Source organism: Rhamphochromis longiceps, linkage group LG10, assembly GCF_057381845.1.
Source record: "Rhamphochromis longiceps isolate RC_006_pf linkage group LG10, R_longiceps_female_GT1.1, whole genome shotgun sequence".
Taxonomy (NCBI): Eukaryota; Metazoa; Chordata; class Actinopteri; order Cichliformes; family Cichlidae; genus Rhamphochromis; species Rhamphochromis longiceps.
The window spans coordinates 14,550,901-14,622,989 of NC_140566.1; the positions used below are offsets into that span (position 1 = coordinate 14,550,901).

Below are 72,089 nucleotides of genomic sequence, written 5' to 3' on the forward strand. Positions count from 1 at the left end.
TCACTCTTCCCAGTCTGGTGCAGGTCTACAATACTTTTCCTGGTGTCCTTCGAAAGCTCTTTGGTCTTGGCCATGGCGGAGTTTGGAGTCTGACTGTTTGAGGCTGTGGACAGGTGTCTTTTATACAGATGATGAGTTCAAACAGGTGCCATTCATACAGGTAACGAGTGGAGGACAGAAAAGCTTCTTACAGAAGACGTTACAGGTCTGTGAGAGCCAGAGATTTTCCTTGTTTGAGGTGACCAAATACTTATTTTCCACCCTAATTTACGAATAAATTCTTTACAAATCCTACCATGTGAATTCATGGATTTTTTTTTCACATTCTGTCTCTCACAGTTGAAGTGTACCTCTGGTGCAAATTACTGACCTCTGTCATCATTTTAAGTGGGGGAACTTGCACAATTGGTGGCTGCCTAAATACTTTTTTGCCCCACTGTAATTGTAAATGTTTCTGCTTTTACCTTCGTCAACCTCAAAGAGCTTAAACAATGAAATCATGACAGTCAAATCTGCTGCCTGTTTGTTTCAGCTAGTGAATTATTCTCCTTTCACACCTTCATATTTAATGTTGACAGGGGAAAAACAATCTCAAGTGGATATTGGTTCTAACTGGTTCACATTCCCCTTTACTCCCCTCTGCCCTGCAGTCTTTCCAACGGTACGTTTAATGTTTGGTGTGCTGCCAGCGCCTTTTTCATTTTTCATTTCTTTTTGCTTGTTCAGTACTAGTCTAGCTGTTCTAAAAGCCATTTAGTGAGCTATGCAAACATTTATTTTATTCAAATACAAACAAAATGGGAAAAAGTAAACCATTTAGCTACTGCAGTTGTCTCATTCCATGGTGAAATGTCCTCTCTGCAGCCACAAATTCTGTTTACTCACTGAGTAAACGTCAGTTTTACTGGTAACCACTGGCATCAAGGGTTGTAGGTTGTAGACCCAAATTCAAGCTTCTGAAGCAGACTTTATAAACAAAAAGAAAGCTTTATTGAGGTGATGCAGGTAATCCAAAAGGCAGCAAAAAAATCAAATAAAGAACAAATTCCTCAGCACACAAACAAGAGACAGCAGAGAAGAACATCGTATGACTCATCAAAGAACTCACGAAAACCGAGGCTTTAAATAGATAAAGTAGGTAATCACGAGATTGGAAACACCACAGTAATGAGACACACCTGAAACTAATTAAGACAACAACAAGTGATGAAAGATTAATGGCGAGGCACAAGAGACGGAGGACTAACAGAATAAATCAGGAGCTAACTAAAAGGTGAAGCATGCAATACAGAGAAAGACTTGACAACAAGGCGCAGGATGACACCATGGAGGCTAGACCAAACTAACACTTACAAAAGAAACAAGAACTAAAAACTAAATGGAGTCGAGAGATTAAGCAGAAACTAGAGACAATAAGCACGACCATTTTAAAAAATCCTTACTATAATTACAGAAATAAAGGAAACTTTAAAATAAACCAAAAAATCTCAACAGAAAACTGAAAATAGCCAAACAAAACCCACAGATGTGGTCTCAAAATTTAGTTTTCTCATTTTTCTTTCAAAACGCCCCTAAACAGGGTTCTTTAATTTAATTTTTAACCCTACTGAACACCTTGATATCAATTTTTAAAAAACAATTGCAAAAACTTGTTGTTAATTATAGTAGAAAGCAACATATTGAAATATCTGCTGCCAAGACATTCAAAGCAAGCTAAAAGTACCAAAAACTAATCGGCCCAACTTAAAAGATGATACAAAATGCTTTCACTGTAGCTAATTTTCCCCTTCATAATCACTGTACAGTTATTTTATTTTTATTTATTTATTTATTTTTACAACTCCCACTTCAGGATTGTTAGCTGAAAATTAGAGGAATGGCTGTTTGCACTGAAAATACGAGAGTAGAGATATACAGTCCCTCGCTTATAAGATAAATAAACATGTGTTGTTATTACCTATGGATTTTTTTTAACAGAATTATGACAGTTAATGCAGTTTGCTGTGCAGTGCAGCAATTGAAGAAATTTGTGCATGAGGTTTGGTGAGTGTATTTCTCCTTTTTTTTATTTGTATTTGATTCAATCATTAGATATCTGCATCTGTGTTTTGCACTAAAACCTAAGCAAATTAACGAAGCTGCTAGTTAGCAGTGATGCCACTGTGGCTACATCCATCTTGCGTATACAGTCCTAGTTAAAAACAGCAGAAAAGAGAAAGCTGTGTGCATGACTACAACCTCAACGTTGCCATATAAATGTGTAAAATAAAAGCTATGATAAAGTAAGGTGTCTGAAAACAACTCGCCTCTCCCTCACACAATATATCTGTTTCTCTCTTTAAAAAGGTCTCGCTGAGCAGAATGGGAGCCTGATATAAGCATCCAATTCAAACGTAACCAAGGTTGAAATATCTGCCTGGATAAAAACCTGGTTCATCATTTTGATAATGTAACCTATTTTTTTTAAACTCAGTCTGCTTTTATTTGCAGGCCACTGAATAAAATCAAGGAATTTAGTTGTGTGCAATCTGAAATTAAAAGAAGTGCGTTGGTGAATGTCGCACAGAACAAACTTTCACTCCAACAGGCGTCTTTCATTCATCTAGCATTTACAATAGAGAAGATGCAAGCACAGCGCGAGGGGACTAGAGATTAACACAGAAGCAGTGTAACCTTTAAAGTGTTGTTTTATTTACAGAAGGCTCGGATATCAGGGGTTTGGTGTATATTTCTCAAATAATTTTTATGCTTTTTCAGGATATTGGTTGTAATATTGTTCATACAGCCAGGTCAGATTTATAGCAATACAAACAGATTACCCATTGCTCTGACTCTGTGTCGGAGTAGCTAGTCAGACTTTAGGAGCTTTCTCTGTGGCCTGCTTAACTGTTGTGTTGGTGTCACGTGCTTCACAGCTGTGACACACAGTCTCTGGATGGCAAGTAAGATGCGCGCTACCACCTGAGGAAATTTTTCCAAATTGCTAAAACCTTTGCTAAAGACATTTTATCACACATGCTTTTACAACAGCTCAACAAGCAAACAGTTAGTGAGACAATGAGTCTGGTCGTTAGTTTGACCTAAACTCTGTTATTTTTTAGTTCGACACAGTTTTATTTATATAGTGTCAAATCACACCAACAGTTGTCTGAAGATGATTTATATTGTAAAGTAAGGATCCTACAATAACAGGGAGAAAGGTTTTATGGCCCCATGTCACGCAGAACTTAGCTCAAATGGTATGTGAAGATGAAAAAGTATAAATGTGATCCTTCAAGAACTTTCGAAACACGACCCGCGTGCAGTAAAATACCTCCGTTATGAAATACTATCTCTAAGCATCAAATAATCCAATCCCCTGCTGAGGATGAGGATAAAGGAATTATCCGTGCAGAGGGTAAGACTGCTGAGAGGAAAGGTGGGATACCAGCATGAGCAATATGAATTAAAGTAATAGCAGTTTATGCATACAGAAATTACAGGTGATGAATGGATTCCACATTGTATCCAGATGTTCAGAAGCTTCCGATGTCTACGTCTAAATAGAAACAGAAGCAAATCATTTCAAGTGAACCAAAATTAGCCAAACTACATGTAAACCCACTGTGATCTTGACTGTCAGAAGTGCACGTTCGATTTGGCGCTTGTGCAGTCTTACCTTTGCACAGAAACCGACCGCAGGTTTGTACCTTGATGGCTAGCGAATCGCGAGACAGCCTCACTGAGGAGTCTCCGTGTTTCTGTCATGGACTTGTTTTTCGCAGGTCTTTGTGGCCATTGCAACCAAAGGCTCTTTTGGCCAAAATCCACGTGGCACAAAAAGGCCGCAGCATTCCTGATGTCTGTGGCTAATCTGTGGTGTCAGCTTGTGTTAATGCCGCACCGCCACATTTGAGGACACACAGGGCCGGGGAATATTAAAAACTCCCATCAGCAGCATTCCTCCAGAAGAGGGCGGGCCTGATGAGAGCAAGGGTCACCTAAGGTTAAACTCTGGTTGTCTGTTAGAGCAACTCCTACTCCAACGGTTTGCTCCACTGGACAGAAGGTGGGGCAGAAGCAAGACGGAGGGAACGCACTTCAAAGAGCGAGTGCTTTCTTCTTGTCCGTCTTCATTGAAACTGGGGGAAACGAGCTCCGTGGGGGATTTTTTCCCTGCTGTTTGACAATTTAGATACTCGACCGAAGATGCTGAAAAGGACACGAGGTCAAATGGGTACTTAATCATCTTCATCTCAACACGCCAGACACTTTCCGCATCCCACCCCAATTGACCTATAATGACCATGAGATATTGTTCTGCTAAATTTGAGAAGTCTAGCAAGTGTAAGGTCGGACTGTTGCTATAATTGCCACATGTCAAATTTCACACAGCCATGACACTTTTGAGTGCGGGCATTTCTCTTCAGGTATTCAGCCCTGCAGCTTTCGAGCCTAATTTGAATACACAAAGACTGAGTTAGCATGCATGGGGGGAAAAAGACAGCTTTTTCTCTCTAGCACAGCAAACTGCAGCCCATAACAAGTCATACGATAGCTGAAAAATTCAAGTCATTTCTGGTTGTTTCAGGCTGCTGTGCAGACATGTAACATGTGCTCTGCTCTCCCTAACTCCCAGAGGGGCAAGGACAGGAATGCATTTGGGATCAGGGGTCGGACACATGCACTGCTGTAGCCTGGCAACAGGTGCTGTGCAAGAACCGCAGCCAAGTCATTAAAGAGTACAGCAATCCTTCAATTAGGCCAAACATTTTCTTCGTTTTCATCTGACATGACAGAATTTGCTCCTGTCTTTTATCTGTTCTGTAGTAATACTGCATGAACATATTCAGCTGCCTTTATTATTCTGTTTTCTGTTGAAACTCTTTAAACGAGCCGAGCTGTAGCTGGAACATCTGCACAGAAAGAGAAGCTCATAGCTGAGAGGTTGGTAGTGTCTCAGGGAAAAGATAGCTCTGTGCCAAGGTATTCCTTCCCTCCTGAGAGAGGCCCCGCCATTCAGCGCTATGAGGTCAACAAGTACAGACCATTACCCACAATGCCCTTGAAGAGAAAGAAAAAAACAAAAAACAAAAAGAAAAAATATTCAGGGCTGTTCCTTTAAGATGGTAAGATGGGAGCTGCCTGAATTCACTCAGAGGCATGGCTGCAGCCAAGATGGAGAAGAGGAGGGAGAGGGAGGAAAAGGCAGGAAGGAAGAAAACAAAGATGTTCCCTCGATGTGGAAAGGGACAGACTCGTGCTCCTCTGCTTCTTCTGCAACACTGTAAAGTTACAATTATTCATATTGTAAAATTATAGGTGTCAGTTTGCTGGTTGCTTCGCTCGCAGAGAAGGAGTCTTGTTGCTAGGAGAGGAGAGAATCAGCCTTCTCTTATTGGCCGCTAGGATGCGTAAGATGGCCCAATGAGAGCCCTGCCCTGAGCAGCAGCGCAATAGTAGAGCTACCCCCACATGCAGACCTGATTAATATGTCAGACATGTTTTATGGGTTAACGTGAATCAGGCTGGATGTATTGAAAACACTGCAGCAGGGGTTTAGTGTACGGGTATTTGCTTTTTGTGTGCAAGTCCACAGAACACGCATGCCAGGGAACTGCCAGGCTGACAAATCATACACAGTGCTCTGAGGTCAAAGGATGCTCTTGATTCTGAGTAGTGTTCACAGGCACACATACACAGCACACTCACTGTACTAATGAACTGAAAACAGACTAGACTGGAAATAGGGTTCCTCACCTGTGCGTGATTATCATGAGAATGCAGCACAAAGGAGGAGCAGAAGTGAAAAACTTAACTCTGTTTCAGCAGTCAGATGCTCCTCAAAAGACGGTTGTTACGAATTGGGAACACACTGTACAGTTGTTAATATGACGTGCATCTCAAAACAAATCTGTCGGGAAATATCTTGTGTGTGGGGGGTTTCTTTTAACGTGACAGGTGGAAAAAAATACTTTTTTCTTTTCAATGACAGGGTCAGTAAGTTCGAATTCTCTGTACTTTTTCAAATAAATTCTTGAAACTTTTTTTCCATGGTAGGCACATTTATCTCCAAGACTTGCTTAACCTTAACACAACAACAGCTTTTTCAAAGTGAAATAAATACTGTCTTACTTACATTTTGTAGTAACTGAAATGCTAAATAAATGATAAATAACTTTTCATATACCGGCATCCTGAAATCAAAGCAGCTTCATAGAAACTCAGATACTATTACTTTTATTATTCACACCCTATTTATCCTTCATAAAGACATATTAAAGATACCGCAGCTGTTGGAAACTTCATTCAGCCTCCGAGTTAACTCAGTAACCTGCAAAATGTGAAATACGTACTTTATGTATCCTTCTGCTGCTGAGTTATGGAGCTGAACGCCAGGAAAAGTGTATTATTTGCAGAAAAATATGATGTAACAGCAAAGTTGACCTTGAGTTATCATTTCAATATGTTATTCTGTTAGACATTTGTATGAAACGCTGTCATAATAATCCAATGAAAATGACCATTTACTACTAAATTCTTACTCAGCCTTCCTGGAGCTGAAGATTCTCATGAGCTACACCTGCACAGGCAGACATACATAAACATAATGGCGTCATTTTTTTAAATCAAATTTCCTTTTGTTTTTTTGTGTAAGCTAAACAACGCACAAGTAACGCCATATTTATTATGTTTTGTGCGTTTTCTGTGTCCTTACGTCTGACCCGGTCTCCTGAACATAGCTTGTCTTTAACAGCTTAGGGGAATTTTTTTCAAATTTGGCACAAACTCTCGCTTTGACTCAAGAATGAACTTATTAGAATTGTGCTCCGAGGTCACTGTGGTCTCATAACTCAAAAGAAAAGAAAAGAAAAAAAGTCACACAAACGATGCGATTGATACGATGTGATATCGACATAAAAAGGCAGATTGGGGCCATATTTTAGATATTAAATTGGTTACAGTAATCTTTGTGCCCACCTTTCAGACTCCTACGATATTATGAGTCTGCAGCTTGATGGGTTTACAAAGGTGCGCAACCACAAAGCAGTAATTGTAGTCTGTTTTTTTTAAGCATCACATGTAGTTCCTACTCCTTCTGTTAAATAGCCTCCTGCAGCCTCCTTTTGCACACCAGAAATTAGTCCCCTTTAGATCATTGCAGGTTTATGTAGATTTAAAAGCGCGAACACGGTACAGTTACACAGGTGCTTTCACTTTCACTGATTAGACCCCTGCTCAGAGCTGTGTGGGCGTGTCCCCACCGCTTCACTGACATCCCTCCTTAGTTTTATTTATTGCGCGTAAACAGACTGACAGACGCTGATGTTGTTTTCATGTACAGTAACATCCCAGTCAGACCCTCATGTGTTTTTGCATTTACATATATTTACATGGACATTCTGTTTCATTGGCTGCTTGAGCAATCTCTCTGCTCCACGTCCACATTATAAATCTGTGGTGTGGTGTGCGTTGGCTCGCTAAGTTGACTAAGAAGTGAGAGGTCATCGGTTTAAATCTCCATCGCGATGGTTTTGCTTTGCACACATTTGCTCTTCGCTCAAGTGAGAATTTTATCTTTTCACATTTGATAAAACAATTACAATTCTTGTAAACTTGATTGAAAGTCCATTAAGCTCAAGGATGGCTTAAGCTCAGGGGGTAGAGTCAGTCATCCCCTAAGGACGTTTGGTGGTTCAATCCCTTCCTGCTCCAGTCTGCATGCCAGAGTATCCTTGGGCAAGATACTGAACCCCAGGTTGCTTTCTGATGCATTCATCAGAGTATGAATGTGTGTAAATGGAAGATTGAAAGCACTCAGGTGTAGAGAAATATTTGTACATATGTTTTTGTATGAATGAGGCTCTCCGAGGGCTCCCATAGAGTAGAAAAGCATTTTATAACAAAACAGCCCATTTACCACTTTCATTTCTATATTTCGACTAAGAGAACAGTGACATTCACTATCAAAATGTTTGCTGGGCGTGTTTGTTGAGCTAATGTAGCATCCATCTTTACCCAATGTCCGACTGGGCCGAGCTCCATCAAAACACATGAAAACAATCGTGTGGTTGGGCGAAAGTGCCAAATTTGAATTTTCATGTGTAGGGAAAACGTATCAAAACACACTGGGAGACGCTCTTTTTCTCTATGATGTTGCCATGGTTAATTTTTATGAGTGAAATATTTATGGTAAATCACAGCATATTTATATATATGTATTTTGTGAGTGAGTTTGTGGTTGGTACAAAGCAAACAGTTACAACGATCCTGCATAGTGACTTTCTATGTATTTAACAGCTTAAAGATCAATGAGGATTGTTGGTGTGATGTCTGTCAGTTCTCCTGAACTCTGGGATTTTTAGTCTCTTTCAGCACATTGTTTTGGTTTCCCAAATGGCAACTTTGCTCTTTCAGTTCAACCTCACTGCTTTCTGCATTGATTCCAGATGATGCTTTTAGCCATTGATGGACAAAAAACTCACCGCAAAGCACGAGTACTTACTGAAGACTAAATGATAGAAACACAAAGACGTGAAGAGTAGACCAAAGATTTTAAAAAAAAAGAATATTGGACTTTGTTGGTCAGGTGGAGCTTAAACTAGAAACTCATGTTGCCTGCATAACCTGCAAAATTTATCACAACCAATGTATTGCAATAATGCACATTAAGGGCTCATCTTCTAGTCAAAGTAATTTTTTTTAAAGCCCAAAAAACAAAATGGTAATACATGCAGTTAAACTATATTTACATTATTACACTCTGTAGTCATTCTGTAGTCTGCTGTATATAATACAACAATATCCAGACTAAAATCCAGCTTCTCTATAACATAGTAACCCTCCTGAGAAGACTGCAGCAGCACTGTTCTCAGGGGTGTCTGGCTTCACACATTTGTGATTTTATACAAAAGGCAGCAGCTTTTTAGAGTTATTCATATCACCATCAAAAAACAAGCTAAAAATAAATGTTGTGCTTTTTATGCCACGACTGATCACAAACCGCTTTCCTGCCAGGAAAATCACAATTCGTGACCCGAGACTCTACCGGCTGCTTCAATAGACATTATTCTGCTTCCACAGAACCCGCTGCTTTGTAGCAGCAAATCAAACAGTGGGTAGTGCATATGAGCACAGTCGTTCATGTTACTTGCTGTCTGCTTAATGTTTGTGCTGTAAAAGACTGAGATGAGTTCAGCGAGAATCTTTAGGTATACATTTCTATTGCGAGTGTCTGCTGTGTGTTGAAAAGACAGCAGGATACTTTGAGGAGAAAGTTGATTAACTGAACTGATTAATATGAGGATTTGCTACAGGAAAGACAGCAGCTGTATCTGCCAGCACGTTTTTCCTGCAGAAAAGAAATCTGAAACAGTTGATCCCTGAGCTGTTCTGACTAAACAGGGTGGATGTAAAAATAAATCACATAATTCTAATTTATTTAGTGCCGTCGTTATTCTAGTCACTAACTTTTCTATTTAGATAAAACAATACCAAAACAACACACCAGTGATGAGCACTGATTGAAGGTTTGATCAGCCGCAGCGTTGTTGTTAAAGTTTTTTTTGAATCACCATTGTTGTAACAAAGTGCCATCTGCAGCCCTCCTGCAGATATTAAAAATGCATGTTCTGTCCTACAAAAGCATCCCAAAACTTTAAAAGCTAGTTAGAGAACCCCGCCCCCCAAACTTCTACATTTGGAGGTGTAGTTTTGGGTCCTGTTGCTTTAACCGGCTGTTGGGAACAGTTTTTTTCTTTTCCTTTTCTCCTTTTCCCCTTTGTACAATCCTCTATGAAAATGCGCATCTGTTCTCTGGCCACACACGCAGACTGAAAAGTGAAGCTTGAGTTACTCTGCTTTAATCCACAGTTTCGATAATAGTCTGTTTGAAATCCCTTTTTTCCCCTCTTTAAAAAAAAGTTCTACCCTTTTTTTTTTTTATCTTATCTTTTTTTTCCCCCCTCAAAGAGGCACTCTTTTCCAAGTGTCCTATAAATACAGTTGTTAAGGTCACAGATTTGGAAATAACCCCTGTGAAGTTCAATGCCGGGCTCCTCCACTGTTTGCAGTGTGTTTTTGAAGTGGCAGGGTGGGCTGGCAGTTACAGATTGTCCCACTGTCACAGGGTCACAGGTTTGATCCCTCTTATAGCCCGTGTGGCCATGTTGAGCCCACCTCCTTCAGAGACGTTGCCCCTGCCTCACCCCTTTGTTCAGACTGTTGTATGAGACAGAAAATGGGTCCGTTACGATTCACAATCGCAAAGCTGAAAACAGCCTTGCAGTTCACGAGGTTTACAATACAGAAAGCGAACATGGTTACAAAACACACACGACACAAAGTGGTATACAACTTTTTTCTTAATTTATAAATTAATTTAAATAAATCCTGGTCAGGTACTGAGTCGTTGTTCCAACTCTGCAGATCCAGAACGTGACTGAAGGAAGGTAAATGTCATCACATGCTGACCTCTAGTGGATGATGTGTGGATCTCTTATAAACAGCAAAGAAACCAAAAAAACCCTCCAAAAAGCCACACCTCAGTTACAACTGTGTAGAGCTTTTTCATTCATGGGTTTTCAAATTCATCTTCTAGTGTAAGTGCAGAGAGTTTAATCGGTTTTTGAAAAATAGCCTCTATTGAGTCATAGTTTAGAGAGGACCTCTAATAAATTCTCTACACAGTAAAACCATTTCCTAGCCTATTACATTTACTACAGAAATACGTCTGTGAATGATATTCTGTATACTTCTGAAATCTGGGTGAAGCGCACCCAGACTTTAATAAAGCATGCGTTTCAAATTTAGACCACTATAAATGTGTATTATGCATTAGAATAGTGGAGGAAGTACAAATGGCACACACAGTTATCACTTACATGTAAAATACATGTGCTTACATAAGATTTACATAAGCAGAGTTGGCACTTAATGCAGAAATGTGTTATTTAACTGTGACAAAATTATTTTATTAGCACCAATTTTTTTTTTTTAGCCTTCTAGTTGAGCCCTTGTAAAAAATTTTTTAGGTTTATACCATCACTAATGGAATTGTGTTTTATTCATTTATTTAAAGACAATCCTTACTTTTGAGGAGCTGGAGACCTCGATGTGTCTTTTAAATGTTTAAACATGTAGCATGTTTTATTGTAACACAAAAGAGTAATTTGGAAATTAAAAGCTGTCAAATTGTGGATTAAGAGTTATGTTTTTCCCTACAGTGGAGCAGAAGTTAACAGAATTAAAAACTGTATGGTAAAGAAATGCCACTTAGTTTTAATACAATTTTCAATTCTCAATTAAAAAGACCCCATTGTTATGTAAAATAGGGTCTGTTTAGTTTAAGTGATTTGTGTGACACTTAGTCTATTTATGGGCTTAATGTATACTGTGAAACAAGTAATCTGAACAAAGGTAATAACAAATTAACGATTAATATCTATATTAATGTCAAGGATGCAAATTTGATTGCTATACAAATTGTTATAATTAGCAACACATGTTGACTTTATAAAACCTGGGGCCTTAAATGTACCACTTGCCAGTAAAAGACTGTAAAAGAATATTTGATGTGAGGAATCGTACTTATGTACATTATTCTCAACCATGTGTTTTGACTGATTCAGTGTGTGAAAAGAATCCAGACACTTCACCTCTGAAAAGTGTTAATGTTGAAACTTTAATTAAAAAATTATATTTAAAAAAAAAACAGTACAAAAGTCAGATTTGTAAAAATTTTTGGAATAAATTTCTTTTAAAAAAAACATTTTGGCACTTGGGTGACCACAGATTTACTTTCAACTGTACCCTACAAGTCCTACCAGTCGAAAATCCATCCAACACTGATCACACTTCACTTGACAAAGCTACCTACCTCCTAATTCAGAACAAGCTAACAGCTCAGTCATTAGAGTAAAAATGGGACAGCAACCTCCAACGTCTATTTGCAGCAAACTACTAAAGAGAGATAACATAATCTTACTGGATATGATAAATCCGGTTATTGTAATACTCAGCACACTGCTTGTATTGTCAGTGAAATATGGTGATAACATAATGTCTGGTGATCCTCACCTGTAGTGAATATCTGTAGACAGTATATATGTTAAGCATAAAAAGCAGCAGCAACTCAGTACCATCTGATATATAACTGGCTAATGCTTATTGATGCGTTGTATTCATGGCCCATGAATCATGGGGAGTCTAAAAAACAAGAAGTTTATGCAGAGGCACTGAAGGTACCGTGGAAGCCATAAGCCATGTTAATAGGCGCATAGGCTCTTCCTAGCTCTTCAAAAGTCTTGGCATCCAAAATCAGGAGGAAGGTCCCTTTATCCTGGAGAGAAACGATTGATGGCGTTAACACACACACAAAACAAATCACACTTCTCTACACACCACCACATAGTGAAAGACTTCACTTAGGTTCAGTACACCAGGTGGAGGTATGCTTGAGAGGTGTGCATGTCTTTAGAATAGCAGCTTTGCTTAAATTCAAGGACCAGAACGCATTGTGTGTACAAAAGAATAATAAAAGGGTCCTCATCCAGTGTTTCAGGGGTAATTAAAACTGATTAGGATTTTAAAATAAACAGACGGGCAAATGAACAATTGACATTTGCTATAGGGGAGATGGACACAATAGCATAATGCTCAGTTTTGATTCAGGCTGCCCAATGTGCTGTCAGGAAGACGGACACTGGGATGTAGTAGAACACCATTTTTGGGAAAGAAAAAAAAATCTTACGTTACTCAGAAAATCTTTTACTGGCACCATTAATGTAGCCAGCAAGTGCACTTTCTGCCATTAATCTTGAAGGCTTTAGAAAGTTCTGTTTTTAAATTCCAAAAATTCACTCGCGTAAATTCAGCAATGAATATTTATGACTCTGCTCGTCACCCACATGAATATTTATGATAGATCGTGTCCAGCTGATTAAAGAATTTGAAGCGGAAAGGAATCAAGCTTAGGCGGACTTGCAGACATGCTGGTACCTCAAATTCAGGAAACCATAAACCTCTGATAACGTCATGAGACACAACAAGGTTCAGCACATTAGGTAGATGTATTTGCTACGTCTGTGCAGCCGAGACTCTTACCTGTGACGGGGTGAGAACCACCGAGAGGATGACACCATCATCTTCCTCCACAGCATCAGGTGACGGCACAAACACAGGCTCTGAGGGGTAGAAACCCTTCTGGTACCAGACCTGTGGATGATCATTTTCACAAGTGTCAGTGTTTTTTCAATTTAACTCCACATTTTAAAGTTGCTCTTGTTCGCCATCTTAATTTTGCTTCTTCAACTACTGGCTCAGTTCCAGTCTGGCGCACACACACACACACACACACACACACACACACACACACACACACACACACACACACACACACACACACACACACACACACACACACACACACACACACACACACACCTGAATGCTCCCAGAGCAGCAAATAGCTCACACTGATAATCACAGTTGCTATGGAAGCAGTCAGGATGTAGTTAATTTTTCCCAATGTTACTTCTACATTTTTGGCCAAGTTACGTTTAACAAGAGTAATGGTTTAATATTTCACGTGTAGTTCATCTGAGGCATCGTTTTGCCTAGTTTTAAATATTTTTTACTAAGTAACAATACATAAAACTTTAACTCTGAAAGATCATGAGCTTTTACTGTGACAGCCCAGATGTAGTTGAATGTATAGACAACTGTCTGCAGCAGTGTAGGAAGACAGTTGATATTAACCAGAAAGAAGCTGCAATAAACCATCCATCCATTCGCTTCTGCTTATCCTTTTCAGGGTCGCGGGGGGCGCTGGAGCCTATCCCAGCTGTCATAGGGGGAGAGGCAGGGTACACCCTGGACAGGTCGCCAGTCTGTCGCAGGGCTAACACTAAACTAAGGGCTAGCAATAAACCAATATACCATTTAAATTATGTTAACTAATAATTTACACAGTATAACAGCAGTGAATGTGATCAAATTCACTAACGCTCTCTCACCGTCTCTCATGTTTAAATGAGGTGGAGCCCTTTGCACAGTATCATACAGACCTTGAATGTCTTGTCCTTCAGGTCCATCTTGAGCAGAGAGTCTCCCACCAGATGTCTGAAGCCACAGCCGTAGAAATAACGGTACGGATGTGTGTTACATCTGGCGTAGTTGATCTGCGGGAACTCCAGGCCACCGTACTCATGGAGGTCTTCTCCGTGGAGATCCTCGTGCTGGCAGAACACCTATTGAAAAAGAGGATGAACTACCACCTAAGGTCAGTCGAGCGTGCGAGCTCTGTGACCATGAGCTTCACCTTTAACTGGACTCATGTTTCTGCAACCTAGTTATGTGAACTCTGATTGCCATACATTTGTTCTAACATACTAGAAATTATGTAAACTTCCATACACACAGGTCAAAAACTACACAAACTGCAAAAATGATAAAAATCACTACAGAAACATCTCTTAAGATAACAGAATAGATTTTGTGCTGATGTTACCCATCAGTCTAAATATCCCAAATTCACTAATCAGTAGTTTTACAAATGTAGCGGTTACTTTTAAGCAGGCTTTTCTAATTTTATGAAAAGCCTTTTTTATGCGTTTCAACCCCCTCCCAAAAACCTAGTACTCATTTTGTTAACTTAATTTTCTGCATCTGTTCATACCGTAGTGTGGCGTTAACATTTCTACTCAAGGGAACGCTTTACTTCTGCCACTTAGATTAATTTCAAAATAAGAAGCTTAATATTTTCACTGCCTGCTTGTTGACTTGTACAACACTGTATGAGTTGTCAAGACAACTCATTTCTGGTTACTGCCTCCAGCATGTGTGCTACAGGTGAACTGTAAATGAAGGCATGAGCAAGAAGTCAACTCACCTTGTCGTCACCGATTTTGACACACGATGCATTGCTGCAGGGTCGAGTGTTCAGGTTCTGGTCTTTTGGGGTTTCATTGGTCACATGCAGTGGCAGAACAAAACGTCGAGGGAAAACCCTGCACAAGGTGTTGTACACCTGAGAGGGACAATATTTGCACATTTTAGATATTTGGTTAATTCAAATCTGAACAGACTGAAATCCATAAAGCTAACACTGAATAGCTTTCTCACTAAATTATTTAGTAAATTAGCAAAGCCGATGACTCTGCAATAGTCGGCCTCATCACTGATGGGGACGACAAGGAGTACAGAGGTCTGACCCAAGACTTTGTGGACTGGTGCCAGCTGAACTACCTCCAGATCAACGCCAGTAAAACCAAGGAACTGGTGGTAGACTTCCGCAGGCACAAGCATTCTCCACTGCAACCACTGAACATCCAGGGTATGGACATTGAGGCTGTGGACAGCTACAGGTACCTTGGTGTTCATCTGAACAATAGACTGGACTGGACTCATAACTCAGACGCCCTCTACAGGAAAGGGCAGAGCAGGCTGTACCTGCTGCGGAGACTCAGGTCGTTTGGAGTGGAGGGCCCACTCCTGAAGACCTTCTATGACTCTGTTGTGGCTTCTGCTATCTTTTATGGTGTGGTCTGCTGGGGCGGCAGCATCTCTGCTGGGGACAGGAAGAGACTGAACAGGGTGATCCGAAGGGCCAGCTCTGTTCTAGGATGCCCTCTGGACCCAGTGGAGGTGGTGAGTGACAGGAGAACGGCGGCTAAGCTGTCATCCCTGTTGGACAACATCTCCCACCCCATGCAGCAGACTGTGACAGCACTGAGCAGCTCCTTCAGTGGGAGACTGCGGCACCCACGGTGTGGGACGGAGAGATTTCGCAGGTCTTTCCTCCCCACTGCTGTCAGACTCCATAATAAAGACTTTAACTGATCAAGCACACACATCCATACATATGCAATAATACCAAGTGCAATAATCCTTTCTGTCATCGTTGTATTTTTACTCAGTTGTATATAGTATTTGTATTTGTATTCTATTTTTATCTTATTGTATATTTATTTTATTTTATTCTACTGTATATAGTATTTTATTTTATTCTATTCTGTACAGTTGTGTACTGTATTTATTCTTATTGTATTCTAATTTTTGCCTCATAACTTTTGCACTGTCCACTTCCTGCTGTGACAAAACAAATTTCCCACGTGTGGGACTAATAAAGGTTATCTTATCTTATCTTAAAGCCAATATTGTCTTCCCCGGTTATAAATATTTATTATGCCAAAACTTAAGTACAGTGAAAAAAAAAAAAAATCTGTTTTTCTTGCTACATTTATTCTGTAACAATGTGTTCATGCAATTATACTGACCTCATCCAGCGCGTCTCCTGATTTACGCAAGTTCTGGATGAGGTAGTTGTTGATGGCTTGGCCGTCGTCGGAGCAACACATATCGAGCATCAAGAATCCATCCTCCTCAAAGGCGTTGATTTGATGGAAGGTGGAGAAGGCTTTGGTGTGGTACTTCACTGAGCTGACCTGCGGTACAGCGTATACAGTTACAGAATTTCTGTCAAGTACTTCATTTCGCTGTAAACTACAAGGACACTCTCCTTTAAGGACAGTACTCCTCAACATCACCATCACTTATTCAGAAGACAAATTATGTTAAAAACTTTAAAATAAAAACAACATGGAGTAATAAAAGCTTAATATGTACACACAACATGCTTATTACATCTGTTACATTGCATTCTGAATCACCTAGTTTTCTCTGTGTAGCCCTTTAAATGGGGCCACTCTAGGGAGTTTTCCTACTGCAATGTCATTGCAAATTTGTGGCGCTAAGCAGAGATGAACATTTTCAGCCTAGGTGGCCCCCTAATGGCCTGGAGTGGAATTCAACCAATGTTTCAAATCCACACCCAATTTAAACGGATTCTGTCTTTGCCTCTTTTTACATTTACATTACATGCAGGCTTGCTAGTTCTTGCATAATCAATCAACAGGAACATCAGTTGGTATTGTATATAAATATAATATTGAAGTGCAGTTAAAAAAATATATTAACAGTCGCATCCAGTGGCGGTCCTAGCCTGTTTGGTGCCCTGGGCGAACACTCCCTCTGTAACATAAGGTATTGTTTTAGTCTGTTACTGTTCCTACTTTTACCATTTCTTCTTGGAGCAACTGTAACGGGGATTAGGGATTAATAAATGGCCTGTATTTGTATAGCGCTTTACTAGTCCCTAAGGACCCCAAAGCGCTTTACACATTCAGGCATCAACCCATTCATGCACTGGTGATGGCAAGCTACATTGTAGCCACAGCTGCCCTGGGGCGCACTGACAGAGGCCCACCTACTGGTGGTGGTCTGACCACCACCAGTAGACAACAGGTGAAGTGTCTTGCCCAAGGACACAACGACCAAGACTGTCCAAGCCGGGGCTCGAACCAGCAACCGATTACAAGGCGAACTCCAAACTCTTGAGCCACGATCACCCACATAATAAAGTATTCTGATTCTGATTGTTTCAGGATGACCTGCCATTATCCAATGACACATCTGCTTACCTGTATCTTTTGCTCGTTTCTCCTCCTCTTCTTTTCTCTTTTTTCTAAACTGAGGACCTGATGGCTTTGAACTTTTCTTTTCCATCTTCCAGTGGTTTTAATTTTGCACTCCAGTATGAACACCTATCCCTCAACCCAAGGATCACCACAACATGATCTAACACACCTACACCTTAGTTCACAGATTCACTTTGTCTAGGGTGCATTTCTGAGATTTCTGAGACAACCCAGGATTCAAATCAAGAATACATAATGGACTTGGATTTACAACATTATGAATGAAATGTGCTCTATTTGGCCCCCCTCCCCTTTCAATGGGTTGTGTGTGAGACTTTAAATCATCAAACTGTAAATTTTAAATTGTTATTGATCCCTTTATCCCTGGTCCTAAAGGGTATGTTTATTTTCTTACTCTTCTTATATATATTGTTTGTTTACTTGCACTGCTGTAACTGGAGCCTCGTCGTCTCGTCTCTGGACTGTATGCGGAGATGACAATAAAGTTTACTTTGACTTCAGCAGCGAGCAGGCGCACCGAGGGCTCTCGCCTCACTTTTCGTGTATAGAATTTCAAAAAAACATCGGTGCAAATTATAAGTCTGTATCATAATGTCTGGTGTTTTCGTCTTTGTTGGTTTGTTTTTATTTTGTTTTATTTTGCGAGTTGGTTATTAGATGCTGCTCCAGCCGGTCAGAGAATCCCCCGCCGCCCCGCCCTCTCCTCCCTGCGCCGCAAGCAGCAGGTGCACCTCGCAAACGGAGGGCGCCCTTACTCCCAGCAAATGGGCGATAGAAAACCGATCGGTGCCTATGCCATTCCCAATATGCGCTTGCTGACGTCGGGGCAGCATGAGTACGAGCATTTTCTTTTTTCTTTTTTTTTGCCGATGCCCGTGATGCCGCCCCCCACCATGATGCCGCCCCGGGCAACCGCCCGTGTCGCCTGTATCTAAAACCGCTACTGATCGCATCTCACCTCGCCTGTGTGCTTGTTCACGAGGTGGAAGACTGTCTCCTGTTTGGGATCCCAGTAGATTCCATCACTCAGAGCCTTCCCTCTTAATTTACATGTGACTATCTTCAGCAGGTCCATCTTGACTGGCTGCTCGATGAACACCACGTAGTTCTCAGACATGGCTGGAAGCAGGAAGAAAAAGATTACCAAGCTTTGCAGATGAGGGTAGCAAATGGAAAAAAAAAACAAGCATAATGAGTGGTACCCTGGTGTGCTGCCTTACCAAAGCTGTGGTAGTAGGAGGGATGGGACTTGTTTGCAGGCACAATAGAACAGAGGATTTTGGCTCCTTGCAGAGTGTCTTCGCTTTCCGTCTTCTCAGGAGGTACTCTGATGATATTGTAGAGGACTCCTGGAAGGAGAAGTGTTTTACAAAAAATTGTTCCATCCATTTTCCATCCATCCTCTTCAGCTTATCTAATTCAGAGTTGCTGAGGAAGGGGGAGCTGGAGCCTATCCCAACTGTCATGTGTGAGAGGCAGGGTACGCCCTGTACCGTTTGCCAGTCTGTTGCAAGGATAACAGAGACAGACAACTAGTGATGTCTATGGCCAATTTAGAATCAACCTAATTAACCCAACCCAGTTAATCTAATGTGCATGTCTGTGGACTCTGGGAGGAAGCTGGAATGCCTGGAGAGGCAGAGATGACGCACTTTCCACAGAAAGACCTAAGTCGGCCAGTGGATTTGAATCCAGACACTTGCTGTGATTTGACACTGCTAACTGCTGCACCTCCTTTCTTCCAACAAAGTACAGTTCATTTCTTTTTTTCTAAATCAAGATAAAAAATAAAAATAAATAAATAAATTTTAAAAAGCCATGTAACTGTGCAGACTTTAGTGTGGATACTTGACTCAAGGAACAAACCTCTTCTTCCATAGGAGTTGCCCATGTTGTAGGTGGTACCATCTGGATCATAGTGGGGGTGAGCAGTGGCTCCATTTACTGCAATGAACTTACTCCAGTCCACCTGCAAAACAACAGAATGATAAGGATGTATACTATGTTTATACCAGACTACACAATGACAAAGAAATGCGTTTACTGCACATAACAAATGACATTACCTTCTCTAAAGTTTCTAGGGTCTCTGGGTTCACTCTGTGCATGAAGTTTGTCTCTGTGCTGACATAGTAGTCCCCTTTGTATTTCACAAAGCTCACACTTGCATTGTCTGTGGGTTCTGTAGCAAAGACAAATAAAGGATGGCATGTTTTTTTTAGGACTGAAAGCTTTTCTCCTTTTAAAGAAATTGGTCTGCTATACGATTTACAGTTTGTAGTTATACTGGAGGGTCCAGTGGGAATGTAAAACATTTTATGCTCCCCCTGGTTCCCCACTGTAAACTTGGGTATATACAGAACACTTAAGAAGCTCCATCCCAGGAGGATTTAGCAAAGCAAAGTTATAAACTTGATTTTATCTCTAGCTGTCGTGGCTCTTCTGCTTTTTTAAATTAACTGCAGCAGAAAACCTGCTTTTTGATCCATTATGCACATATACTTCATCCCACTGTCTTATTTACTCACCAAACTTCTCAAAGCGACTAAGGAATCGCTGGAAGAAGTTTTTACAGGGGTCGGGCATGGCAAGCGTGCCAAACTCAGACATTATGATCCGGTCCCGCTCGCTGTTCTTTTTGAAGGTATCGCTCTGCAGGAACCGACTCATGTACGTCACCTCACCTCTCTCAATCTTGAACTGGTGCAGCATGGCCATCCCATCAAACCAATGGTTGTAGCTGTCATGAAACACAGATGTTAAGGCTCGACTCCATTGTTATAGAAATGTTCATTTTGTGCTTTGCAGCAGGTCTTTATAACTCACTGTGTTTCTCCAAACTCAAACTTCCCAGGGCCATTGCGGAGGAGTTTGCCATTGATCCAGGAGGGAATGGTTCCCTCTAATTTGGTAGCTACTGGCTCAGGGGTCTCTTCAACAGAGCGGACCAGGGCAGAAATTGTCTCCAGCCCCTTCAGTACCTTGCCATTGTGGGCATTTTTTGCCTGATCTGAACCCAAATGAAAGAATGGACAGAAATTACCTTTCTTTAGTGCAACTTTTGCTTTACACTTCTTACAGTTGGACAATATTTCCCTTTTACTTAGTAACTGCTGTAAACAACATTTCTGGCAACCCAAGTATAAACTTTACTTTACTGGCAGTTCTGCATGCAGCTCAATAAATTAAGAAAAAATAAGGAATGAAAACAAGCACTCAGGGTCTGTGCCACATTAGAGCTCTTTAGTTGCCCAAGCTTTGCTTCTGAGCAGAGTTTAAACACATTTGGCTTGGTAAGTTTTACGTAACACTGTTTGTCCTTCTGTCAGCATCTCGGGGATATAAAAAAATAAAAATAAAATAAACGACTCCCCAACTTTCACCTTGATTAAGAAACATTTAAAACCTGCCATTACTTTTTCAAGTGTGCATTTACTTGTCTTTAAAAGGTCGTTCATTTAAGTGTCACAGCTACTAAAACATAAAATATAAAGTATAAAATAACAGTGACATTGAAATCTGCTGTTCTAGTTTAGGGTGGTCCTTTGTTTCAGAAAAGCTACAATAAACAGCTCAGTGCCCTGCTGAGATCTTTAGGGAGAACCCCGTTTAACCACCGCTTCAGATCCTCAGTGAAAAAGTCACCAACTGCTTCTCTGACTCCAGTGTTAAAGACGCATGACTTAAATTATTCACAACAGTCAGCTGTACTGTTACCATCCACCCCTGCCACTACTGACAGGGAAGGGCTTCATTTTTACAAAAGCAAAAGCACATGATTGTTTAAACAACAGTATATTCTGGAGATCCACTCAGAGAAATTACAATGTACAAAAGTTTCATTTCTGGAGTTTGAGACAATGACAAACATGTCGCTTTAAGCTTGTTTATCCAAATACACCCAGTGGTGTACTACTGGGTGACAAATTAAAGAAAAACCTTGAATAAATCGGTGTTGAAACGATTAGTTTGATGTGGAGGGAAATTTTCTGCTATAAGTTATGGCTAATTATATTTGGCCTACAGCAGACGGGCTGTTACAAAATCCCCATAAACGTGGCGGTTGTGCTGTAAACAGCTAAGCAGCAGATATCCAAGTCTCCGATTACAGCCTCAGTTCTACTCTGTTTTCTGGTAGTGCAATGCCTGCCGAGTTTTTCATATCCACCGGCCTGTGAAATTAAATCCACACATGCCAACGTGAGGCTTAAAGAACACTCTGTACTGATATTACTCTACATACAGTCACAACCGCCCATCACCGCGCTCAACAGTCCAGCTGATTTATAGAGATGCAAATATGATAAATGCGATTTCATCAAGTGCGCTTCAAATGCTCGTGGCTTGTAAAACGTGCAGCTTCCTGTAAGTTATGAAACCAGCAGCGCATCGTTCTGTGCAATCTGAACTGTATTACTGTACAGTATTCACAACAAGGAGGAAGCTTACCTGCACGCTCGAGCTTCACAGATGACATGACAGCTGGTGGATGCAGTTCCTGATTTCTATATCCGTGTCCTGCTAGACCACAGAAACCCACTAGTGTGCGTGGAGCTGCGACAGCCGCCTGCAGCGATAAACTGCGTTATGTAAGCTATAAGAGAGAGAGAGAGAGTGAAAGAGAGAGGGAGAGTGAAAGAGAGAGGGAGAGAGTCACTTGTGCCTGCCTGGGCTTGGGTGCTAACAAAACAGAGGTTATGAAATAAGGTAGGCAGAAAAAAAAGAATAAACATTTACAACAGCAGCTACATACAGGCCTATACAATCATAAGCTACACCTGCTTTAAACCACGTGGTGTGCTAACAGGTGATTTTCCAGGTTTCTATGTTGTATGTCTAACATCTTTGCTTAGGGGCCATGTGACACATCAAACTTATTGGTAATGTCACAAGAAAAACAATGGTGTGCTTGGTTTCAACGTAACTTTATTCTTTCATGAGTTATTTACAAGTTTCTGACCACTTATAAAATGTGTTCAATGTGCTGCCCATTGTGTTGGATTGTCAATGCAACCCTCTTCTCCCACTCCCACTCTATAAATGTGTTTCTAAGGCCACAAGAAGCAGAACAAAGGCAAGGAAAGTCTGAGAATCAAATACACAGGAAGGTGATTAGGAAAGTGGAGACACAGCGGGGACAAATCAAGAGTAAGAGAGGGGGAAGCAAAACTGAACATAGTGCACAAAAGACAGGAGCTACTAAAATAAAACAAGAGGCAGAGACAAAGACAAAGCTGACATAAAGAAAAGTAAACAAACAGACATGACTGACTTTACAGGGAGACACTAAAGGACGACACATGGGAAAGAGTTAAAGGAAACAGGAAGGGAAATTACTAAATATTGCACAACCAAGATATGAGTAGAAGAGAGATAAATGTCTTAGTACTTTTTAGGAGCACTTTAGACAACTTATTTACCTCCAAATGTTTTTAGCAGCAAGCAACTGACAAACTATGGCAGTAGCATCTATGCTAATGCAATTTATCTTAACTGTTCTCCAAGTTAAGGTTTGCCTCTACTCATTCAAAACATAGTGTAGGTGTAATAGAATATCGTTGGCAATTGAGGATAATAAACATAAAACAAGACCACTCAGAGAGCGCAACTCCCCCTGAAGGTCAAGGGCTAAGGACTAAAGCCTTGATGTTTTTATTACATAAAAATTCTGTTTTAAGGAGCTCAGACAAAGAAAGTGCTTACTGCATCACCCCCCCCCCCCCAATGTCTCCCATGACTAATATATTGCTTTAATATACACCAATAAGAACAATATAGAATATATGAATCAGGACTCCAAAACTTTACTTTACAGTTATGGGTTGCCGATCACTTTATTCCTACATTTATGTGTATCTATAACATTATATATATAGTTTTTGGTCAACTTGTAAAACAGATCACTCTCATTACTCTGCAGAAAACACTGGTGAAAACACAGAAGTATGCAATTAAATCAAGAAAATGTAGAGATAATAAATTTAAAATATTTAAGTGTGCAGAACTGTAAAAATGGAGTAAAGGAATTTAACTTATGCTAATTCAGCTACTAGCGCTTAAATGTGTATCATTTGTATGCTTGTTTTGTGTCTGTTCATTTATTTATGGTCACATAGTTTTATTCTCTAAAATCTGCATACTTATCGCTAGCATTTGTTTTCAGCTGCACATAGATGACTGTATTGCTCTTTAACTGTCTCAAGTAGACAACCAGCAGCCAGAGAGCTGTCCATATGGGCTCTGTGCGTCTATCCAGATAATCTTTGTTGGAGGATTAAGACCGGAGCAGGAAGACATTCAACACGACCTGCATTTGTCCAAAGAGAGTCCTTTAACCTTTCAGGTAATGTGTGTTTTTCTGCTTCATAGCCTAAACTAATAGAAATCCACTGTCAGTAGGCTACGGGCTAGCTGCATATAATAGGTGAGCTTCACTGACCTCTGCTCTGACCTCAGCTGCTGCTAGCCCACAGTACTTTTGTAAACACGCTCTGGATTTCTCTCGAGGTTTGACTGTTATGCGAAATATAGAAAGCAGAAAAAAGTTCAACAACAGGCAATACTCGCTGTCCATTAAAGTTTATATCAATTTACTGTTGACATGGAAGAAAGTCCTCTGACATGATACTGTAACAGATGGTGCATTCAAGCGTAATTACATTGTCACGGGGCAGTTAATGGAGTAGAACATTATACTCCATACAAACAACATAATAGGTTTATAGCTGTCATATGGACCTTTTGCTTCCAAATGACTTCGGACGTTATCTGATCATTTTTTATTATTCTCATGAAGGCAGTAAATATAAAACAGTCTCTCAGTAGAAGGGATTTTGCTGGAACTGTAATTTTGTTGGGTCAGTGTTTTGAATCCAGTACAGCACTGCAAGCCATCTAAATTTTAACATGTATAATGGTCAGTTGAATTAAATCACACGTCCTCCAAATTCTGTGGGCCATTTACAGTAAACGCAACACAACTTCTGCCTATGTCATATCAGGTGTGGTGTTTTATTAATTTTCTATAAAAACACAAAGAAAAACATCACCTTAAAAAAATGCTAAATTATTGTTCTAATTCCCTGCATATTCCGGTTTTACCGTTTTAATTATGAGGATTTAGATGCTTATCTCTGTGGAGGCTTCCTAGTTCTTTTCTTTTTTCTCTTTTTAGATTTTAATTTACAAAAAAAGTCTCAAATGAAAAAAGGAAATTTGTAAAATAAAACTTGAGGGAAATAGATTACATTATAATGCATATATTTGTTAATGGAAGGCCTATAAAGGGATATGCAAAAGCCCCATCATAGACACAAACACTGTGTAAACATAGATCTGAGTGAGAGTTGTAGCTGGCTGGCTTTATCATGTGAGAATTGAAGCCATTAAACCAGGGATGGGGAACTCCAGGCCTTAAATGCTGGTGTCCTGCAGGTTTTAGATCTCACCCTGGGTCAACACACCTGAATCAAATGATTAAATGGTAAATGGCCTGTATTTATATAGCGCTTTACTAGTCCCTAAGGACCCCAAAGCGCTTTACATATCCAGTCATCCACCCATTCACGCACACATTCACACACTGGTGATGGCAGCTACATTGTAGCCACAGCCACCCTGGGGCGCACTGACAGAGGCGAGGCTGCCAAACATTAGCGCCACTGGGCCCTCTGACCACCACCAGTAGGCAACGGGTGAAGTGTCTTGCCCAAGGACACAACGACCAAGACTGTCCAAGCCGGGGCTCGAACCGGCAACCTTCCGATTACAAGGCGAACTGCCAACTCTTGAGCCACGATCGCCCACGATTAGTTCATTGGCAACCCTCTGGAGAATTTAAAGACATGTTGAGGAAGTAATTTAGCCATTTAAATCAGCTGTGTTGGATCGAGGACACATCTAAAACCTGCAGGACTTCGGCCCTTAACGCCTGGAGTTCCCCTGCCCCTGCATTAAACAGTTACCGGTATACTGAAATTTAGTCATTACTATAATGTTCTTATTGCTTGTTATTTAACAGTATATGCATTTTTTTTTTCAACAGGACAAATCCCCACTGCCGATCATAATGTCTTTATTGGATTTTCTTGGGCAGGGGAAGCTGTTGGGGGTCGGAGTTCTGCTGGTGTGGCTCGTCCTCTTCCACCTTCTTGTTAATGTTTGGCTCCTTTGCGTCTTCACCAGTCTCCTGGTAGTTCTCGGAGGTTGGCTTGGGTCACGGGCTCTGCTGGATGCCAACAGCGTTCTCCACCTGGAGCACTTCTTGCCTCTTGGCAACATTAACCCACCTCAGTATTCACCTGAGCACGAGTGGAGATTGAACCATGAGATCCACAGCGCTGTCCACAAAGCAGTGCGTGACTTTGTGTCCTCGTGGTATCGCACTCTGCTGCCCGAGGTGGAGGGCGAGTTTGAGCGTGCGGTGCGTAATTCGATGCTGGAGTCAGTGATGGAACTGAAGGAGCGTGCCCGGCGAGTGGACAGAAAGGTCATGGTTCAGCGGTTGCTGGAGGTGTACGGGGGTCACCTGCAGAACTACATGACAGTAAGACAGATACAGTCAACACAAAAGGGAAGCATGAGCCTCTGGCAGCTCTACAGTGAAGTAGACACCCCTCATCCAGCTGTGAGCAGCAAAGCTGCTGAGCTCAGCTACTCCAGAGCTCTAGTTCACCTTGTACTACACGTGCTGGTTCCATACCCACAGATGGAAACCAGGACAGGAGGTTACATGGTTACAGAACTTATTACCTGCAACGTGCTGCTACCGCTCATAACCAGGATATCCGATCCTGACTGGCTCAACCAGACCATTGTAGACATACTTACCAGATGCAGAGAACCACACCAGGAAATCAACGTGGATGACCTCCCAGTAGATCCCCTATACAAATGTCAGATCGACCAGGAGTCCTGGGCCACCTGCATGTCACTGTCTTCTTCCGATCAAGCTGGTCTCGCCAGCAAAAGCGCCTCTGACCTTGATGACCTGAATGAGAGCCGGAGCACGACGGAGCAGACTGAGTCCTCACTGAGCAGCATGGTTAGCTTGGCGTCAGCTGGGAAATTTCAAAGCTGCCGCCCAGGTCTGCTCACATCATACAAAGTGAACTGCTGTCCGCTTACATCTGCCCATCACTCCAACTCGTCAGAGTCCAAAATAATTTCACTGGACTCGCTAACTCAGTCTGACTCGGATGATGATCTGAAAGGAGGCTTTTGCGAGTGTGGTCCTTCAAACAACTTCTGCAGCATGCTCACTTCTAAAGATGTTGAAGCCTATGGATGCTTCGGTCCACTGAGAAATCTAGGACAGAAGGTGGTGGTGCCGGTGGACTCCCAGTGGCCAGCAGGCATAGCTGAAGAGAAATCTCCAGGTTGCCCTAGAAGAAAGCTTTGTTTACCCTCTTATAACTTGGATTCCCCCAGCAATGCAGTGGCACCTGTGAACATCCAGAATGTCAGAATTGGTGGCACCGTCACCGCAAAAGACCAGCGTGGCACCGGCATACATCCCTATATTCTTTACACTGTAAAGGTACAGTCATGTCACAGCCTGGTACAATGAAGCTGTCTTATGAAATTGGATTATTGATGATTGCATACTGCACCCCTCTTTCTGTTTAACAGTTTCAGACAGCGACCAGTGATGGCAGCGCCACTCCACAGCATGCGGCCTGTCACGCTGTCAATCGCAGATACAGCGAGTTCCTCAACTTGCAGACACGATTAGAGGAGAAGCCTGAAATGAAGAAATTAATCAAGAGTAAGACATCGTCCTCTGCTTTAAGACATCACCAAACCCTAGTAGTCCAAGAAGAGATGCCACGTTTATTTATTTATTGCATTTCAGATGTCAAGGGCCCAAAGAGGATTTTCCCTGATCTCTCATTCAGCAGTCCAGACGGTGAGAAGGTTGAAGTGCGTAAAAGCCAGCTGGATGCCTTCCTAAAAGTAAGCACTGGGATTATAACTTTTGCATTTGCAGGGTTCTGACGTTTGTTCTTGTGGTATAATTTTTATTGTTTTCTAGCAATTAAGCAGCATTCCTGAGATAGCCAACAACGAAGACATGCAGGAGTTCCTAGCTCTCAATTCAGGTGTCTGTACATATTTTGGAAGAAAACCTTTTGCCAAGTCAAGAATTGATAAGGTAGGAACAAGCTAACAGAAAATTAAACCAATAAGTAGTTGCATTTTGTGAAATTTACTCCATTACTCCCCTGCGAGAGTTAAGTAAGAAGTTTTATGCCTTGTTCTTGAGCATGGAGTTGGACCTTTTGTGAAAATGTGTAAAGAAATTCCACATTGTAATACTCAAGAACGCACAAAATAGAGAAGAATAAATACTCAAGAAGCTAATCATGTTCAGAATGAGACAAAAACTGGATGCTTTTTCTTTCTTTTTTCTACAACTTGAATTTAATTATCTCACATATGTTTGATTGATTGAAAGATGATGGAAAATGCTTTGGACACTTTGAAGACAGCTTTCCCACATCCAGAACCCCTCAGCCCAACAGAGGACATTGATGGAGATCCTGATGGAAGAACAATGGACAACAGAAAATACAGGTAAGAACTCTATCTGCCTGATACCAGTCTTCACACACATTCAAATCTACTTTGCTTCCTTATTATCAATTCGGTGAGTTAATTCTCAGCTTCTTTCATGTTGGATTTAATTCACTTATTTTTGTAACACGGGGATTCCTGTTTTGTGTTCTGTGCTTCAGGAGGCTTTTCCCAAGCAAAATCTCCCCAGCCTTCAATATACCCAACATTCCTGATCTACATCCTAAAGTGACATACTGCTTCAGTGAAGGCAGCACTGTAAGTTATTATTCCTCATGAACTATCAACACAAACATGTTTCAGACTAATGTGGGAGAGCGTTGACATTTTCTTCAGAAATCATTTGCTTATTCTGATTTTCTAGGTCCTCAATGGCATGTCACTGTCCCACCTCGAGAATTTTGTTGGTGAGCAGGAAACACTGTTATGTGGACTGAATGGGAAAGAGAACAAGCAGAGGTGTGAGCAAGATGTGAAGAAGATTTCAGGGAAAACTCACGGCACAGGTTGAGTTTGTCTGAAGTAGATTTATCCACATTGGCAAGATGCACTGACACAGTTTTACCACATGGGTGCAGCAAAACCCAATGTCTGTGGTGGCTTTAGCTGAGCAGTAGACGATTTGCAGCAATAGGGCACAAACACATTTTGGAGACTTTTTGAATCCACATTTAGTAAGAATGTTTTTTTTTACTTGCAGTGGAAAATCTTGACCTCAGCATCTATTAATAGATATTTCTCATTAAAAATTTTTTGGTTGATTGTTTATTAACAACACAAAGGTAACTCCATGTTTTTGCCCACTACCACTAATGGTGTGTTCTGCCTTTACAAGTAGTCAAATATTTTTTTAATTCATTTGTGAAGATTCCCATCCTTGTGCTGAAATAAATGTATAATTAATGTATAATTAATGGGGGTTTGTGTGTGTGTGTGTGTGTGTGTGTGTGCGTGTGTGTGCGCGCGTGTGCGTGTGCGTGCTGCAGACACAGCTGTGGCAGATGTCGCTTTGAACATCTTGTGTTTGCTGATGAAGGATCAGTGGAGTTGGCTGTGCACTGAGAACATCCAGAAGGCCATCAGACTGCTCTTCGGGACTTTCATCGAGAGGTAAGAGTTCCTCCGCATCTGCAGCTGTTTGTGAACTGTTGTTCCTGATTTACTTACACTGTAAGTAAATCAGGAACAATTTACTTGCACTGTAAGTAAATCAGGAGTGAAGACAAAATCAACAATGACTTATGCCATAAGTCATTGCTAACCCATTCTTCCGCTCAAATGAGCTTGGAATAGTTAAAGGGAGCATTTTGGGAAACCACTACAAGGTAGAGGCTTTCCTCGGAGAAGGGGGCTATGGTATTGTAGCCAAATGCCGTGATACCAAAACCAACCGAGCTGTGGCTATTAAGGTGAACAAGAACGACCCTGATATTCTGCAACAGGCAAAACTGGAAATTTTCATCCTGGAGCAGCTGAGAAGGTTGGATCCAGATGCCGCCAACATTGTTCAATGGAACGGCTTTTTCCACGACGGAGAGCGTGTTTGCCTGAAATTTGAACTCCTAGATCAATGCCTGTGGGACTACATACGGGACCCGAATAATCGGCGTCTCCCCATAAGCGAAGTCAGGCCAATTTTAGGTCAACTCACAAATGCTCTGTCCCACCTGGGTTCTTTGGGAATAGTGCACGCTGACCTCAAACCTGGAAACATCATGGTTGTAAATCGCTATGAGTCTCCAGTCAAAGTCAGACTTATAGACTTTGGCCTCGCATGTCCTGCGTCTGCAGTGATGCCTGGTGACCGTGTGGGGACAGTTGGTTATAGTGCACCTGAGGTTATGCTTGGCCTTCCTTATAACGAAGCAAGTGACATGTGGTCTCTGGAGCTGGTGGCTGTGGAGCTTGTGTGGAGCAGGGAAATTATTTTACTGCTATTGTTAAATAATCATCATTATTACCATTGCATTAATAATATAATCTGGAGTTTATATTGCATTCAGGGGTTGAACAGTGTGTGTCTTTCAGAAAGGCTAAAAGTCACAGGCTGACAGGAAACAGGCTTGCAGAGAGTTTGCAGAAGCAGGAAGTTATTTTGAGCAGCAGGCTAAGACGAGGCTTTAACAATGTAACAGATAGCTTTAAGATGGCCTTAAGATGTTTATGATGATGTTAATTTTGTATTTCAGATGCAGTTATAACTATTGTGTACACAGTGCATATCTGTGCTTATTAAAGAGTTGGAGCTCGGTCAATTAATTGGGGGTTGGAAGCTTTGTTCGGCGCGATGTCCGGACAATCTATTGTGCAAGTGACTTGGAGCCATAGAAGGAATTGCAATACATGCTTACAAAACACTTATATATCAGGTCATTTTATATTAAGGTTTTAGTAGAGGTTCTTGGTTAAAACATTTATTTAGTAGAAGACATACACATAGTCTCAGTGAGCCTCTGTCCTGGTGAAAGGTCAGAAGTGCAACAGGTGAATTGAGAAAGAGCATGTGAGGTCGTGACACACACACATGAGTTAGATTTATTTAGAGGAGAGATTAGTCGTGTCTCGGCAAGAAAGAGGAACAATTCACTTTAAGACAAGAACGGAAAGTACCAGCCATGAAAATAGAAGATGATCTTCTGGGTTAAAAGTCATTGTGGTGTTGATCTGATCTATGTATAAAATGTATCTGTGACGCATGAAGGGGCGTCAGTAAATCAAACCCTGATGCTATAAAATATCTGTTTATGCTTTGATTAAGTCGGAGATCACTTGCTGTCGGCGTACAGAGTGTCTTCCCACACGTGTGTATTCATTAAAAATCATTGTTTGACCAAGAGCTTCTGGACCAAGGGTGGTTTGTACTCTCCCTCCTCAATTTTGAACCTTAACATTTGGGGGCTTCGTCCGGTGGTTGAGGAGGGAGAATTGGAGGTGTAGATGGAGAAATTTGGTCTTAGGTGGTCTGACGGGCAGACATGAATTCCAGTGGTCGAAGTGAGTGGGCATAAGCCGGCTTATCCAAAAGGTAAGGCACTACCTGTTGAATTATTTCCAAAGCGTGCCAAATTGGATATGATAAAATTTAAGTCTACTCACTGAAGTTACTGGTGGATGTCTGTTTTGATTTTGATGAAAAATCTCATGAGTTGAAGCAGTTAGAGTTCTGCTAAGAAGAAATGAAAGCAGTTAGAGTCTGCGAGAGCAGTTAGAGTCTGCCAGGAAAAGTTTAAATACTGGGTTGAAGTCCCAAAGAAATTGAGTTAGAGTCTCAAGTAGTTAAATACTGGATTGAAGTCCCAAAGAAATTGAGTTAGAGTCTCAAGTAGTTTGGTAGGAAATTTGGTCATTTTGTGGGTTAAAGTCCCGGTTGGTCATTAGGTCAGACCTTGGTTGGTCATTTTGTGGGTTAGAGTCCCCATTGTCCATCAGGGTCGATCTGCCTCAGTCATACACTTGTGTTGGGTGTTGATTGTTGTTTCAAAGTATTATAAATTATTCTAGGACGGCAGTTCGAGTCTGCTAGGAAGCGCAGAGCCCGGAGGTTATGCTCCCTCCTTGTCGTGGACGCGCGACATTGACCTGTCGGCGAACAGGGTTAGTTCAGTTTGGCTTAACTGTGGGGTACAGGGCATCCTGGAATGAAGCTAGGAGTTAGAGTCTCCTTACCGTTTGGAACGGTACCTGCGCTTTTTTGGACAGGAGAAGTTGGACTTCGGGCGTGTAACTTTAACCTAATACTTCGGGGTAAGCCTTGGCTGGGAAACGCCAAAAAATAGAGCTTCAGGCAAAGTTTGGGTTGGTTGACGCTTTTAAATTGAGTTAGGGATTTTAGAGATGAGGCCAGAAACAGTTAAAGTCTGATACTGGTGAATTGGTCGCAAAAAACTCAGGGAGTTTATCCGCTGGGCGGTTATTTTAAATTTGTCAAAATTGTGTAGGCGCTAAAGCTGACAGATCTGACAGGGGTTGTAAATATAAGATGTCTTTGTAATATAAAATAAGAGATCTCTGTGTGAAAGGAGTCTGAGGCAATGCTGGAGCTATTTTTAGACGGTGTGTGTGTGAGTGAAAATGCAAATGAGTAAGCAGTGAACTGTTTAAACCACAGTTGGTTTTACAAATACTGCTGCAAACATTGTTGAGTGTGTGTTTCAAATGCCATTTATGTTTATTAGAGGACTATAAATAAAGTTTTGAGTTGCCGTAGTGGATGTATAGTAATTGACTGAGTTTGGATGTAGATATATAAATATATTGAGTGCACTGTATATACTTAAGACTAACACATCACTTTCAGTAGTAACTTTTCTCCAGCATTAGTTGCTGGTGTGTTTTATTTTTAATTTCTTGTGTGTGCGGTGAGAATTAATGGAGGTTTCAATTTTTTGTTTGTTTGTTTTTTACTTGCTCTTTTTGATTATGACAAGCATGTCTAAAATACTCTTAGGAAAGTGTGTTTTGAGTTATATTCCTCAACTCTAGTCACAGTTTAAGTGTGTGAATGCGGTGACTAGAAGGTTTTGAATGATGATTATTTAACAATAGCAGTAAAATAATTTCCCTGCTCCACACGGAGAGCGTGTTTGCCTGAAATTTGAACTCCTAGATCAATGCCTGTGGGACTACATACGGGACCCGAATAATCAGCGTCTCCCCATAAGCGAAGTCAGGCCAATTTTAGGTCAACTCACAAATGCTCTGTCCCACCTGGGTTCTGTGGGAATAGTGCACGCTGACCTCAAACCTGGAAACATCATGGTTGTAAATCGCTATGAGTCTCCAGTCAAAGTCAGACTTATAGACTTTGGCCTCGCATGTCCTGCGTCTGCAGTGATGCCTGGTGACCATGTGGGGACAGTTGGTTATAGTGCACCTGAGGTTATGCTTGGCCTTCCTTATAACGAAGCAAGTGACATGTGGTCTCTGGGGCTGGTGGCTGTGGAGCTTGGTACAGGGGTGCCACTCTACCCTTGGAAAAAAATATTATGATGTTTTGAAATTCATCATAGAGATTCAGGGTCAGCCGCCAGATCATGTTCTCGATCCTGGCGTGTACACTGAAGACTATTTCACAAAAGACAACTACAACCAACAACGCTGGACATTTAAGACCGCCCAACAATTTAAATACGAGACAGGATATGAATCTTTGGAGACAAGATACATAAAACTGACACGTCTGGATGACCTCGAACAAATAATGCTGTTTAGACGAGGACCAGAAGATGGCCAACGCTTATTTGTCAGCCTAACTAAAGAGATGTTGGCCTTGGATGCACACCAGCGGATAACACCCTCTCAGGTTCTCCGGCATCCCTTTTTCAACCCTGGCCTCTCCAACAGGTTCCCAAGTATCAACACTGAAAAACCATACAGAGTCAATCTCCAGCATGGCATCTTCCACCCTGGACAAAAGTGATAAAAACACAAACTGGGGTTGGAAAAGGATATTAACAGCAAATTACACTGGAAATATTAATTAAGCTGCTCCAATAATTATCACTTTGGCTTTTTTTTTTTTTTTTTTTTTTTAATTTTCACTCCCCCCACCCCAACCAGTCGCGGCAGATGACTGTCCCTTCCTGAGCCTGGTTCTGTCGAAGGTTTCTTGTCACGGCTGCCGAGGCGAGCCGTGTGGATATAGAAGGAGGACCCAAGATGCAGGCAGTGGATGAGATACCGGTGGTTTTATTTACAGAGGTGTAGTGGCAAACAAACAGTGGGGCATAACAAACAACTAAAGACACCTAAACTGGGAGAACTAAAATAACAGACCTGGGAGCATATGACAACGGATAATGAATAGCAGAGAGACGCAGACGAGGAACAGGACTCCGTGGAACACAGGGTAACAGACTGACACAGAGTTACACAGACTGACACGGAGGAACACAGACGAACCGGCAACAGGCAGGAGAACACACAGGGCTTAAATACACACACCAGTAATCAGGGGATGAGAGACAGGAGGGCAACACAGCTGGGAGGAATCTGGGCTGACGGGACAGGGGAAACGTAAACTGATCACACTCACGTACGACGCGGACCTTCACAATAAAACAGGAAACTCAGATACATGGAACCAGACAAGACATTGAACTAACCAGACAGATTCACAAACAGATGGGGTGACACCATAGACAGAGACAGACTCAAAGGCAGACCAAATATAACACACAGAACTCAAACAATAATAATCATCATCATCATCATAACTAGAAAATGATAACTAAAAGCGCTGGGTCACCGACCCAGGACCATGACATTTCTTCCTTTTTAAAGTGAGTTTTTCCTTCCCACTGTCGCTAAATGCTTGCTCATAGGGAATCTTCTGATTGCTGGTGTGGCCAAAACTCTAGGGGAAGTAGCAATTCTTGTGAAAATTAAAAAAAAAAAAAAAAGCCTACCAATATTCAAAGCAGAGCAGCGGACACCTTACCATCACATCAGTCCTTTAATCCGACCTAAAACACCATGTTTACAGAAATAAGTTCCATACAAATTGGAAATAAATTGTTGTTTTTGATTGTTTATAAATATATAGTGCTACCCTTCAGCCTCCTAGTAGACATACCTGTGTTATAAATGTGAAACTCCTCCGATTTTCAGAAAAGTTTACCTCTGACCTTGAAGTCAAGGTCACTGAGATTTAAGCTTCACAGAGATTTTCAGTAGATGCAACCATGGTATTGATTTGAAAAATCTACACAATCACAAACTTGGATGTCCACAGCGCCTCGCCATATACCAAAGATTAACCCTTGTGTGGTGTTCGTATTTTTGTTACTCAGCCAGTGTTCATGGGTCTGGTGGACCCGCTAGAGTTTTGGCTTTCCAAATTAACACTATCAAACAATTTTATGTTAAATTACTCAACAGATGTTTACTTCATCCCAATTACAAGACATATGAACAGCAAACATGGTTAATTTTTTCCCTTTACCTTTGTTAGATCACATTTATGAATTAATGTGCTTCTCGTTTTTCTTTTATATAAAATGTTATAAATAAATCAGTTATAATCAAGTGGAGTGAGTGGAAAGACACAACACATTTACACGTGAAAAAATAATTAATCGTTTAATTTTTCTTTTGAAAAAAACTGAACACGGGTCTCACAGACCCGAACACCATACAAGGGTTAAGAGGGGTTTTTTTTCTAGGTTTTTATAAAGATTACAGAACACAAATAACAAAAATGCCAACGCTATTGTCATTTTTGACAACGCTATTTTGATGTTGTCTAATGTAGTGCAAAAAAACAAAACAAACCCAAAATTTAGTAAATAAAGTAAATAAGGTATATACTACATAGTATACAACATTTTAGTGGTCCACAATGGGGTCAATGAACAGAATGAAGGAAGTAAGTCTTTTATATGACAATGGTGTGAAAAAGCGTTTTCCTATTTATTTGTATGTTTGTCACACTTAAACATTTCAGATCATCAAACATTTTTTTTCTTTTTTAATGTAAAAAGAAAAATCCTTTAACTGTACAGTTTTCTTGATGTTATGATGCTTCTACCACTGGTTTGTCATTAATATTTTATTGTCTTAGTGTGTTAAAGATTCTAGTTCTTATTCTGGTCAAACTGTGCTTCATTATTTGTTTACAGCACAGCTACAGTTCCAGGTGACTTCAAGTCAAAAGGATACTACATGTCAATGGCCAGCAGCCTGTATTCAGTTTGAATATTGCAGTAAATGTACCTGGATCTGTTTCTATTGGGTTGTGAATTTGGTCTCACTGTTACATCCAACTTTTAGAGTGGGATAAAGACAAAAAGAAACAAGAGAGAGTGGATTTGTAGTTAGAAATCCAAAGTTGCTTCTGTTTTGCCCACACACATTGATGATGATTTCACATCGTAAGCAGGTTATCAAATGTGGACAGAATGTTAGCAGTATAATCAAATACTTAATCTTGATGGCATTACCTTGGCCTCGAGTAACACTGTGACGAATCTTGGAGCCATTTCTGAACAGGATATGTCACTCAACTCACACATTAAACAAATCTCTAGGACTGTTTCACTTCATCTGAGCAATATTGTCAAATTTAGAAACATCCTGTGAGAGTGAGACAGAAAAATGACTTTGAGATTGTTACTTCTAGAGTGGGTTACTGTAAACAGGTAAAATCTCCCTGAAAAACCTTCAGTTCAAAGGCCACAGTGAGAGTGCTAACATATCAGCTTCTCTTGATTTGCTGCCTGTTAAAACCACAACTTAATTCAAAATTCTTCTCTTTGAATAGAAAGTCCTGAATGATCATCATACTGTATGGGTAGAGTTTCTTAAAGTAGAATGGGAGGCTGAGCCTTCGACTATCAGGCTCTTCTCCTGTGGAACCAGCTCCCAGTTAGGGATCAGGAGACTGACACTCTCTCTACCTGGAACACGAAACTTCAACTTGATAAAACTTATACCTCAGGTGACTCTGCTAGAGGACTTTTCTGGTGTTTGTCTACTCTCTGCCATAGTTTGTGTGATGTCCTTTTGGTTGTTCGCAGTCTTTGTACTGTCATTCTGTTATTTACATTCCAGGAAAAAATATTGAATTTTTATTCATTACAATAAATCACAGCAAGGCCTCAACAGTTGGCTATGGGGTCTATTTTGTGAGCAGGTGACATATTTACAGTCATTTATTTTTCCTTCATTCAGCCAGATCTAGAGGGCACAAGGACAGGTTAGTGGTGGTTAGTTGGATTTTAATGGTGCACGATCTTCTCTCCGATTGTCTTTCAGGAGTTTTTTAGCACACACACATAAATGTTATGGGTTTTTGTGCTTTACTTGCTAAACTAAATAACTACTGGACCCACTTTACCACATGGTGTGTGGGAAATGGGCTTTTCCTACCCCTAATGTTATGCTATCATTAAATGGTCATATTGGTCACAACTTTTGGCTTGATATCTGCCTCTGGGACCTCACTTCTGGCTTAAGGTTCATGTTTTGCATTCTCCTGTAATTGCTTAAAGCACGCTTTTTCATGAGCTTGCATTTAATTCCCCATCTGTCTGTTTGACACACTGGCACATGTCCTGAACATGGACGCACTCACTAAAGTATTGAACTGATTTCTGTATCAGATGGTTGGATGTAGGTGTCGCCCACCTTACCAGTGCTCCTTGCTGGGTGATTTACCTACAAGTGCTGCAGGAAGCTGTATGGCCCGGTGGCACTCTGCCTGCTCAACCACAGCCTGAGCGAAGTGCTGCACAAAAGGAGAAAACAAAGGAGCAATGTTTGGACTGCCTGATGCAGCTGCTCCCAGGTGAATAACAGCTGTTCAAATCAGATTACTGCTGTTAAATGCTGCCCTGATTTTCATAGCTTCTGACAGTATGTTTCACTGTTTGTGTCTGAGCAGAGCTCATCACTGACATGCTGGGTAATGAGAAGTACAGACTGAGTTTGGAGACTATGCTGGAGTCTTTGCAGGACCACCAGATAAACAAGTGAGTCAGCAACCAAACAGCAAGCTAACAAGAAACAGAAACTGTATCAGTGCTGGTCTCTGATTATCACTAAACAGTACAACCACAATGTTAATGTTTCAGATAGAACTGCAAACTCCTCTTACCTTTCATATTTATACTATTATATCATCAATCTAAGAATGTCATTTTCCTGATGTCTTTTTCCTACATCTGTGTTTTTCTGCAGGCATCTGCTTTACTGCATCTGTGACCTGCTGCTGGAATTTCTGATCCCCGAGTCGTGTGATGAGAACTTCCAGCATTCTCTGCTACAGAGCTTGACCAAAGACACATATTGAGACAACAATGATCGTCATTAGTTTACAAAAATCTGCCTGCTGAAGCCCAGAACTGATCACCAGACAGACTCGGGTCTGAATGACAGTCACGACTCTCAGCAGCTTGTCTGATAGATAAATGGAATACACAGGTAAACAAATATCTGTCATTCAGTTGTGGCGAGCTCAGTGTACTTATTAATTCCTATCATTATTTCATGATCATTTCAACTTCCCATATGTGTGATAGACTTATCACTTATCCCATTATCATAAAACAAGCTTGAGCTTCCATTTCAGCTTATAAAAAGTGTTAGGTATTTTAGCACTACGGTTAGCATTTACAGGATATTGTTTTATAGTGACATTATGCAGGAAAACTCTGTCATTCAATAAGGCCCCTTTGTTTTAGTTATTTTTCTCTTTGACCCAAGAATTGATGTGTGAGAATCACAGGCTGGTACAAGGTTGAAATACCACAGAGATCACTCCCTCAGCTACATTAGTTTCTTAATCTTTTAGACGCCTGTTGAGGCCAAATGGTTTGTTTCAGATTTCACTAATGTAAGAACTCTTTGTTTTGTGCCTTGAAAATATGTCGCTGAGATAATCACAATTGTAGCTGAACTGATACACTACACAAAGGATGCTTCTTCACCCAAGGGCAGGAAGACGCTGCCTTATCTTGGTCTGTACTGGTTTAAACTGATAAATCTGCTGTCTCATGAATTTTACCCTCTATATAAACTGTTGTACTTGTGAATAAAGTTGAGTCAATTTGGGAAGACAACCTGAAGCAGTCTCTGTTTTCTTGTTCTCCCAAGCTGCTCCCGAGCTCGTACTAACACGCTGAATGGCATGCTTGAATATTACTTGAGAATATATTTGACTGTGTTACAGACTAAGGGACATTCTCTGCTGATAGGTGAAGGTACATTCTCTGCTGATAGACGTCCACGCCTCGGAGGAAGCCGATCCACGGAGTAGGCCCTGGAAACCGTTTCCTTCAAAAAGTTTGCATCCAAGTAAAATACCATGTACTGTATTTGTCCTCCTCCTCCATTTCTTTACTTTTCAAGTTAAATCTGTTAACGTTTCAGACAGTGTCCCACATTATCCCAAACATACCTACTCTTTTGCCCCATTTTTAGTCTTTTGGGGAGTGATAAGATGATTAGGTGATGCATCGTTGGTGGAAGCAGTTCATGGAGATGCAGCTTGTCTTATACTTGTGCAGGATGTGACGTATTCATAAAAGCCTGTAGTCAATGGAGTCCACAGGGTAATGGCACAACAAAGCGGCATCAATCACGCAGATTAATGAGAAAAAAGACTGATCCTGGCTTCATATTTATATCATCACGCAAACTGACGTCTGGTTAACATGTCACCCAGTTAAACTCATTTTTTTGGCTCTTGGGCTCTTTTATCTTGATGCATTCATTTATTCTGATGTGGTTGTAAATCGTGCACATTCCTACTTTGGAGCCTGGTAAGTTCACAGCTGGCATGAGTGCATATGTTCATGATATCTACCTGAAGTATGATCTTCAGATGTAGAACTCGACAGATCGCCGGGGCTTGAAAGGAAATGAAGGAGGCTCTTCCAGGATTTTATATAAAGTTTTATTCTGTCTTTTGTCGCCCTTTATCTAATGACTGCTAGAGGTCTCACTGTGCTTCTCAGTGCAATTAGTGCCTTCAGCTGAGCCCTCTGACATCTGTGAGTGAAATCAGCAGTGTGAAGGATTTGCTCAGATGAAAGCTGGGGCTGAACTTCAGACAGGTGTACTGACTGAGTCAATAAATGTTTGAAGTTGAGAGCACTGTTGGGGAATCCCCCTGTCTTCAACACAAAGAGTGAACTTTAGCCGTCACAAAGAGGATTTTGTGCTAGTTTTCTTTGATTACTCCTCTGTGTCAGGTAACTTATTCATATAATCCAGCTCTTCTCACACATTCTTTCACTGTACAAACACTATTTGTGTGAAAGGAGTTAAAAATCGACTGATTTCATAAATAAGTGTGTATAAGTATTGTGTTTTAGTCTTCCCATGATCTTTTGATCCGGAGAGCAGTTAAAAAAATACCAATTTCTTCACAGCCAAATTCCGTGATGAGGGATAAATTAACTGCATGATTTACAAAACCGCTTTATGTTTTGCTTGAATGGTAAATTGAAAAAAAGTAAGGAAAAGCACTCTTTTTATAGAGTGCTTCCATATGGCAACAGAATTTTATTAAATATGGATGGCTAATATAGTGTGTGTTTGTGAGTATCTTTATTTCATTGAGGGGAAAAAAAATCTGCATCACTTGGTATCTGCATGCACTCTGTACTTGAACTGAAAGATTTATTATCCGTGTTAAGCACGACAGGGTAACAGGGTCACTGGTGGCTGGTACTCAGACAACTGTCAAGCATCCTTAAATATTCAGTATGGCAGCCTATTGCAAAGAATCTCTGAAACACTGAAATAATTACAATCAGTTCAAAGAGGGTGTTTGTCTGTAAAAAGAAAAAAAAATCTGGCAGTTCTGTCATGGTGATTGACAAAGTCTCAAAAATGCGCACTCTTCCCTGCTCTGCAATTATCTCTTCCAATGTAAAACACTTTTCTATCAATTTAGTGTGTTTCCAGCAGAATAATCCTGTAACACACACAAGGTTTATAAAGCTTTAAGACCACAGTGTGAGCAAAAGTTGCATATTGGATGCGCACAGATCCAACAACAGGGGAGTTGTTCACATATGCTCACATATAAACTGTCAGTCGTCGGGGTGTAAATCCACTCCTATTGTTTCCACTTGCTGGTCAGCAGGACTTCATAAAGTTAATATTAGGAACATTTAGCACATCTCACTTCCTTTCTTATGAGATCATGGTCTGATACTGGTGGGGCCCCACCTCCTGTCTCATGCTTTGGGACTTGTTTGTGACTGGAAACCAGGGGGGATTAAATGCTTAAACTGCACTGCTGGTGGCCACATATGAGTGGGAACAGCTGTATTTTAACCACAAATTGCTTAGTGCAACAAATACCCACGGAAGTTCACAACTTAGATCCATTACAGGAATTGCTGAATCATTCCAAATAAGCATTATTATTCATTTAAAGTATATTGTAAAATATTGTGATTTTATCTGATAAAAATCATCCCCCCACCCTTAGAGTTTTTTAATTTTTAGTGAAAACAGTGAAATTTGTTGTGCACAGTTGTAGGCTTCCTTGGGGTGACTGGTAAAATCTTCATTAGATGTTCCTCAGGTCATTGTGTCCAATGCTTTGGTTAATGAAACTGTGAGGAACATGGCGAGTGAAGGCCAGTATGCTCTGATCCAACAGATGAGCTACTGTTACACAAATTGCTGAAAAAGTTCATTCTGGTTGTGGTAGACATTATCAGAATACACACTGCACTTTGTTGGGTATGAGGTTGCATAGGGATAATAATGTACACTTTTATTGATCCCCGTGGGGAAATTCTTCTCTGCATTTAACCCATTCACTCAGTGAAGCAGTGGGCAGCCACTAGTGCAGCGCCCGGGGAGCAGCGTGTGGGGATGGTACCTTGCTCAGGGGTACCTCAGGGTAGCTGTTCAGGGGATTCGAACCCCTGACCTTCCGATCATGGGGCAACCGCTTTTACCTACTGAGCTATCACTGCCCCTCTGGATCTGGACCACAGAGAAATGGAAGTTGTCCTACTGGAAAAGCTTGGGTCCTGCCATTCACCTGGATGTTACTTTGACACATACCATCTACCTAAACGTTGTTAGAGACCATGTGCATCCTTTCATGGAAGCTGAATTCCCTGACAGCTGTAGCCTCTTCCAGCAGGATGAATATGCCCTGTCACAAAGACAAAAGAAGCACAACAACCTGAAGTGTTGACCAAATTCCACAGCTCTCAATCCAATCAAATATCTGGGCAATGTGGTGAACAATCAAGTCCAATTCATGGAGGCCCCACAACTTACAGGACTTACAGGATCTGTTGCTAACTTCTTAGTGCCAGATACCACAGCACATGTTCAGGGTCTAGTGAAGTCCATGCTTCAATGTTTTAGGCTTGTTTTGATAGCAAAAGAGGGACTGCCACAATATTAGGCACGTGGTCATAATGTCATGATCAGTGTTTGATCGTAAATGTTGTGTAGGACGTCTGTTTTGGCACAATTTAGGCTCATTAGAACCAACTGAGTACAACTTGAATACCACAGCCTACCTGAGTATTGTTGCTGACCATGTCCATCCCTATAAACCACTGTGGTCAATGTCACAAATTTCAAATAATCTCAAAATAGTTTCTTGAACATGACATTGAGTTCACTGTACTCGAGTTGCGTCCACAGTCACCAGATCTCAATCCAATAGAGCACCGTTAGGTAGTGGTGGAGCAGATGATTAACACCATGCACGTGCAGCAGTGTGATAGTATCTTGTCAATATGGACCAAAAGGAATGTTTCAAGGACCTTGTTGAATCTATGCCACGAAAAATTAACAGTTCTGAAGGCAAAAGGAGGTAGAAGCTGGTACCAGCAAGGTGTACCTAAGAAAGAAGCCGTGAGTTTCATATCAGTAACACGATGATAATGACAATAGTATTAAACTAGTTTCATTATAATTCACCATGGTCCCAAACAGCAGATGTTCTTTATGAGTTTGCAATAGTTGTGACATGAGGCATGACCAACCACAGCTAAGAAAGTGTCAGAAAAGCCCAGCAGCTGCTGAAGCATCATGAACTGTCTCAGTTTTACAGTGGAATGTCAGTGTTGTAATGATTAATGTACAGTCTCATGGACATTTGTGCAAACATTCCACATGTAGTGATTATTCACAGCAGGTGAATACGACCAGCTAACAAATGTGTTTCCTGACCTTTAAGCTAATACTTTGTTTTCAAACTCAATCTGTAATTAAAATCAGCATTCTTGTGAAATCTTTGTACACCACTCCTTTTGCCATTTTCCCGTACATCCAATGACGTAAGAATACGTCTTGTATGACACAGAATTTAATCTTTTGGCGTGAGCAAGCCTAACTGCTGATTGTAGTACGTGACCTTGCAATAAAGCCAATCTGGTTCCTGTTAGTGGTGTGTCCTCTGCTGCACAGTGCAGATGTGCAGTGTAGCCTTTAAGGAACTCTTACACCCCACACCCTGCCCTACTTCCATCTACTTAGAAAAAAAAAACCTGTGTTCTCAAAAAGAATTGCATTTGCTATATGACTTTATCCAGTAGCAATTCTACTGCCTGTACTCCACCCCTTTTCTAGTTTATTTGATTATTTGACCAGTAGAAGGAAAGACGTTGCATGGAAGTGGGCATAGTGGTAGGCAACAATGCTGTGAATGCATTTCTGAGACTATAAACTTAAAACAGGCTAAAAAGGAGAAATATGATACGATGGATAAGGGAAAAGTGAAGGGTGATGTTGACCTCATAGTGACCCCAACTTCAAAACAACTGTGTGAGTCAAAGCATTTATCACTGACTTCTGGAAACTGTAACAACTGTTGACTTTAACTGTATAAAGTTTAATCTGGAAGTTCATCAGGAGCAGGTTTATATTTGCCAAAAAGATTATACACCAACCCCATCCATCCGTCCATCCATCCGTCCGTCCGTCTGTCCATCCATCCATCTATCCATCCATCCAGGGCTAGGTTAAAGCTTTTGAGAGGTGCTTTTGTATCCATGATTCCTTCTGTCCAGCCTGTATAGCAATAGTGGTTCAGCCCATTTTAAAATAATTGCTACCCCTTATATTCAGTCAGTGTCAGCCTGCCCCCCTGTTAAAGTTAACATTTTCTAATGAGCTGCGTGCTTTTCTGCTACTTCCCTTTGCTTCCTATATTGACTTTTTCTTTCTTTGAGTCCTGAATCTAAGCTCTTTTACTTAGAGCTTACTAAGATCAATCATCTTTATTTGAAAGAGATTTGAAATTATGGGTATGGAGCACATGCCAAACAAGGGTCTTTATGCCATTCTTTGTTTGTGCTAATCAGTTGAATAGCTCTTCTTAAGAGGTCATTGCGCTCCCCAGTCGAAATGGAAATGCTTATCATTTTTCAAGTTGAAAAGGTAATGATCACTAGAGCCATTTCTCTGAATCTCAGTGAAAGAATGTGCTGTTTTTGGTATTCCAGTATTTTGGTGCATAACATCAGTCGCCCATATAAGGTCGCATCTGCTCTTTTGTGCTTGACACAGAGATAGACGTATAGTTTTCATAGCTATACATCTATAGCCATAAAATTATACATCTGTACATTATGGTCTTAACTGCTGATAAGAGATTAAAGAGAAAAACTGCAGCTTTCATGTGGAGATTACATTGCAGATTCAAGACTGCAACGGTCTCATGGCGATGAAATGAAACATGTGAGTGTGAATTCTCTTTTTCATCTGTAAATGGTTGACGGGGGAAAAAGGTGCCCCCTGAAAACGGAACATTATGAAACATGCTCGTAAAGTTTTTTTCTTTTTACCATACCACAGTACACTTTCTTTACCTTAGAGTATACAGCCTGTAGCTCAAAGGAAGTATAAAACCTGTCATTTTAATAAGTAGCTTTTTTAAGCCCTGGGCGAAAACCAGGCTTATAGTTGTGGTCTTCTCTGTTTAAACAGATATAACACAGTGGGAAGGGTGTCACTGAGGCCTGAGTTTGAGTTCTTCATGCCTCATTAGACCATATAAAAGAAAAGATAGAAGTTCAATAAGATAATATTTTCAAATATTACTGAAAATTCTCAGTAGGTGAGCTATGTTAAAATGCTCTATAATTTTATGCATGCTTGCAGTTGCCACTTCAGAAAATACTCTGCACTTTATCAGAATTCACATGTACTGCACAGAGAAGAAATCCTGTTATTTTTCTGCCATGTATGAGGTCAATGAGGAGTGTTGAAACGGCAGACACTATATCAGCCCCAGGAAAGGCAGTAATATTTGACCTGCATCCAGGAATCACAACAAGTCATTATTCTGATCTCTGTGCAGACAGAGAGCAGACCGAGCTGTGTGGACAGTGTGTAAATCAATGTATGGGGGATTAGGGCTAACATTATGGGAGATTGGAGTCAGCTAGTTTAGAAGAACAAAAATGTGGTGCAGAGTAAGATGTCCTGAGAAAGTGTTACAAGGGGCTAGAAGAGGTTTAGATAAGTTGATCATGAAATAATTCTCTTGTTCAGCTGCAGCACAGAAACTCCAAAACTTTTGTGCATTACTCTTCTTCTTATGCGGTGAAAATATATCTGCAATAGTACATCTAGGAGTTTCATTTAATGTCATCAGTCAGATAAGACAGCTACAAAACAGACACCCCCCCTTTTGGGCTTGGATTTGGCGCTTGACTGCATTGCTCCCCAGGTACTTCCTTGGAGTTGTTACCTGAGCCTTCCCCCAGGCAGCTCAGCACGACACTGCACAGCAGAAATGAGGTAATCTTGTTAAATGGTGACAGTCAGTTTCATATCAATCAAGAAAAAAAAAGACAAAAGCCTTACAAATTCTGTATGGCTGTCATTAAAACTCATTTACATTTCAAAAATTTCACTGTGATCTGAAAAGTGGCTGTAGACGCCTGTTTAATCTGTTTAAACATTAATTAAAGGACTATTCCTGACGCCCACCCCTTCACCCATCTACAGTAACCCCAAGAAATGGCCGAGATCATATCGTTATCAATACCTAAGTGGAAGTCAAGCAGTCGGCTCCTGACACTTCTGTTTGTTAAGTGACCTGGGTCAAATGAGGTCTGATAGCTTAATGGGGGCTTTGAGACTTCTGGAAAATGGTTATAATTGGATTTAGGCTGTGACTGCTCTCCTGAGGTGTGAGGAAAACACTAAGAAATACCTGGAACAAGGCTGCAAACAATTATGTTCAGATCCTGCTTTTTCTTAACTTTTCTGCAAATATGATTGACTCACACAGTCTGTATATTTAATTGAATTTTATTTCATTTTATTTATTAATTTTTTGGCCAAGTTTTCTGTCTTGAAATGAATGGCATTTATCACTCTTATTTGTATATCTGATCACTAGTTTTTCACGTATACTTTTGCTATGGCTGTATAGCATTTCTTAGGATATATGGAGAAGCCATTAAGCTAAGCTGTATTGACTGTATTGTATTCAAGTGGCCATTGTACATTCAGTCGGGTCACATTCAGTCAGTTGTTTCTCTCTGACCGACCTGCCTGAGGTCAATGTATCTGGTTGTTAAGTGATGACGTGACGAATCCTACTTCCAGGCCTAAAATAGTCTGCGTTTAATATGGCTTTTGTGTTGTTAACATGTTTAATGTTTTCTATTTTCTTCTATTTAATCTCAAAAAGCTCCTAAAACAGTCAGTGATCACTGTTGACCTCCCTCGGCTTTTATTACCGCTAATCATTCATTAAGCTCAGTTTTTAAAACCTTAGGATGTAACTACAGCCCAGCCCATGCAGCAATATATGAATGACTAACCTCGTATTGTGGATGGATTATCTCAGTTGTTCTCCTGGCTGAAGTTTGGTTCTTTTACAGCATCCTGCCATGCGATTACATTTGTTCCTGACCACCGAGAATACTCACGTTAACTTTTATCGAGTGGAAAAAAAGTTAGCTTGTTTATATTATGCTAACATAGCTGTGTCGCTAGCGGTCACGTAGCACATCATTATATACCAACTAGCCAAACTTCAGTAACCCTACAAACGTCACTGCTGTTTAGTTTTCTGTCTTCATTTATGTTGGAAGTGATAACAGAGCTGTACGTTTTAATTTGTTTCCAAAACCCTGCAGTCAGGACATGCTATATTGTATTTAGATAGAAGCTAGCGAGCTAACTTCCTGCTAACTTCTAACTCCGTTAAATGTCATAAATTCCATTTTCATGGATGCCTGGATGTTAAACTCAATTGTTACACCTGGTAGAGCAGAACGCTGATCATTTTATTAAAGATGAAAGACTTTAGACAGTTTTTCAACTCTCAGTAATGCCATAGTGATCGTTTGATATATGGACCTGCAGCGGAGTTTAGGCCCAGACACGGCTAGTGACGTCAGACTTAACGACCGGATAATTAGGATATAAACATAAATGGATAGTAATATTATAGATCATGTTTGTCCCATTTCAACCACAGAACACTCTTTGATAAACTCCCCAAAAGAGAATGACTTCCTGTTTTTTTTTCTCAATTTGTCGTAAATCACAATACTACTTTGTTTCTTTTATTTTTAAGATGACTGCTGTTTTTTTGTTGTTGCTTTTTTAAATTTATGGATGTAGATGTGTGCAAGTGAACACAGTTTTACCAATGAATGTTTTGGGTCTGATGTTTGTGATGTCAGTGCCAACACATTTATGAGAGATGCGAGTTTGCTAACGCTGCAATTCACACACATGCAATAAATAATAAAAAGCATGAGTATGTAGAGTTTTTAATGAAACATGGACTTCGCAATATTTATGTGGTGAAGTCAGAGCTAAAGCCATGACCTTAGTTTGTGGAGAGCAGATTGCTGTGTTTAGAGATTACATCTTGAATTGCCTTTATGAACCTAAACATGCAGAGAAACACAACAACGTGACTGTTGTACAATGGAGATTGACATCTGAAACTTAAAAAAAAAGGAAATCCGCAAAAGCAACTAGCGCTTTTTACCAAGCTGTAGCGGTGCAGTCAAGACCAACTTCATCATTTCTCACAAAATTACTGTAAAACATAAGCCACTTTTTTCGCGAGGAGTTTATCATAAAGTGTTTGGTGGACTCTGTTATGCTAATATACACTGAAAAAAGAAACATTTGGAAATGTGCCCTTCTCCAGAAACTCCAGTAAGTCTGTAACAAAATGGATCGAGGACATTGCAGGAAATCTGGAGCTTCAATCGAGAAATGAAGTGGGCAATTTTGACTTTTTCTCCTTGGCTCTGGACCAGAGTTGTGATGTATGCACCAGAGCCCAGTTACTCATCTAGAGTTTTTGATTACAGAGGAGCTGGCAGCAATACACTCAATGAAAGGGACTTTGTGAAGAAACAGTTTTTCAATTATGAAGTTTAACACAATCAAACTTCTACTGGTCAGTGATGATCACGTCTGCTGTTGCATTTCCACTTCAGATATTGAACCTGACTTTAATTGACCTGTTCTAAGACAAAACAGAGTAGATTTTCCCCACTGAACAAGAAATAAACCCCCAAAAAGCTGCAGATGACATAATCAACTACAAACAAAATGGCAACTGCAGTTTGAATAAAGTTAAAAGTTTTGTCTAATTTTGCAAAAAGCAATTACATTTTAATCACAAGTCTTTGTGGGACACTTCAATGATTCAAATCTGTTCTTTTGTAATGATAAACATAGTGATGTGTGTGTTTAATAAAGTGGCAAAATCTATTACTGAAAATGACAGTGCATGTGATCTTTCTAGCTTTAAATGCAGCAGCCAAGAGCTGTTGAATGCAAAACATTAAGCTGACATGAAAAAGAACAACCACACTAGTGGAGGGGAGTGGGAGTGGGTGGCTTGTTACAGCGCTGAAGTCCCCCTTTTCTCTGTAAGTCTTCAATTCACAGATATGGTCTATACTGACATGACCAAACTAAGAAAGCTCTTTGTGGGTGCTACCAGCATTTTGACTGGAAAACTCTGGCAGCAGATGAAACGCCAAAGTTGTCCAAATTGTTTGGAATAACCTTTAGCTCTTCTGTTACAATAGAAAATATATTTAAAATCAAAATTTTCTTGGTTAGGGTGAAACTTTAGATGAAAAACGATTCTCTTTTCTGCTAATTTCTTTACACTTTAGACTTGAGTATATAAACAGCTTCTTCTAAAAGAGTAACTTTTGACATTATGTGTTGTGCTCGGACTTAATGCAAAGTGGATATTCAATCTCTGTGAATATAGGGTGAGATCAGATGCAAGCTGGACTAATGAAGAGAGAAGTGATATCATTCGCCTGTGCTGCTCTTCAGCTTGGGTTGGTTTCACCTCCTCCTCCTCACTGCCTCCTGTAGAGTCAAAGGGTTTGCATTAACACTTGGCTCCAAACAGAGGGACTTTCTGAAATGTTTCTCCTGTTTTTTGGAAGGTTGCTCCATGCCACGATTCAGAACACTCTGAGCTGAAGGGATGGGGTCTGCAAAAACAGCCAGAAACATGAGTGCAGTGGATGCAGTGTTCCCCCTCATGTTATCGTGCAGGCTTTAGCTGGTCTTCACTCCTTAAGTGTCTTTGACCCACTCCCATGGTACTGATTGGACTGTGATTGCTGAGATAAAACTTCATGATCTCATATCACCCTCTACTTTGGTCTGATTTATTTAAGTGTTCACATAATTTTTTTTCTGGATGCTTTCTACTGTCTGTATGGAAACAAGAACTGGTGTACCTCCACTCTGTGCAATCAGAATCAAACTCACAGGTTTCTTTTTCTGTCATTTCCATTTGGCCAGAAACAGCATCTTTTATTAAGTAACTACAACAATACGGTGTTTTTCTTACTAACCTTTATCAGCAAATTAAATGGATAAAGCCATTGTGACGCCACCTTTTGCTCAGTGGAGACAGTCCACAAAGTGAAAAACAGCCTAAGAGCAAAGTCATGACAAACAGCACCGACCTTTAATTTCAAGTGACCACACCTCTAGTCATGCAATACTTTTTCCTTAATACATCCTTAATAATGGGTGAATTATCAAAACATTCCCATACGATGCTGTTATCATGAAGTCGTCATTTCTACAGTAAAACTTGGCATTTTAACATGTTTTGGGTTCCTGCAACTGGTCCGTCGGGTTATTGTCTCCCCAGAAACACTTCCCTTGTTGTTTTGGAAATCTTTTTTTTTCCTATTCCTATTTCTGTTTTCGTTTTTCCTATTTCCGTTGTGTTTTGTGTGCTTTTGCAGCATTTATCTTATTGCTGGTGTTTTCTTAAGTTGCAGTCCGTTTGGCCTCTCAGGGCCACAGTATACAAAGCTACAGAGCTATAATTTAAAAAGATCTTTGGTCTGTAACTGAGTTGATATAGTTTGCAAACCTTCCAGGCAATTCTGTCTGCTTCATATCTTGAAGCAGGAATCTTTCATGTGTTAGACAAATGTGTAAACCACTACACTACGGAGACACTACAAACTGGTTTAAAATAACAACAAAGCAAATTAGCTCAGCTAGTGAAATAGAAGAAACCAAATATGTTTGTAAAGAGGTCAGGTGGTAATTATTTACAGCTGTTGAATGAAGTTTTGAAGGTTTAGTAACAATGAAACAGGCTTCAGTGGAGTCTTTTAAGACTGGGGCCAAAAAAGGTTCTGGGAAGGTCGTGTCACAAATGGTGTCTGGTGTAAAAATATGTGCTAAATCAAATATGTGGATCTATTTGCTGTGGTTAACCATTGTAAATACTAACTATGACAGGGGTAATCATTTATGAACGTAAAGGCAAAATTATCCTTTTTTTAAATAAACATTATCAGCATGATTTTAAACTTACTTTAAAACATTATTTTGGAAAGGGGGAAATGTTATTATACCATAGGTTTATTTGAGCAGAAGCAATAAACCTGACAAAGACATATTATTGATGTGGAGTTCCACAAAGTTTAGTCTTTGATCCGTAATTATTTCTCTTCTACGTCATTCCTTTAGCCTGTGTCATTCAATCATTTTCCGGCATTTCTTATAATTTCTTTGCCGATGATATTCTCCTATATGTTTTTTAAGTCTCACCAGCTGGATAGCCTTTCCACCATAGCTGACTGTTTATCCTGGATTAGTGACTAGCGCTCCAATAATTACCTTTAAAAAAAAAAGAAAAGGAAAAAAAAAGCACTGCACATGCATATCATTTATCACATACGTAAATGTAATACCTTATTTACTAGTAGGGATAGGTATCGTTTAGGTTTTATCCGATACCGGTGCCAAACCGGTACTTTTGAAACGGTGCCGGTGCTTAAACGGTGCTCAAACCGGTGCTTAAAGAATGGAGAACACAAAATTGGTCCAAAAACCTCCCATGTTCAGCTGTTTTTTTGTAAAAAGATAACAATGTTAGCCTTTTCTGCAGCTATGGGGCATATATGGTATCACTCTTGGCTGGAAGCAGTGCTTAAACAATGGAAAAAACACAAACTTTGTCCAAAAACCTCTCATGTTTAGCTGTTTTCCACTTTTTCTTTGGTCATTTTAGCCTTTTTGGCCAGGGTGAAGGGAGTATCTGCCATCAAACAAGAAGACAGCCGCATGTAGCTATGATGATGTTTGCTAGTTCACCTTACATGCATTAATGTAATAACGTGGTTAGCCTACTCAACGTAAATTACACACGAACAACATTAAGCTACTCACGCAGAGAAGAACGGCTGCTGCTGCCATCATCGTCCTCATCATTTCTGCTACATTGGCAGGGCTAGGGGCCAGGACTCTACTCTTCGGGTTTTTGGGGGATGTTGCTAACTCCGGGTCCGATAACAGGCACCACACCCGCAGTAGATGTGCATGGTGTGAGGTCTCGAGGCAAGCTATCAAATACGCCGCATTTCTCGGCTTTTAAAAAAACCGCTATGCATCGCCAGGTGTTTCATCAGATTTGAGGTGTTACCTCCTTAACAGTATCAGTATCAGTATCAGCTTAAAACACTTGTTGCAGGCTGCTGAGTTTGCATATTTTGCTGTGAAGTACAGCCAGACTTTTGACCGCTTCGCCTTGGGCATTTTTAATCTGTAGCTCTGCGTAAAAGAACGTGCGTACCTGGACCCGCCTACTATCCTCGGAAACGTAAAATGATTGGCTAGAATCTAAAGTGTATCACAGCTCAGGAAAAAAAAGCACCGAAATGTGCGCTGCTTTTCGGTCTGGTTACTACCGTTTATGTCAGAACCGATACCGGTACCCATCCCTATTGACTAGCTAATATAAATCACCCCTTTCACACCAAATGCTAGAGCAAGTGGCGTAACGCACTGTAGCAAGCAGGCTCACACCACTCCATTTTAAATTGGCTCCCATTTGATATTAGAATTTGTTTTAAAATTTTTATATTAACATACAGAGCGCTAAATTGGCAAGCTCGAAAATATATACTTTAACCTCTTATTAAACAGACTGCTGCTATATAAATAAACTTACTTTACTTACTTAAAATGAGAGTAAGTAGCGACGGTTCGGGTATCTCCCTAAGATGCCTCTTTAACTGCTTATAATAATAATAATAATAATGGATTGGATTTATATAGCGCTTTTCAAGGCACCCAAAGCGCTTTACAATGCCACTATTCATTCACTCTCACATTCACACACTGGTGGAGGCAAGCTACGGTTGTAGCCACAGCTGCCCTGGGGCAGACTGACAGAAGCGAGGCTGCCATATCGCGCCATCAGCCCCTCTGGCCAACACCAGTAGGCGGTAGGGTAAAGTGTCTTGCCCAAGGACACAACGACCAGGACAGAGAGCCCGGGGATCAAACCAGCGACCTTCCGGTTACAGATACGCTTCCCAACCCCCTGAGCCACAGTCGCCCCAAGGTGAGTTATAGGTGAGCTTCTTCAGGCATGACCTACTGGGAAGAAGCCCTGGGCCAGATGCAGGACATGTTGGAGACATTATGTCTCTTGTTTAGCTAGTTTGGCGAATTCCTTGGTCGTCTGAGGAAGTTGCCAAGAAGAGGGTTCAGGGCCCTTTGTCTCGAGCCTATATAGACGACAGACAATGGATGGATGTTTTCCTTACCTGAGAAGCACCATCTATGACAAGCATGTGAGTCAACTCCTGCCACCCATGTCAGGCCCTCCACCATGGGTAATTCTGTGGATGTCAGTAAAGTCCTGCTGGGTTATGTGATACCTACGCAATTAAGTTAGTGATTTATTGTACAGGTGTTGAGCTTGTGGTGCTCCAGTCATAAAACAATACTAGGAGCATGTTCACTGACAGTCGGGGTCAAGGTGCCCATGTGTACACATGAAAATGGACGTCAGCCTTCCTTCTCATACAGATGTTCATATACACGGTCAAACATTTTTTTGACAATTGTGCTCTTTCTGGTTCTTGCCTTAAATTTTTTATCAAAGCCAAGTGTTGTGCTGGTATACAGAAATGTCTTCTGTGTCTGTGGGTTTGTATTTAATGAAAGATTATGTTTGAATGATCTATAGTGGATTCAGACTTTTGGGAGCTGGGAGGTAAGAAAAATGTGTGTTTGGGTTAAAGCACAGTTACCATATGACATATTCACAGTTGAGAGGATCTGTTCAGATCTAGTGAATCCTACACCATTAGCAGGTAAAGTTTAAAAGTACCCTAGTATGCTCCAACTCTGTATTTTTTTAATTCCTGGGCTCAACTTGAGTATCTTTATCTTTAACAGCCCTTTTTGCAGCCCCTCGGTTTCTTCTCTCCCTCTAGCTTGTGTTTACCCCACCCCAAACGCCTGTTTTATTCTGATTTGCTGGCCCATGGCTTGTTCCTGCAAAAAGGAATTTGATAATACCATATAAGTTCATCTGTGGCGGCCTGATGTTAACTTGGCTCGAGAGTAGAAAAAAACAATGGAAGTCAAGCTTTTAGGGCAATATGAAGCCTGAGGTTTTCCCTCACAGTGATCTTTCACATACTTTCACCATGTTTAACATGAACACTGTAACTGTTTACAGTTACAGCTTTATTTTGCTTTCTTTGTTGGTTGATTTACTTGTGGTTATTGGTGACAACAGCAAGCATCTTAATGAAACAGCACACGTTCCAAATTGTATTATTAACTAGCTTCGTTGTCAGGAATAGAGTGTGCATGTGTCCGTGAGCTTGCTCTTTTCCTCTGAATAGTATCCGATAAATGAATGCATCAGGCCCTGTGATTCTCTTGCACACAGATACACGCCATACACCATTTGCATCTAGTGTGGAAAAAAACAGACTGACAAGTAGTTTTAAGACATCTAACTGATGGATCTAAATATTAATTAATGATTATTACAGAATAAATATTAGATGAGGTCCCTAATTAAAATGTAGTTGGTGTTAATGAAGATAAATACTCCAGTTTAGTCATAAAGTTAGAGAACAAAGTTCAGCTTAACTTCAAATGAGAAAACTCTGAACTATGTAGAGCCAACACCCCTGATGTCTCTCTGCTCTGTATTTTCCAAGGCTTTTATTAAAGTTAACAAACTGCTCTGATCGCTCAGTGAGGGATGTCAAGCTGAAGCTCTTTGCATATATTGAAGTGAACATATGCCTTCTAGAGTAGCATGTGTTTGTGATATATCTGACTATCAAGTCTTAACACTGATCAAATGCAGATCGTCTTTCATTAGAAATATGTAAAGTGTTTTCTTGTGCGGAGCCACATTTGTCACGCATTTTGTTTTACTCTGTGCTACTTCTTTCAAATTTCTCCTTAAATGGAGCCAAAGTAGGAACCGCAAATATTGGTGGACTTCTCCACCAATGTTACAAACTCACAAATCGCTCCTGAGTGCACTCAGTTTATTTTCACAGATAATTTAAAGAACACATTTTCTCAATTTGTGCATGCACCATTTTGCAAAATATTGTGCAGCTGGGCAAAGACTCTATGTTTTAGCCCCAACTAAATTTGAATTGGAAAATCTTTGGATTGAAAGTGCGTGAAAGGGATTTGAGAGGCAATATTAGGGAGATTTCAGACTGGTATTAATGTGATTTCCATCAGACTGTCGTTCTGAACTTACCATTTATATAAGAATAGATGGTACACTGTCAAAAGTTCACACTATACTATTTTATATTCGTCAAACTTTTGCAGATTCAGTTAAAGAAATGTTAGCAATATGTCTTCATGGAACAGGCTAACAAAGTACCTAAAAAAGTTAATGCAATACTATTCGAGTTAAATGCCTTTTTGTAGTGCTTGAAGCATTCATAGGTCAGTTTTAAGTTACTTAACAAACAATGTTCTTCTGAAAATGATCAGGTAATGAGCTGGGCTAAAAATTTGGGATATGTGATAAAGCAACCAATGTCCAAAAAAACCCAACAAACACTGAAAGATCTGGAGACTATCTCTCAAGACCACTTTAAAACTTTTGCATAATACTGTAAAATTAAAAAAAAGTCTTCAACAGGGGTTTGCATTTGTGTTACGATTTTTTTTCCTCACCGAAAGTCTGGAAAACATAACTTCATGAATCTGAATATGTGGTCCTTGATCTATAGACACGTCAATGAATCATTTCACTTTTTCAAAGACATGTGAGTGTTGAGGCAAGAACATTTGCAGTTACTTCACTTTTATCATGAGTGTTTCATTAGTTGCGACCACAACTTGATATAATCACCTACGAAAATATCCCACAAAGCTGGAATCAGTGACAGAGAAACCCGATGAGAAAAGCGTGCTTTCCAAGTAGCTTAGCTTAGCACAATAATGCGCCACTTTTACACTTTCATGAGTTTAACAAAGAAGAATTATAAGAGTCAGAGGAACTGCTCGCGTGATTTTCTGACATTTTCATTGGTGTAAACTGTCAATAACCACACATAGTAAGAGTGACATTATTGCTAATTGCTCAACAATATGAATAAATACTCATATTGTCCATAACTGTGCTCTAGTTACTCAGCAAAACTTCACCGAAGGTACTTTTCAACAACAACAGTTTCTGAATCAAACTAAAGGTAAGACCCAGACTGTCCGCTGAAAGCAGATAAACCCAGGTGACATCAACTCTCCATTCCCAACAGGACAAAAAAGCTGTTTTTCATTAACAAGCTAAAATGTTACATGGGGTACAGCTATCTGGATTACTGTTTCCACAACAAACCAAATTTTAAAAAACCCAAAAATACAACAAAAAAAAAAATAGATGGCTGTCCTAGCACTGATACCTTACCTCCAGTATCTTCTTTAATTTCTGCTTTCAGTAACAACCCAGCCCTTTTCCCCCCTTTTCAGACAGTCTCTCTCTCTCTCGCTAGCTTGGAAGGGAAGCCTGAGAAAGATAATGTGGTTTTTCTGCTTTGATGGCTGTTTTTCTGCCATCAAAGACATGGTGGGCTCCAGTAGGGTGGGGCTGGGCTGGATTGCTGACTCCTTTACAATCTGAGTAAACCTCCAGAAAGGCTGTTGTTGAAGCGTTGGGCCAGTCAGTCCATGACAACAGCACGCTGATGGCTGAGTAACACAACAGCTTTTCTCCTGGGAGATAGCAGTGGAAATGTTGAGCAATGCGAGTCTACACATACTGGAATAAGTTAACAGCAATATGGAACATGGATGTCGTCATTGCTTTCCTTTGTCTCTACACGTCAGCTTGGTTTTTTTTATATTATTTTTTCTTAGTCTCTTAGTTAAAGGAATCAGGACTTACATATTAAATGGGGGGAAAAGCTAACTGTACTAATCATACTACAACATAAAGATGTGTGCTCACTGTAAATGAATTAAAACATGTTCTTCAGGTGTTTATGGAACCAGGTCATCCAACTGACAAACACTAGTAAGTGCCTGTTTGTGGTCTAATGAAGACTTTTATAGGGCTGCATATCAGGGTCATTGTAGTTTGTCATTGTAGTTTAAAAGAATTCCTGTAGAGCCCTGAAGGATGGAGCAAAAACCTGAGAAAAACACATAGCTTAAAATGAGAAATTTACAAAGAAAAAAAAATCTCCTATCACTCATTTGCTATCTGAGAAGTCATACATTTGTGAGAAAGGAATGAAAGATTAAGTTAACATGGACATGCTGAAAACTGTTCCTTCAAAGGGCACTTCAGGCTGTCTCCCAAAGCAAGCAATAAAAAAAAAAAAGATCTGTGTGAAACAATGGTTTTCTTTTTATTACCACTGGTAAAAACCTAATCTATAACCTGTCATTTAAAAAGACACATTTAAAGGCCTAATAAAAGGACATAGCCATCCCAACAACAGACTGTTCTCTCTGTTGAGGTCAGGAAAGCGATTCCGCTCCCTGAAGACCAACACAGAGAGACTGAGGAGGAGCTTCTTCCCGCAGGCGATACGGTCTCTCAATCACACCACCACACAGTACTGACCCACACATATAGTTCTTACACACACACTGGACATTCTGGACATTGTTTTCACTTCATCACTTAATCACTTTAAGCATATTTGCACTGCACAAGACACTAAATAATGTGGATTGCACAACACTGGTCATTATATTCTTCATTTCCAGTTAATACTTGTACAGCTGCTGTTATTGTATATATATATTTATATTTTATTTTATTCCTTCCTAGTTAAATTTACCCTTTTTAATTTTCATATTTATTTCCTATCTTATTCATAGCCTTTTCGTTTTTTTTCTTTAGGTCACGAGCAGTTGTCTAAGCATTTCACTGCATATCGTACTGTGTATGACTGTGTACGTGACAAATAAAATTTGAATTTGAATTTGAATTTGATTTAGTACATTTAAGCAATATGTCTGTGATACTTAAATCCTTAATTTTTAAGTTTTTCATTTTCTATTTAGTGGTGATTCGAACAAAATTCTATCGCGGATAAAAAAAAAAGTAAGTTATGTACAAGCGGTGCATGATGAAAGTGAGACGTGAAACAAACACATAGGCAGGGGTACGATGATATATACAAAAATGTTTTTTTTAAACATATAGGTTAATGATGTGTCACAATGTTCTTGCAGTTTCCTTCAGATCAGCCTACCCGTTGAGGAGAGGGCACACATATATATATGCCTAGACTACAAATACAGTACACTGATCATCTAGTCAGTGTCAAACCTAAAAGTAAAGGTTGCAGCAACTTTGACAAGTCTTGATGCATGTGCAATCATCCAGATAAAGAAATCCCAAAAAGTTGATTCTCTTCATCTGAACATAATGTTTTAAGTCTCTGAGACTTATTCAGCACTTCTATGAGTGATGAAACTTTTCTCCCACTGAAAATGCTACATCCAGATGAACTGAATCAACTTTTTGAGATTTGATTGACAAGGGTGTGGTCACTCGTAGGCCCAACATACAGCTATCTGCTGGGCCTTACCTCTACTGGAGTCTCTTGACTGTAGATGTGACAGTGAAGTGAGTGAAATTGTAGTGTTTTGTTTATATGTTATATAGCACGATTTCGCATGTATCTCTGTGTATTGTTGCCATACTGTCTATGGAACCGAGCAATAGCAACATGGCAATGGACAAATTCAGAAAGACTGGCTTGAAAACAGGAATTCAAAAGGCAACAGGTGAGGATACTGTTGCTACCTTTTATATTCATTCGGTGATGAAAATACACAGAGGCTTTTTTGTTTTTAAATAATTTACAGCCTTACTTTGGAAATGAAGAAGTTTTTCTCTCAGAATATACAGTGGTCCCAATATACCATCATACCATTTCAATGATGGATTACGCTGAAAGGGTTCACATGAAGTATTTTAAACAAAGCTGACCTTTTTGATGTGCTCGCAGAGTCGTCGTGGGGCATTAATCAACATATGCAGTCAGGCAGCTCTGCTTTATGAAGTAAACGAGCAGAGCAGTCTGAGTAACGCACTGCAGGGTGCTGTGGTTTTATGAGTCCTCTGCTAGTTCGTATGTAAAACACTTCATCCCCTGCTTTGAAGTGAAGGCTCTCTGGTCATCTTGTCTGTGGTGTCTTCCAGGAATCAGCACCTTAAAGCACGCACACACACACACACACACACACACACACACACACACACACACACACACACACACACACACACACACACACACACACTTAGTGTCTTAGTGATTTGCAGATGATTGCTTCCTGATTTTATTCACATTTTCTACAACGTCCTACCATTTTTATGCAGTTGTATCAGCTTTTGTTTCAGGTTTTATTCATTAGACAAATTGCTTATGAAATAATACTGATGCTAAACTTTATACTGTAAAAGTTTTTAAACGTTCAGCTCTCAGTGGCAGCAAGCAATCGGTGTTATTATTGCCAGTTTGCCATGATGTTAAGCATGTAAACTTACGTTAGGATGGTTTAATTGCTCATTACAATTTGATCTAAATGCTTAGATTCTCTAGACAGTAAAACAACTTGAATGCAGTTTCCATTGTTGTAAACAATAATCATATATGCATGTGTTTTTAAAGCAGTAGGCAGGCAATTTCTATCCAGTTTAAAGGATAGAAATTGCCTCCAAAGCAGGTCTCCAGGACTGGATGTCCTGGAGACCTGCTGGCAACCGCTGGCATCTAAGAAACGTTGCATAATCTGCAACTAGTTGGAGAATGGTTGCTGGAATCATTATTTTGAAATTGGTTGCAAAGAGGTATACAGTGCTACACCGAAAACCTCCTTGCAACTGCTTCGGTTGCTCAATCGTAAATTGTTGTAATCCCTGGCAGTTTGCATAGAAGACACCGACTTGACTGCAAACTGTGTGAAATTGTGAAAAGTAGGGCACAAACCAAAAACACAGACTGTTAAAAGTTGTTATCGTTAAGGGAAAAACTTTTATTTTGAAGGCAAACATTCTCTGTTTCCAGTTTGTGTTGCACTTTTTCAAGTTCCGCTGCAAATGGCGAGTGTTGAATGTTCACGAGTACATCTCTCACTCATTATCTACAACCAGTTAAACCTCTCAGGTCATCAGGCGCAGATCTTTTAAATGTTCCCAGAAATAGATCTAAGTGTTGTGAGTGTGCTTTCAGTTATTGCGGTCCTGTTCTTTGAAACAGCAACAACTGCTAACCAGTGCTGTTCACTGCCATAAAGCAGTAAGGTAACCTACGCAGGTTGTTATGTTTTTATCATCTGTGGTAAGCACATTGAGTTTACATGTAATGAAATGTGCTATATAAATTTAATTGCAGTTGATGTAGCACCCTAATTATTGCTGATTTCACCGAGTGATAGCGAGCAACCACTCGCCAGTCGGATGGGAAATACATGTTGTTCTCTAATGACTGGGGACCTCCTTTCTCTGGGCCTGTGTGACTGAGGCTTTGTCCAGAGACATTAGAAATGAGACCCAAGCTGGAGCTCCTATACTTTCATTGAATAACATATACATGTTGCATTTATTCAGAAAAGGCATGTCCATCCATGAGAACAGAACAGTCTGACAACCTGCCTGTCTGACACACTTACCACCAGGTGCTTCCAATCAGTTCCTCTCAGACTGAAATATCCTTACATGGTTCTCTGCAGAGCTTAAAGGCTGCCATCAAACTCATTATTTTCTGCCAGAATAGCAAAGTAAAATGGATTTTTCATCAGCAGTATTCAGAATTTATAGGTCCTGGCTTATTTGTTTAATTGGCAAATCAAACTTTATCTTAGAGCCTACTCAGATAAATATTTTTTCTCAGTGCCTGCCTCACAGTCTGAGCTGAAAGAGGAAAAAATAATGAAACACTACCCGACCGCAGACTTTATAAGATTGGCATTAGAAATTTGGTTTACTTCTCTCATAAACAAATGAAAACAAATCCTTTCTAAGACAAAACCATCACGTTTATGTGACGGAGATTTATAGATGCTTGCTCCTAAAAAGCCCATCTGTCGAACAGGTTTCGAAGTGGCAGATTACAGCTAATAAACAGTTTAATCACTTGTAATAACTGTAAGTGCTTGAAATAAAAAAAAGTAGATTAGGGAATGATTCAGTGACTCAAACGATGGCTAAACAAAACATTCTCATTACATGGACATAAATATCTCTGTAATTTTCCACAGATTGAAAAACCTCAACATCGAGATTTGTTTTTGTGGGTTTTTTTTAAATATACCAGTTTGATGTGAGTACACATAGCGCTCTAAATACATACGCTTCAATCACAATGAGTCCTAAAAAATGTGAAACTCCAAATGGCTTTTTTCTCAGTCGACTGCGTGATTGCACTGATACGTCTACAAAACAAGTGCTGAATTAGAAAGCCAGTGCACACTGTGGATCAGCTGCCAAACGTGCTGCACCTCAGAAACATGACGGGGCATTTTGCTTCAGCTTTATGTCAGGGCTAAGCGGAGCCCCTGAACCCCTTTACTTGGCCTGACACACCAGTGCTAAAATGTAAGAGCCAATAAGCTCCAACAGTTTATGATTTTACATAAAATACTTTAAAGATCTGTTGTTAGCCAAGACAGCCAGAGGAAAGCCACATGTCAAACTGAAGATGATGAACTCCTGCCGCAAACTAATAACAAACAGGTCACAGCTGCCGCCTTTGTTTATTCTTTACCTCACTGTGGCAATAATAGTTACAGCGGATTATGTGAATGTGATTCTGACTTCACACACAGCAGTAAACTTCTTAAGTGTACACCAGAGATTGCAGATGTGGCCCAAAGGACGACATCATCGGCAAATAGCACTGAGGCAAACAGATGTTTCCATTAGCCTCGTGTGAGAACTCTGCAGGGAAATGAATCGCACACAAATATGTTTTTAAATTGGAGTTTTTGTGTCAGTGGTGGTACTTTCATGAGGAGATGAGCAGTACCCAAAATGAATCATTACAAAGTGATGTTTCTAAAATTCCTCTGTGAAGTGACCTGTTCCCTTTTTGTGGGGCAGTTTCATTCAGAATGACTTTCAACCCACTGTGATTCTCTGTGATAGAAACATGGAGAGAAAGACTTAACGTGAAGCGTGAGAGTGAGCAAACTGAGGGGAAAACCAACTCAGATATATTACATGAAACATGAAATCCTCCAATAAAATCATGTCAAGCTTCCAGGTACAAGAACAGAATCAGAATCAGAATCAGAATACTTTATTGATCCCTGGGGGAAATTATTTTTTGTTACAGTGCTCCATTTTAAACCAACATTAAGACAAGACAGACAATACGCTAACTAAGAATAGTACAATATATACATATATATACATACATACATACCGTAATTGTCGGGCTATAAGCCGCTACTTTTTGCACAAGCTTTGAACCCTGCGGCTTTTAGTCAGGTGCGGCTTTTCTATGGATTGTCCATGATTTTTGTGATATCGTAAGACGATTTGTTTTGTTTGTTCCGCTGTTGTATGGCACTACGTTGCCTGGCGGAAGGATCGGGGTTCAAGAGTGGTATGTTAGTCACATGTCCGTCCGCCAGGCAACGTAGTGCCGTACGAAGTAGCGCGAAAAACAAACTTCAAAGTAGCGCTACGCATTCAGCGGGAGGCGTGGATGACGAGCGGCGATAAACTTGCGAAAAGCAAGTTATGCCCAACTCCACCGGTGGATTCTGACAGCGTGGAAAAGTGCGAAAACATCCACGATCACCAACGGATTTTGAAGGGCTGGACTGCTGCATGATGGAGAGGAGGACACCGCCACGGCCCTTCTGAGGGTGTTCGACTCTGACACTGACAACGAGGATTTCTTTGGTTTTGAAAGTGACAACGAAGGAGAGAAGCGGAGAGTGGATGACGAAGCCATCCTAAGCCTGTTCGTTTCCGACATTGGAGAAGAGGACTTTGGTGGTTTTAGAGCGCAGGAAGAAGAGAAAGATGGTGAATGACTGACTTTTCTTCTTGTTAAAGCCGTGTCACTGCACCTGAGCCTAAAAGGTAGTCTGAATCTATTTTTCTGGTGTGCTATAGGTTACTGTTATGTACTACATGTGCAAATATGTACCCATAACTTGTTTTTCAAAATATTAATAAAAGGGGTGTGTCTCCAAACAGCCATCTCTTTCCTGACAATTCCCTTTGTGCATATTCTCTTACATATGATAAGTCAACATTGAAACACCTGCGGCTTTTAGTCAGGTGCGGCTAATGTATGTACAAAACAGGATTTTCCCCTGATTTTAGCTTGTGCGGCTAATATTCAGGTGCGCTTTGTAGTCCGGGAAATACGGTACATAAGTCACTTATAAATAAATATTTGGAAAAGAAACATGTGTAGTTGTAGCAGGGGTTAGCAGAGGGGGGTACATAAACAGCCACCAAGATGACGTGAGAGAATTCCCTGGGTAAATAATACGGCCTGAGTCCAACAGCACACAGTTCAGTGTCCGGGCAACAAATCCTTTCTTTGATTGTTATGTTGGCAGGGTTACACCACCGGTTGTTAACTAAAACAGCAAGCCCACCTCCTTTACGCTTACCGCTAGCGATGCTGTCCCTGTCCGCCCGAACAGTGTGGAAGCCTTCCACGGAAGCATTCTCATCGGGAATGACCTGGTGCAGCCATGATTCGGTGAAACACATCAGGCTACACTCTCGGTATTCCCTCTGACTCCGTACCAGTGCTGAGAGCTCGTCGATTTTAATTGCCAACGATCGCACATTTCCCATCACGATAGACGGCAGACACGGTTTAAACCTCCTCCTCGCTTCGAGCCTCCGCTGTCTCACCGTCACCTTTTTTCTTCTCTTCTGTCCTTGACCTCTGCATCCCCGATGTGTTTTCCTCCAAATTTCAGCTGGTACTTCTGCGGGCACTTCTGCGGGCCTGGCCAGCGAGCCGGCCGGCATCAGGGCGATCAGCTGATCTCTGGAGTAAACAGTCCGTGCGTGTAGGAGATGTGCCGCGGTCCCGTTCCATGATAAAAGTAACAGTTCCACGGCCACCAGAAGAACAAAAACTCTCTCAATCCACATGATTGAGTAAGAGATAGAAAACGGAGGAAAATACAAGTCAGAAAAAAAAGAATACGTAAGAAAAAAGAGCTAAACTAAGAGAAAAGCAGGAGCGACTGTAACAGGCTGCACGCTGGTTGGCGCATGCGCACTGATCATACTGCACCCAGACAAGGAATCCCAAGGGTGGCTGATTAGGTCAGAGTAAAGTGCAGTTGTGCAGAAATAGTCTTATACAATCATGTAAAAAGTAAAAAAAGAAAGTAGATCCTCTTTTAATTAATTAATGGTTGCCATATCAAAACATAATAAACGATCATCTTGTCCTTAGCTGAAATACAACAAGACGTGACATATTACAGCATGTTTTATAGCGTCGTTATTTATTTAAAACTGGGTCATGCAATAGTAAAATTATCCCAAGCAAAGCAGAAAATCTGCAACAGAAGATGTTGCAATGACTCAAAGTCCAGAACGCAACTGGCTGAAACGCTGTGGTGGGACCTCAGGAGTGGACTGAAGCAACGCTGTGAAGAAGAGTGGGCCAAAATTCCTCCACAATGATGTGAAACACTAATAAAGTCATACAGAAAACTATTGCTTCAAGTTATTGCTGCTAAAGGTGGTTCTACAAGTTATTGGATCACAGGCTGTTATTAGTTTTGCACACAATGCTTCTTCATTTTGGTTTAATTTGGGTTATATAAATAATGACATGTGTTCAGTGTTGGGAAGGTTACTTTTAAAATGTATTCCATTACAGAATACAGAATACATGCCCCAAAATGTATTCTGTAACGTATTCCGTTACGTTACTCAATGACAGTAACGTATTCTGAATACTTTGGATTACTTAATATATTATCATTCTTTTTACAACAACGTGAATGTACTATTGCTGTGTGATTTATTACTATTACTGAAGGTCCGCGACTCCGAACTGTAGTAAAGGGACCTCTGACTAATACGGCGGGGTCCCTGTCAGCTCGTAGCCGAAAAATAGCTTTACTTTGTTGTGTGGGTCAACTTTTCTTGCGAGAGACAGAGAGAGGCGTTGAAAGGCTGCTCCAACAGAACTTATTGTTTTCAGAGGAAAACACGAACACGGTGTACAGTCGAGTCTTAATAGCTTACTTACAACTGGGCTCGTCAGGCTCTCTTCTTGGCTGAAGTGGTTATTATTATATTTACATGCTTCCAGCTCCCGTTTTTCCTCGATGACAACTCGTACCTTTCCGCTCCCCTTTTTCTCCCTCCTCGCGCTCACAGACCCATAACGTGTATGGCAGTCCATTCTCCCTGCAACACGGACTACACTGCCCATGATGCTACATTCTTTAGAGCTATGCTTGTAGCATTCTGCCTGTTAGCTTAGCACAACAACAACAACAACGAAAAGGCGCTCTCTCACCCAGGAAACACACAGTCGCAGAGAGAGAGAGAGCGCGTTGCCCTGTAACCATGGCAACCGTAACGCTGCCGCCTGGAACAACAGAACGTAGCTGTCAAACAAAACCCAAACAGTCCTGACCCGCGACAAAATGAAACAGGAAAGTACCGCAGTGTAATCCATTTATTTCAACAAAGTAACTGTATTCTGAATACCACCTGTTTAAACGGTAACTGTAACGGAATACAGTTACTCATATTTTGTATTTTAAATACGTAACGGCGGTACATGTATTCCGTTACTCCCCAACACTGCATGTGTTCTTATTTGAATTTTATATATACGCATCACCCCTGACACTGTGATACCTCTGACACACCACTAAAGGTGAGAAAACACATCTCAAAGCCGATTACACTGTTTCACGCCACTTGGAGGAAAAATGTTGACCCATGGGTCACGCAACATTTTTTTGATATATTGAGCAAATTTTGCATCTGTTTTTAGTTGTGGAAGCTTTGGTTCCAACATATTACCTATGTAAATAAGTATTCTATCGTTTTTCCTTTTGAAGTGGCATAATGCTTGCAGGTGTACAAAAATGGTAAGCTTTTATATTGTCCACTAAATCCAGTTAATAAAGTTAATGTTATCATAATCTGATTGTGACTTTTTTTTGTAAAGTATTCAATTTCAATTCAATTCAATTCAATTTTATTTATATAGCGCCAAATCACAACATAAGTCGCCTCAAGGCGCCTCAAGGTAAAGTAGTGGGTTTCTAAATGTGTAACAAATGAAAACAAATCTAATTGAAATAATTCGATTGAAATGAGTGAAATCATCAGCCCCCATATTGGTTTATTAAGCAAGACTTGCAGTAATTGCCTTGATTAACAAAGTAGTTGTTCAAACAACAAGATTTAATTGTGTTGTCCTAAAGTTTTTAACTTGTGTAGAATGAATTAAAACAAATTTCACTCTACATACTTAAATAAATCACTTCAAATCAATGTAAGTATACTATGTTGATCCAACGTAATCTGATTACATTAAACCACCAAATGCCAAATGTGTTGGTTTGACATGATCGAAAATGGTTTATTGTACTTGGTTAAATTGCGTGGAAAAAGGGTGCCATGATTAAATTGTGTTCATCCAACAACAGTTTTTTTGAGTGCATGAACTACAGGGAAACACTGGATGTTATTTTCAGATTGAATTTCTTCTTTGTTCTCAAAGCCTATTTGTTCAATTTAAGTTACTTTTTTCAATCGCATTGTGACCATCAGACTAAAGTCATCCACTTGTTACACTGCGTGAGTCACTATAGGTGCTTGATGCTGGTCAGATGTTGTCTGACAAACAAAAGGGGAAATGTTTGAAGTGTAGTGTGAGACTAAAGGGCAGTAACCAGACAATTGTGGTGACACTGAATGATTGTTTGAATTCATATATAATCATGTGTTGTGAAAGAAATCAATATGCTTCAGCGGGTGCTGCAGCAGGGGCTGGGGGCCATTTGAAAGCATGGCAAAATGTGTGTTATAAATTGACTTGTCATTCTGAAGAGGTCCAAACCAAAATTTTTCAGTGGACCAGAGATGTACACTTCAACTGCCTCTCTCCACAGCAGGAAAAAAGCACTTGTTTTACTTAAGGAAAGCAGTAAAATGGAAGAAATCCTTTAAAATAAAACAGAAAACTAACTAGAAAAAGAAGCACACTGAAAAACACCCAGGGAGTCAGGGAAGTATTTAAACGCTATGAAAAGGATCAACAGATATCTGCATATAATTATAGATAAATCCGCTGGAAAAGGACACGGATTTATGGTTTACGGTCCATTTATAATCCGTTTATACTCCAGCGTCTGATGAACAATCATGTCTGAGCAGGCTTTAGTTTGTGTACAGGCAAAACACTGCAGTGGAAAACTACAAGCTCTAAGCTATCAGCCCACAACAATTTTAAAGGTTTTCATTAGCTTTTTTAAATGTATCTACATTCCTAACAATGAGTGGGAGATGTAAGAGGAAGTCTTAAACAGGATATCCATTATCTGGGATGTGGACATCCTGTATACAAGGGTGTGATAGTCATTGATTTAAAATTGATGGACTTTTATAGGCATTTCCTTACAGACAATAATGGTGAGGGGGGGTTCTTTTGTCCTTTGTAATTCTCTCCCAATGCCATTTATGTTGTTTAGACACTGAAAACTGAGTTAGAGTAGGATTGGGAGCCACTATTTTGGCCTACACCCTGATCCTAAGGAGGATGTCCATTGAGGATTCTAGTATTATGCTCACACCTTCCATCCTCTTTATCTTTTTTACCCTCATCTTTTGTTAGGCCTCCCATTTCCTGCTCTTGTAATTTCTGGGCTCAGTAACCTCCACAACACCCTTGACACCAATAATGAAATAACTCTCCTCTCATCCTTGGCTATCTCGTCACAAATACGAAACCTTAAAAGTTAGATCCTCTTAGCATCACATAAATATGAGAGCTCAAGCACTGTTTACTCTTCTTTCATTAACTAAAACACGGCTAACTTTGCAATGTAGAGGATTTGAAGTAAGGAGCGCTTTGTTTTTTCTGTGTCATATTATCCCCACATAAAGTTCTGTCAACACCTGTGAGAGTATTCACTTTCCTCCCGCAGCTGAGTCCGGCTGCTCGCTCTCTTTTTCTCACAGGACGTGTAGGAGGAAAAGGATGTGGGTCATGCAGGCATGTATGTTTTCCATTGCTCAAGTTATACCTGTAAATGAATGAACTGCAGCCAAAAAGACATGAGCTGTATTCATTCCCAGTTTGATGGCTGTTAAGAGGAATTCTAAACTGTGTCATGAAGTGACCTAGATGTTGATGTGAAGTAGTTGCAGTGCTGGTTTCTGAGCATGTAGGGCCTTGCAGATGACTTGCAGGGTTTTGCTTCTTGCTGACTGTAAGAGATCAGTAAGTGCCTGAGTTTGGCAATAGATTTTACACACTCAACACAGTTACCACGGTAATTCAGGAAATGGCCTGCAGGGTGGTGGCTGTCTTTGGGATTAAAACTGGCAGCAGTACTACTGTGCAGGGTTTGGGCTTTTTCCTGGTGCTCTACACTTACGTATTACTGTTAGATGTCAGAGTGCAGCTTTGTTGTTTGTTTGGAAACATACTTGGGATTTAAGCATTTATCACTTCTCACTGTGGCAAGAGTCACATAAAACATACAGTTGTGGTGAGAAATTTATATGCACCCATCATGAATGTCATGGTAATTTGGGGCTTTGTATGATTTATTTTTAACTGGATCTTTTTTCCAGGGTGGAATGATTCTACGTCTACATCTTTTATGACTTTAAAGAACAAGAATTGGATGCATAGGTTTGAATTTATTTTGGATTTTCTCTAATCCACACAATGTAAGAAGTATTATATACAGTGCATGCTCAAATATATTGGGTTACAATATCTTGTAACTTGACAAGGCCAAGGCATTGTTAGGTCCTCTTGTTAATAATTGACTACAGCTGGTAGTTTCTTTATGCCATCGTGAAAAGGACTTCTTGACAGCACCCAATGGATTGACCAGTACTCGGAACAAGAGGAGCGTACATTGAACTCGTTGAAGATCTAAGAAGAAGAACTGAGAAGAAGCTCTGTTGGAGCCATTTCTAAACAGCTGCAGATTGTTAAAACCTGTGATCAGTTCAAACAAGAGTACAGAAGAAGACGTTTTTCTGATGTGTCACCACTTTGCCAAGGTCTAGAGGAAGACCCAAACGGTCATTGTCAGATGTGAGGAAAATGTTTAGGATGTTCAGGAACAACCCAGGAACCACCAAGGCTACAACTGGAAACTGCGGGAACAGCATTGTCACCGTCCACAGTGAAGTGAATTTTATTCATGGACTGAAACCGTACCGACCAAGAAAGAAACACACAGCACTCGTGCATCTGTCTAAAGTTCTGAAATAACCTGCTAGTTTCATGATTTATTCAGGAAGAAGTCCCCTGTGAAAACATGGTTATTTGCCAATAAAGACATGCTAATGCCTGCGTTCTGTCTGTATTGTATCATAACCTTCATTCTGCTGTTGATTTTATTTGATTTACACACTATTATCCAGATCAGCGTGAGGAGCTTGTTTGTTAGTGTGAATATGAATACATTCATTTGTCAGGTTTTGGAATATAAGTCATCAGCAACCATATATAGCATTTGTTTTACTCGCTCGCTGCTATAAACCTTTACAAGTCCCATGGCTCTTGCGCATGCAGCTCTTTGATCAGTTTCCTCATCATTTTGTGTTTAACATGCTATTGCTGCTAAGGGCACGGTCCTCGTGCATTTGCATTATGTCCAGAAAAAAGATCTGTGCTTCATTTGCTAGATTAATTGCATGCTTTTTGCTCTACTTAATGTACTTTGTAGCTCGGTTTCATCATTACAGCAACATTTTGATGCTTTCAAGTACAGCCTTTTCTTGCTAGCCAACTTCTAGATTTTATTCATGTGACATGCCTGAACTAATGTTTTTCATTTTGCTCTGATGGCGCACATGAAATACAAATTGCAGGCTGTGCTGAGCTGACAGGCGCCATGGTTTGGCAAGCCAGAGCTTTACAACACTGGCAGCTTTCAAGCCTTTTGGCTCTAATTAAAGCCACACTCTCCCCTCAGGACGGACATTTATGTCAAAGCTTCTTTGGACTTTTGAAATCACTGACGGCTTAATATCTTTATATGCTTTAAATGAAAAGGTTATAGGTTTACAGTAGCATGAATAATCGGTCTGGAATAAATCAAAAGCATTGATGGGAAAACAATACATGTTTGCACACTGTCTTTTCATATTTACAGGCTACGGCTGGTATATGACTAAGCGTTGCCACACTGCATCACACAGGGTTATTGCGCAAATATGTGGTGACCTAAGACACTTAGGTGATAGTGTCTGTTTGTTTACACCTCTACATCGCTTCCTCTTTAAACAATCCCCCATCCCTCTTAATTTAATCTGAGCAAATAACATCAGGTGTTTCCACTTACAGCATGCCGGTGGTCGGTATTCCTTGGCAAGCTTCTCAGTTTGTCACAGAGGTGAATGGAATTTCACTCCTTAGAGTTGCAGAGTTTTATCTCTTTCCTATCCACACATCAACACATAATTAAGATAAAAATAATCTCTCTCCCTTAAAGGCCTATTACCCAATTTTCCAAAAACAAGAGCCCTAAATTGTTCCTCTGCTTCGCCAAAGTGCTCCACGAGACAAAGTGTTCTTATCTGTGTTCCACGTTGTTTTGAAACAGCATCTTGATACCAGATCGTATTTCTCAGAATTGGAAAAGAACACATTCTCCTTTAAAGGATCTAATAAAAAAATGCATGTTTCAAACAACAAGGTTGCTTCTTCTGTCTTTGCGGTACTGAGTTTTTCAGCAGACACAAACCATGATGAACTGGACAAATAATCAAATACTGCTAAGCATGTCCATCACGTTAACCTTCAGCTTGTGATGCAAAGCGGGAAGTAGCCCTGTGTCTCTAATCCCCTACTTTTTGTTGTCTGTCACACATGTATTGCTGTTGATTATTATTCCTAATCCCTTGTGTCAGAAGTATGCAGAGGAGAGCGAAGATTCATGGTCCTGTCAGGGGTGCTGCTGCCAAATCTAATCCTCTATAAATATGAGGGATATGTGATTCATTGCATTGTGTTTATGAGCCAAGATGAAGAATCTTGTGTTTCTGTACAAACGTTCTATAAAAACAAAAACAAAAAATGTCTTGCCAAAACTCTACAGAAGCAGACACGACTTGTCTTTTTATCAGTTTTTTAAAACGTAGAATGAGATGAGTTAAATGACTAACATTAATCGTGATATGTGCAGTTTTATTGACACCTAGAGCACATGAAGTCAGCTTTATGGCCTCATGACTTAATATTCCAGAGAAAATTAAAACTGAAAAAAAAAAAAAAAACGAGTCCCTCAGAAGTGAGACGAAGACCTCGAGAAGGTCTTTGGGAAGTCTTGGCAGGGATCATGTGACGTGACTTAACTCCAGGCTTATTCTGAAAAGTAACCTCAGATATTTCTGTGCTTTTTGTCCAAGCATATTTTTATTTCCACAGCTTAAGGACGTTTTATTGTTCCAGAGCTCAGGGGTAGTTTTAGTGCTCTCTATTGGCTCAGATGTGCTTTCCATGATGCTAGTAATCAGACTTCTCTGTGTCAGGTTTCATTAGCCTGATTGGGGCAGTACATCTCTTTTGGACCACATCTTCAGCTATTTATATATATATAAAAAAAATTAATAAATAAAAACAACTTTTTATAAGGAAACTTTTACAGCAGTGTTTCTATCTGTGAGTATCTGGAGCATACCATAAAGAGCCCAAATAGTTCAAGCACCAAATGCTGCTCCTTACAGATGTTGTTGAGCCAAGCAGCACTCATGTCCATCAGTTTTATCTTTGTTTGTATGCCTACAAAAGTTTCAGCTTCACTATCTCTACTGTAACTTGGCTATTTCATGCATCGTGGAGCCACTGACCTCGAGGCATGCAGTCTGTTGTTTGTCTCTGTGTGAATATTTACCCTAAAACCAGCTGTTTTTGACACAAAGACTTCCGATCTGTAAATCCTCCCACTTCTTTGGTACCACGGGGTCATACGGAAACCGCATCTGCCAACGAAATATATATATACAAATTTACCATAATTGTTATTGTGATTTAATTACAAAGCCAGTTTTCTGTAAACATAACCATAAAAGTATCCCCAGACAAAATCACAACATAGTTTAGATGCAGAGCGAAACTCTCTTGTGTTTTGTATTCACAGATGTGGTAAATAAGCAGGAAGTAAATGTGGTTAAATAAGAGATTAAAATGCCAGAAAATATTGCTTTTATACCATACTCGTTACAACAATAAGAGACTAACAGAGTTTTTTTTCTCATTTTATTATTAATTCTTTAACTTCTTGTTAAATCATAAAACTGTGATTAACCACAGTTTTTGGAAAGCTGAGTTTAGTTTCACTAAACACACTCAGGCCTGATTACTGTCAGACCTGTTACATCAAGAAATCACTTAGACAAAAACCTGTTTGTCAAGGTGAAACAGGCTAAAAGATCACAAAAAGCAACATCGTACCACAATCTAAAGAAACACCAAGCTACATCAAAGTCATTGACGTCTTTCTGGAAAGGCTCACAAAGCCATTTCTAAGGCTTCTAAGAGACTCCTGTGAACCGCGGTGAGAGCCATTATACACAGATGGAGAAAACTTGGAACAGTGGTGAAACTTCCA

The 72,089-nt window shown here is 40.3% G+C and overlaps 2 protein-coding genes across 2 annotated transcripts; one reads left to right on the top strand and one right to left on the bottom strand.

The window, feature by feature from the left end:
- Nucleotides 1-11,684: 11,684 nt before the first annotated feature.
- LOC146660487 (carotenoid-cleaving dioxygenase, mitochondrial-like) lies at nt 11,685-22,079 on the bottom strand. Its single transcript, XM_085420370.1, has 12 exons — nt 21,927-22,079; nt 20,304-20,487; nt 20,006-20,217; nt 19,544-19,659; nt 19,344-19,446; nt 18,698-18,826; nt 18,436-18,596; nt 16,257-16,424; nt 14,870-15,007; nt 14,046-14,228; nt 13,084-13,194; nt 11,685-12,319 (listed from the first exon to the last, which is right to left on the bottom strand). The coding sequence occupies exons 1-12, from the start codon at nt 21,952-21,954 to the stop codon at nt 12,203-12,205; spliced, it is 1,650 nt and encodes a 549-aa protein (XP_085276496.1). The 5' UTR covers nt 21,955-22,079; the 3' UTR covers nt 11,685-12,202.
- A 1,615-nt stretch (nt 22,080-23,694) lies between these two features.
- snx19a (sorting nexin 19a) lies at nt 23,695-38,811 on the top strand. The gene is made up of 12 exons (XM_085419573.1): nt 23,695-23,820; nt 25,522-27,015; nt 27,108-27,243; nt 27,331-27,431; nt 27,511-27,630; nt 27,934-28,052; nt 28,214-28,310; nt 28,417-28,558; nt 29,039-29,162; nt 37,154-37,338; nt 37,435-37,522; nt 37,731-38,811. The coding sequence occupies exons 2-12, from the start codon at nt 25,546-25,548 to the stop codon at nt 37,840-37,842; spliced, it is 2,694 nt and encodes an 897-aa protein (XP_085275699.1). The 5' UTR covers nt 23,695-23,820; nt 25,522-25,545; the 3' UTR covers nt 37,843-38,811.
- The last annotated feature ends 33,278 nt before the right edge of the window (nt 38,812-72,089 follow it).

Coding starts and splice junctions, on each gene's coding strand:
- LOC146660487 (XM_085420370.1), bottom strand. CDS start 21,954: ATGTCATCTGTGAAGCTCGAGCGTGCAG. Junction 13,195..14,045: donor TGAAGGACAAGACATTCAAG/GTCTGTATGATA, acceptor GATCATCCACAG/GTCTGGTACCAGAAGGGTTT. Junction 12,320..13,083: donor TGGTTCTCACCCCGTCACAG/GTAAGAGTCTCG, acceptor GTTTCTCTCCAG/GATAAAGGGACCTTCCTCCT.
- snx19a (XM_085419573.1), top strand. CDS start 25,546: ATGTCTTTATTGGATTTTCTTGGGCAGGGGAAGCTGTTGGGGGTCGGA. Junction 27,244..27,330: donor AATGAAGAAATTAATCAAGA/GTAAGACATCGT, acceptor ATTGCATTTCAG/ATGTCAAGGGCCCAAAGAGG. Junction 27,631..27,933: donor CCAAGTCAAGAATTGATAAG/GTAGGAACAAGC, acceptor ATTGATTGAAAG/ATGATGGAAAATGCTTTGGA.